The sequence below is a fragment of the Excalfactoria chinensis genome, chromosome 3 (assembly GCF_039878825.1).
Source record: "Excalfactoria chinensis isolate bCotChi1 chromosome 3, bCotChi1.hap2, whole genome shotgun sequence".
NCBI lineage: Eukaryota > Metazoa > Chordata > Aves > Galliformes > Phasianidae > Excalfactoria > Excalfactoria chinensis.
In genome coordinates this window covers 9,161,417-9,233,505 of record NC_092827.1, presented here as the reverse complement: position 1 = coordinate 9,233,505, position 72,089 = coordinate 9,161,417, and the positions used below count along the sequence as shown (strand labels likewise).

General features: G+C 41.2%; 1 protein-coding gene across 1 annotated transcript; it reads right to left on the bottom strand.

The window, feature by feature from the left end:
• Positions 1-52,896: 52,896 nt before the first annotated feature.
• On the bottom strand, positions 52,897-60,265 carry OSR1 (odd-skipped related transcription factor 1). The gene is made up of 3 exons (XM_072332895.1): positions 60,120-60,265; positions 53,904-54,596; positions 52,897-53,398 (listed from the first exon to the last, which is right to left on the bottom strand). Exons 2-3 carry the CDS (start codon positions 54,548-54,550, stop codon positions 53,263-53,265), a joined length of 783 nt encoding a protein of 260 aa, XP_072188996.1. The 5' UTR covers positions 54,551-54,596; positions 60,120-60,265; the 3' UTR covers positions 52,897-53,262.
• Between the last annotated feature and the right edge of the window lie 11,824 nt (positions 60,266-72,089).

Sequence of the window (72,089 nt, the reverse complement as noted above, 5' to 3'; positions counted from 1 at the left end):
CATGCCCACTGAACTATATCCCTCAGTGCCACATCTCCACATTTCCTGAAGTTCTCCAGGGATGGTGACACCATCACTTCCATGGACAGCCTGTTCCAGTGCTTGGTCACTCTTTCAGACAATAAATTTTTAATAATATCCAAACTGAGTCTCCCCTGTCTCACCCTGAGGCCATTACCTTTTGTCCTCTCACTTTTACACAGGAGAAGAGGCACCCATGTGCAAAGAAGGGCAATGAAAGTAGTGTAGAGTCTGGAGCACAAGTATTACAAGGAGTGACTGATGGAACTTGAATTGCTCAGTCTGGAGAAGAGAAAGCTCAGGGGAGACCTTGTTGTTCTCTACAACTACTTGAAAGGAGGCTGAGGGAAGGTGAGGGTGCTATTCAGATCCCTTTTCCTCTCTTCCAGCTCAGGGGACTGAGTACCCCCAGTATAACTGTTCTGACTAAAGAAAAAAGAATAGAAGGTATTGAGTACCTCAGCCTTTTCATAGTCCTTCATGACAATGTTCCCCTTCACATCTAATAAAGGATGGAGATTCCTCTTGGGCCTACTTTTGTTGGAAATGTATTTGTAAAAACATTTTCTGTTATCTTTAACAATGATGGACAAATTAAGTTCATCTTCACAAGAAAGCATTATTTAATACTCTAATATTGTAGTCATTCCTTAACTTTCATTTATGTATTCAAAGTCTTAAATGAAAGCTTTCTATCCATGAGATTTTCAAATGACAAGGCAATGTCACGACTTAGAAAAGTGAGTTTCACCCAAACGGAAAGGTGGATAGGAGAGATGGGAGAGGAAAGAAAGTCAGAGACACGGGAGTAATCCAGATAAGAATTTGTAGATAAATACATATTTTTAAGAGTAACCATAGAAGAGTAAGGACTACAACTGCATTACTGCATCTTGCCTTGTTATAGCACTACTTAGGTAGAATTTTAAGAGTAAAGATGATTGTGTCAAGATAAAATGTTAATTCAAAAAATGGAACTCTTAGCAAGAGACGGACAGAAAAATCTGATTTTTATAACTAATCTGAATGCTAACAAGATTTATTTCCACTTTTGAAATAAATCTCCGATTTTTATTGTATGAAGGTGTCTAAAGGTAGGTAAAACTAAGAATGGAAGATAGAAACCTGAGTGTCTTGATCAGCATCTGCACAGAGGATTCTGGCAGCTTGTATATGAGCTTGTATTGTTCACACTTCAGTGAAACTAAAATCAAGGGGCCTTAGTGATAAGTTAGACCTCTTTCCGCACTGAGCTATCTGCCTGAGCCATGCTAAGCTCAGAACTGTTTGCCATAGCTGGATCACAATACGGTAAGCAGTAAGATGCTGGCACACTGCTCATAGTCTGTATGAACACTAGGAAGCTGTAGCAATATTGGTCAGTTCTTCATAACTTCATTTCCCAAATGTTCATAATTAAACAGTTTTTATTTAACTAATCAGCATGAAATCCTTAGCTTTGTTTTTGCAACCAGTATTGTGTTTATGGAGCCAAATATTGAAAACTTTGATACCGAATACCTTGTATGTGTTAATTTTGGCAAACTTTAAAGATTCTGTAGATGCCTTGCTATGTTACCACCACCCACTCATCAACCCCCCTGGCCATCAGTCCCTTGAAACCACTGAGACATGTTTCTCTTTTAATACTTTCTTACAGTATTTCTCATGAAAATCACAGGGAATCGTGTGTGATTTCAGCAGAGTGAAACTTGATCTCAAAGTGTCTGTAGGACCAGAAGTTTTTAAAGAAAACATTTCTTAAATCTTGTGTTCACTGCTGCTTCAGCAGGCCAATTAGACTTGATGGGAATTCTAGAAAGCTGTCGCCAGGCATTGCAGCAGGAATAGCAAACAAGCCCCAAAGCAAATAAACGAATGGGTAAAGTGTGGCCATCCTCAGAACCTCCTTGCTGATGACCTTCTCGTCTTTGCAAAGGGATGGTAGAGGTACTGGATGAAGGGACTCCAGGTTAATTAGCTTTGACATTAGTTAACAACAGCAATTACTAGAGAGTAATTAATCAGAGAAAGTCTCCAAACAGAAGGAGAATAAATAAACGGGCAGTAACATTATGATCCATTTACCCCCTTAGATAAGGATGTGCCCCAGGTGTCAGGCTGAGGTGGGACTAATCTGTCTTGCTCAGTTTCTCCCTGGAACTTGGGTGACTCTTCACACATCCATCTTCTTTCACATGGAAACAAACAAGAATTCACCAAGCCATTAACAGCACAGTTCATCCCCACTTCTTTTCGTCCCCCTCTTCCTATTTTTAAAGAGCTCTTCAACAGTTATACTAGCACAAGTGAAATCACTTTTCTGTTTTCATTAAGCTAGAACAATTTTCATATTCTAGTAGTGGTGGTTTCTCATCTATGGGTTTTCATTGTAGCCAGTACTGAAGATTCAACAACCTAATCAGCTTATTGTGTTCCCTGGCTCTTTTCTTTCACATGGAGCAAGAGCAGTAAGTCATGTAGCATGTCATGAAGTAATGAATCCTATTTATTTCCGTGGAAACTACAACTGATACATCTTCATCGTAAAAAGAAAATACGTTAAAAAAAAAAAAAAAATCAAAACAAAACCAAAGCGCTGATATTGTAGAATCACAGAATCATAGAAAGGCCTGTGTTGAAAAGGACCACAGTGCTCATCTGGTTTCAACTCCTCTGCTATGTGTAGGGTTGCCAACCACCAGACCAGGCTGCCCAGAGCCACATTCAGTGATGGGGCATCCACAATCTCGATGGGCAACCTATTCCAGTGCATCACCGCCTTCTGTGTGAAAAACTTCCTCCTAATATGTAACCTGAGCATGCCCTGTCTCAGTTTAAGACCATTCCCCTTTGTTCTATCACTATCCACCTTCATAGACAGCCATTCCCCCTCCTGTTTAAATGCTCCCTTCAAGTATCAGAAGGCCACAATGAGATCACTCCGGAGCCTTCCCTTCTTCAAGCTAAACAATCCCAGTTCTCTCAACCTCTCCTCACAGGAGAGGTGCTCCAGCTGTCTGATCATCTTAGTGGCTCTACTCTGATATATTTCTCTAATATGACAGGTGCAAATTTGATGTAATTCTGTACAGTGAATAGTCAGGTCATTGTAAGCATATTTAAATAATTATAGCCAAATGAATCCTCATAAATAACTAGAGAAAATCACAATTAAATAAATACTACTTAATACTTTGGCTTTCACTTAGCTGTTAACATGTTTGTGTAGAAGGAAGAAGTCAATTTTTAATTAGAAAAGCATGTTTCCAAATAATTTTCTGATAAAAAAAGGTAAATTTATAAAACTCTGAAAGAAGAATATAGCAAAAATTAAACATAGCAAATTAAGCTATGAGAATGAAAATAATATGTCTAAAGCACTGCACTATGATTTGCAATTAGACTTTTGAGCATACTTTCTACCACCGAATTAAAAATAAGCAGAGTAGACTTGAGTAAAGTGAAAACGATGCATAGAAAGTCTGTGTGTTAAAGTCTGGCCCCACTGAAGTCAAAAGCAAAATTTCCATTGACTATCAGGTTTGCCATTTTTCAATACACATGTAAGCTTTCACTGACATAGAGTACAAAAGCTAAACTTTAATCCCTTTTATCTTTTATTTTTCCTTTTGTACTGCTTGCTGTCATGACTTTTTTGCCTCAGCCTTCAGTGACAAGTGCTCCAGGCACATCACTCAACTCACAGAATCCAAAGGTATGGCCTGAGAGAATGAAGAATCATCCACTGTAGGAGAAGATTGGGTCTGAGACCATCTAAGGAACCCAAATGTGCACAGATCCATGGTACATGATAAAATGTGCCTGAGGCTCCTGAAGGAACTGGCAAATGAAGTTACTAAGCCATCCATCAGTTGCTGTCCATCATTTTGAGAAGTTGTGCCAGTCTGGTGAATTTCCCACTAACTAAAAAAGGGGAAACAGCATTTGGTGGGTAAGCGAAGAGCAGCTGACTTCATCTAATTGGACTTTTTCAAAATGGTTGATTCTTTCCTTCACAACACATTTGTCTTCAAACTGAGGTGACATCATTTTGATAGATAGACCTCAGAGAGGATAAGGAATTCGCTAGATGGTTCAATTCAAAGATTTGTAATCAAAGGCTTGATGTCCTCATGGAGACTGGTGACAAGTGGAGTCCCTGAAAGGTCTGTATTTAGCCTGGTATTATTCGATATCTCTGTTGGTGACATGAACAGTAGGACTGTGTGCAAGTCTCCAAATCACACCAAGCTGAGTGGTGCAGTTGACACACTGAAGGGGGGAGATGCCAGCCAGAGGGATGTGCTAATGTTCTGCATCTGGGTCAGGGCAATCCCAAGTACAAATACAGGCTGAATGATTATTGGATTGAGAATAGCCCCGAGAAGAAGGACTTAGGCACGTTGGTGGATGAAAAAGTGAACATGAGCCAGTGCTATGTACTTGTGGCCTAGGAAGCCAACTATATTCTGAGCTTCTTCTCCCCTCTACTCCACTCTGATGAGACCCTAGTTGGAGTACTGTGTTCAGTCCAAGGATCCACAGCATAAGGGCAAGGACCTGATGGAGCAGTTCTAATGGAGGCCATGAGGCTGATCAGAGGATTGGAGCTGTACCAATGCTAAATATAGTAAGAGAAATGCCTGTTTTTATCAGCTGGCTATGCTGTGTGTTTAATACACTCCAAAATACAGTTTGTCCTTTTGTCTGCCAGGACACACTGCTGGCTTGTGCTGAGCCTTGCTTTTGACCAGTACCCACAGATCCCCTTCCACTGAGATGCTCTCCAGTCAAACATCTCTCATTCTGTGCCTGTGTCCAGCATTACTTCCCTCACTCCAGGTGCAAAACATGGCATTTTCCTTTGTCGAACTTCATGCTGTTGCTGGCACTCCTAACATGATTTAGTCAACAGTTGACAATTAAGCTCTGAGTTTATGCAATACCCTGCCAAGTACTATAGTCCTACAGGTAATGTCCTACTTGTAGCAGAACAACTCAGTTTACTCATGTTTTGACCAAGTAAAGGATTTGATCTGTATATTGTCATCTGTATGACGCACCTGCATAACTTAGCATATATTAAGGAAATGGAGTGTTGACACGAAGATGTAGGAAGGTATTTGGAGAAAACAATTCAGACTAGGATGCTGTTTAAATTATTTAGGCATCAGTGTTCTCTAAGTCAGTTGAAGGAAATGGGCAGTTCAGATGGTTTGATTTTTTTGTTTCGTGTTACATAATGTGGCTACATCTTGCCATGGATGCTCTCTGTGATTGTTGACAAGCTGCTTAAACATTAAGTGTCTCCATTCCTCATTTGTAAAGTAGATTAATTGCATTCCCTGCCAAAAGAGGAAGTCAGGTTAATAAAATACAGCAAAGTATCAGAAGTTTTCAGAAATCATGGTAATAAAGTGGTGGCTAATTGCAGGTAATTGTATGGGTGGAAATGTGAAAGAGTGCAATGCACTGTCAAGACTGCCTGTATGCAGAGCAGATCACTTCATCTACACAGAGCTGCATCGAGAGCAAAAGATCTCAAACAGCTTCAAAGGGGTTTAGTCACAGCAAGGCACAAACATAACTGTCCTCTCTTTGGATTCCTGACAATGTTTCAGCAGGATGCTGATGCACAGAGACTTTACTGACTTCCATTTCCATGAACATAGGCACATTTGTCCCACTCTACTGCAAATGTTAGCACGCTCTTCACATTACAGAATGATTAATATCTGATTTTAGGTATAAGAACCTGTGAAAGAGAAGGTGTGGATAATATTTTGGAGTACTCATAATTACAGTACGATGATTCTTTTTAGCTATTGCGCAGTGCACTGAAACAAAGTAAAACTGAACTTTCCTGTTTCTGACACAGTGCAAGTTGACACTAGGCACAAACACAAAGCTTGGTTTGTTGTTATTTAAACTCCTTTAATCCTGACTACTGGTGCTTGTGGAGAAGGGAGGCATTCTTGGAGAGAAGCCATACTTTCTCAAATTGATTAAAAGCGTCTTTTGAACAATAAATAACTTTAGGGGACTGACCTTTAAATTTAAATGACACTGCAGATTTCTGCAGCATAAAATAAGATTCCTTTTCCAAGCGTTTTTCTGAATGTTGTCCTGTTTAAGTACTCCTTTTGACAAGCTTCCAGCCTAAAGATCTGTTATTTACTTCTTGTCAAACAAGTATGCATCTAGTAGACTTAACAGGTTAAAAACATACAAGGGAAACTAGCATATCTTTGTTCAGTGTGTGGGTAAGCTTGGTGCTGTTTGATCACATATAGATAGCACTGGAGAAATTGCTGGCATTGTTTCTTGTCATCTGATGAAACAGGGCAATAAATTTTACTACAAGTAGGCAGCAGGAAGAGCTGCTACAGGTCAGGTCTGCAGGGGATGGTACTCCTGTAAGGATTGAAGGAGACAGTGAAAATTACTTAGTGAAGGAGCAGCAACAGTCAGCAAAGACAGACAAAACCCAAGAGGTTTGGACCCAACTATTTTATTTTTTTCTCTAACTTGCAGTCAGGATGAGATTTCAGTGTTCTTGATTTTGGAAAAGTAGGCAGCACAGAAATAAAGTGACATGCACAAACAAGGAAAAGAGCTACCCAATGTGTCCGACATGCAGACACATTAGTTTACCCTGTGAAAGTATCTCCTTCAGGGATCTCACTTTCTTGAAAGGTTTGTCTACATAAATCACGAGTGTGCAAGTTATGTTAGGTGTTTTTTTTACACAAATGTCACCAGACTGTGCATGCTAATCTACTGTTATCCAACTGCCTGCCCTGCTCTCCTTGCTCCTTCTTTTCAGCCTTGCATAAACTGACATAAAATTTCATGTCAGAAAGAGGTTCTGATGTTTTTTTCACCCAGTCCCAAAGTATCAAGGTCAGAGTGATCTGCTGATCACTCAGAAGTTTGCTGAAGACCTTGTATACCAATTTAAATGTCTCTTTAGCAAACAGTTTCCATCACTAGATCTGTGGGGTGAGGCAAGGAAGAGTATTTAACTCTTTTTATGAGTTTCAAACTGTATATTAAAGCATCAGTCACAAACTACCTCTTGAGTTCAGTGCTACCTACTCTGCCTCTGCTACAGATGAAAACCCTGGAACAGCAAATGTTTCTATGAGTTACCAGGTTCCACTGCAGTTTAGAAAGAAAACACAAACATCATTAAAGCAAGGCATTTTCTTCAAAACCGTTTATTCGAGCTCCCAAGAGTCCTCTTCAAGACCTCAGAGAGAATCTAAATTTCAAAGATGGAGCATATGAATTCTAACCTAAGAACTTAAGTGCTGCAGTAGGCCTAATACTTCTTGTAAGAAATGCTGCTTCATAGAAATTGGAGAGTTTATTTGGCCTTCGAAATGGATGCAGCACTTATTAAAACTCACACAGAAACTCAAGTTTTGTATCATCTTTGTGTGTGAACAGTAATGAATCATTAAGTCCAGAAAACATAAATGCTAAATCAGGATGAGATTTTGCATCTTCATAATTTGCAGTAAAAACCTACATAAAGAACAGATCGTTAAAATTAAGTGCATTTGTAGTTATTACAAACTTTGAGTGATGCATTTCCTCCTGATATAATAGAATTAACACCAAGCAAGAGAGACACATCTCACAGTGTAACACTACAGGAAACAGAGCAAATACATCTCATCCTTAAACTTATTCCTTGTGACCTTGAAGGTATACATTTTTGATCCTTGTCACAAAAATGAGAATCTCTAAAGCTGTGGTCTTCATTTCATGAATATGTAGCTGGAGCATTTCAGATGCGCACTCTGAAATCCGTTTAATTGCATTAAGGCATATTTAATAGAATCATAGACTAGCTTAGGTTGGAGGGGACCCTCAAGACTATCATCCAGTCCCAACCCCCGTGCCATGGGCCAGTTGCCTCCCATCAGCTCAGGCTGCCCAGGGCCTCATTCAACCTGACCTTGAACGCCTCCAGACTTGGGGCACCCACAACTTCTCAGGACAACCTGTGCCAGTGCTTCATCACCTCTGAGTGAAAAATTTCCCCCTAAAATGTAATCTAAATCTGTCCTCCTTTGATTTAAAATCATTCCCTCTTTTCCAATCAAATATTTCTAGCAGAACAGAAGAAGGGCTAAATATGAAAAAGTAACATTTTATGCTACTATAGTGTTTTTTTAATGAACAGTCAGGAATTTCAAAAGGTTCAAAAAAAGCCACCATACTACACCATGACTGTCTGCCATTACATGGGTGTTACATCTGATCACTTAAATGAATGCGAGAGACCAGAATCTTTGAAGACCATGTACATTGTTTATAACAGAGGGTCGTTCCAACACACATGAGTAGTCTTCTGAAAGCAGTTACTCCTACCTGAAGTCTTGCATTGTGAAAGGAGATAGAAACTTCTATTTCTTCTGTAAGATCACGAAGGCTGCTCCAAAAGTAATGCCTCCTGTTTATGTTGACCAGCAATGTCAGAAGAGGATGTTGGTGGTATGATGGTAGAGGTTGAACCTTCCAACAAAATTCTGTTACACTCTGTTGCCGTTTGACAGATGGCAGCAGAGGGGCGGTCTGATAAATGGCGCCTGGCATGGAGGCACAGATAAAGCAAAGGTGTGTCAACAAATTCATCCGCACAGAAAAAAATTGGCACCCAGTGGCATTCTTTGCTGATTTCTGAACATCTACAGAAATCAAACAGTGGATGTGAACACAGTGAAGTGGTGCGTGGTGTGTTTCAGCAGTGGCGACAGCAACAGTGGGCCAGATCCCCTGGTGCAGATTTTTATGAGAGTGTCATGCAGGGTCATGTTCATTGCTGAAAAAAATGCACAACTAATGGTGGTGAGAATATTGAAAAACAGCATTTTGCAGCTAAGAATTTGCAAATCGAGTTTTTGTGCTCTTTGTATCTGTCATAGTTTCCATGGAAATAATTAGGAGATAGTACTTCAAGTCTGACCGATGTATTTTGGTTGCATTCTTAGTTATCATGAAAGATGTACATCAACAATCACCAAATGTAAAATTTGTGCTGGAATGTTTTGAAATTTAATCTGCTTATTTTCATCAAAATAGAAAATTTCAGTGGGAAAAGATTTTGTTTTCTGAATTAAAATATTTCAGATTTTTATTTTTTTTTAACATTAAAGTCTGTGTTTTGATACAGTCTGTAAAAACATTACCTTTACTTCGGTCCAAAAATATTCAAAGCTATTAAAGTTCTGATATGTATGAGAAATTAAAAATAAAACCTAAGTAAAAAGCATTGTGAATTGAAAATAATTCATATAAATCATTGTTATTTCAGCCAGCTTTGATCTTCACCTTCTTGAACTAGAACACCATTCTTTTTCAATTACAGGCAAGTTCATTCCATGAGCCATGGCTCAATTGTATTAATCTTAGAACAAAACAAGTGTAAGCATATATGAGTAGAAACAATTTTCTTTATTCTGCAATGCTAGTATGAATAAGCTTTAATTTAAATGTGAAAGAAAATAATAATTTCAACAGCTAAAAACAGAGAATACTCATGATTCCTGTCCGTGTTGCTATCTTTAATAACTAGAAGTAAGCAAGAGAAGTTTATCAGTAGATTTGTTCACTTTTCTGTTCTCAAACTGTGGCTCAAATGCACAAAAAAAGATAGAGAGAAGGAAAGATTGGGATGATTGGACTTTTTCTATAGTTAGCTTTAACGACTGGAGGTTGTTTGTGTAACCCTTGAGAAACTCGCACTTTCAGGATGATCAATCTATCGTTTGGTGACCCCATGGCGAGGTGTTAGACCAAGGTCAGTGAGGACCAGGAGTGCTGTCAAAAACTCAGCCATTTTCAGTGGGCTGTGCAAAGCATTCAGAGAGGCAATCCTACTCCTTCGGACAAGAAATTGAAGGATTTCCATCTCTACCTCAGTGTTATTTTAATGTTACCAACAGCTAAGAAAAAGATCTCGCTTCAGTCTTTAGGGACTGCCTTCATTATTTGATTCAGATGTTTCCATATCACCAGAAGCACTAGTCCCAAATTCTGAATGATTTTTCAGTAACCTGATGAGAAAGAAGATTTTGTTCACACCTTTTGGTAAATCTGCTCTTTTAAGGTCTATCCACTCAATATTTCTTTCCAGATGACACACTGATGCTGTAGATAACACATTAGCAAACCATTTCTAGGTCATATAAACTCCAACTGTGCATTCCTAAGATTGTAAAACTGACCATGTCTAGGTAAGACAAGGTTTAAACTATTTAAAGGTACTTCTACTGAAATACTTTCTATTGACCTTTCAGCTTTTCCGTGATAAAACTCTGTAATTTTAGTGACAGATATTGTATATTGCACAAAACTGACTGAATAGCTCAAAGTATTAATCTATTTTTTACAATTCCTAAATATCAGTATCATTGATATTGTAATTGAATGTGGTCAGGAACAAGATTTACGTTTTGCTAAAAGAGGGAAAGGGACCCTAAAATTAATTTCCTATGAAATTAAATTCTATGGAAAATCATATTCCTGAACAAATAAATGTGTCTTTCAAAGAATACCAAAAACAAACAAACAAACAAAAACAGTTAAAAAATAAGTAGAATTATTTTAAAAAAACAATACTTTATTTAAATGTAACTGAATGAATAGCTGGTGGAACTTAAACAAAATAGCAAGTCTGAAACTGTGTAAATATAAATCCTAGTAATATAAAATTGATACGTATTTCTTTAAACAGGATTTTCAGGGGGAAAAATGTTTTGCTTATGTTTTTCAAGAAAGTATTTTATGGAATAATGTAATTTATCCTGTTATCTAGTAACATTTTTACACACAGTACTTCTTTTAATAAATTTTCTGATGCATTTCTGAAACCGGCAGGCTGCTATATGTTATGAATATTATTACTAAAATACTTGTTCATGTTTCCCACATTATGAGAGTTATCTACTCTCACAGATAAACATATACATGCAGTCACAAGTATGCTGGCAAACCTTTGACAGTAAATTCAATGAACAGTCTTTGGAAACATTTTTGAGATCTACTTATAGAAAGTATTATGTTTTTTAAGTATTATGTTTTATTTGCCCAGGAGGGTTGTGGAGTCTCCTTCTCTGGAGATACTCAAGACTCGCCTGGATGCTTACCTGTGTGACCTGGTGTAGGGAACCTGCTTTGGCAGGGGGGTTGGACTCGATGATCTCTGGAGGTCCCTTCCAACCCCTACGATTCTGGGATTATGTGAGGATTAGTAAACACCATAATATGTCGGTCCAAAAAAAGAAAAAAAGTTCATCATCAAGAACAAATTGGTCAAACTGTATTTGCAAGGCAAACATTTTTAAAATGAGCGTTGTAACCCACAGAAATGAAACAGTGCATAAAACAGCTTTGTTTTCCTAGTACATTGGCTAGCTGTAGCAAACACTATGATGTTATGTATCGAAGATTGCTGCATGCACTGCAGAGAGAAGCTAACAACCTTTGATGACTATCAAACTCTAAGTACAAGAGCTAGCTCCCTCCCATGTCTCCAGTCTCATGAGTTTCTTGGTGTCCTTTACACAAATTTTTAAATGCTTTAAAAATGAAAATAGAAATGTGGGAAAAAGCCTAAAGATGTGAAGAGAATACTGGGTGAGGGGTTTTGACAAGTTTTTATGCCAGACACGTGTAACCACATGGTTCACATTACAGACCAGTGTATTAAGAGTAGACCACCACAGCACAGGTGGAAGTGTGAGCCTGGGAGCCACTGAAGTTTGAATACTGAGAATTTTCCCAGTGTATCACAATTACAGCAACATCTGTGCTAAGTAATTTTGTGCTGATCTGCTGTTAAAATATGGTGCCCAACAGCCCTCAACATTTCTAATTTCTTACTTGTTGTATGGTGATCTTGTGTTACAATCGCTGGTTTCAAAGCCATTAAATGGTTTCTTTTTTACTTCATTTTTATTTGTGTCTTTACTGATCCAGAATTTCCCACTTTCACATATGACATTATGTATATATATATATTAAACAGGTAGAATAGCTCACATTTACACCATCTCCAGAATTAGAAGGCTGAAAGACTGAATGCGAGGCAAATAAGGAATTGTCCAAGTGCCTCGTCAACACTGACAGCCATGGAACAACAACCACCTCATCAGGAAGCATCTACCAGTGTCTGACCAATTCAAAAAGTTCATTTCAAGGACCTCTTCATACTGTAAAGTGCAGAAGGTGTGGGTACACAAACACCAAATGTAGTGAAATAAATTCCTCTTTTGACCTTCTGGCTATCCTCTGTTTAGTTCACCCCAAAATATAGTTTGTTCTTTTGCCTAGCAGGGCACGCTGCTGGCTTGGGCTGAGCTGGTGTTATCAATACCTCAGGATCCCCATCTGCTGAACTGCTCTCCAGACACTCATCTTGCCACCTTTAACTGTTTCTTCTTGCATTACTGCATCCCCAGTGCAGAATCTGGCATTTATTTTTCTTGAATTTCATGTCTTGTCTCTTGCAATTTTTTAGATGGATATGACATTGGCTCGTTTTCAGTCACTTGGATCTTCCCACAAGTTTGGTAAATTATTAAGAAGGGTCCAGCTGTAATACCTTCTCCCTCAGTATTCTGGGGTAAATCCAGTCAGGACCTGTTGTACTCGTTCTGAGTGAGATAGAGTTATTTTCTTTCAGCAGACCATATAGTCATGAGCTCTGCACTTGTATCTAGAAGCTCATTGATGTCACACCAATGTTTTGGCTGTTGCTGAGCAGTTCTGGTACAGTATCAAGTCTGGCTCTCCATACAACCTTCTTCATCCCTTCTACTTAGGAGACCATCTTCATCAAGTATCAATCCAGTGTTTTCTTAGACCTCCTCTTTCTGTTTACATGCTTTAAAAACCCTTCTTTGCTGTCTTACACCACCCTGGTCAGTGTCAACTGAAGTCAAACATTGTTGTTTCTCATTTTCTTTCTACAAATGTGAACTGCTGCACTGTAATCTTACTGTGAAGCCTGGCTGACATTGCTTCCAGAAATCATGTGTTTCCTTCTTCCTCAACTCAAAGAGGAGTTCCCTCTTTGTCACTCCCATCCAGGAATACTAAAAGAACAAGACTGCGCCAGCTAGGCACTTTTAGCTATATAAAAAATAGCACTATCAGGCTTCAGCAGTTTCCACTCAGCAAGAGGAAGAGCAAAGAAAGTTTCTCTGAGGTTCAGTATTCACAGAACCAGCTCCTAGGAGGATGAAGGTTCCTCTCTCATCACCTCTCCCATCCCAGGAATGCTTTGAGTAAATAGCGTAGGCTAGCCCTGCTTTTGTTGTCATTGAAAAAAGATCATTTAAAAAACTTTGAATAAGAGATTCCCATGGAATGAGAAAAGTGCTTCCAGAGGACAGTTTATCCTGTCTCATAATTATCATCATTTAAAAGCTAGGATACATAACCATCCAAAAGGACTGGTATTGCTCCACTGACTACAGAATGAACCTCAGTAACTATTTTAAACTAGATGTCTAATTTTTGAATGGTTTAAGTCAGGTGTAAAGGATTTCACCATCAATAATGTTGATGGGCCAGAATTCATAGCAGTGACAGGCTTCTTTGAGGCACTGCACCAGCTGTGCTTCAAAACAAATCTCTTCCTTAATATGCTAGTCCTTAGCTGACAGGTAATTAGTAAAACCTACAGTCAACTTTAGGGATTAGCTCTGCCCTTTTCCTTTTACAGCCATTCAGTATAATTCTGCACAATGATATAAGCATGAAGACAGGAACAGCTTTTGTAAGATAAGTGATGCTGAGGGTATATCTGGGGCAGAATCAAACTATTTGGCTTGCCTGGCTACATTCCTCTCAAAAAGGGGATCTGCTTATTTGCACTGTATGTACAATTATACATTCACTCAAATTGAACCCAGATGTCAATAAATGCCCAGATGTTGAGCAAAGCAGAAAAGGTAGCAGTGGAAAATTCTACTAGTGCTGTTAAATAAAATGTATTATAACCTTACAGAGAAAGCTACCAGCCAAAGGAAAGCTAAGATTTCATGTAGATCTTGCATTAAAAGTAGTGTTTGAGAATAAGATAGATACCAAACTAATATTATGATAATTTCCAACTGTTATCATGAAAGAAAAAAATACATTAAGATTTAATCTAAATTTCTTTCCTAGTTAAGCATTCATTTAAAAACTATGCAACAGTTAAACTCTGAAAGAAGCACTGTGACTCACTGAGATTCAGCTATCAGATCTTTTCAGAGAAGAGTTTTAGTGTTATTGGGTGCCCTGGGTCTGAAAGCCTTTCTTTATGAGCTTTGTGATGGCAGGACTTTGGTTTAACCCACACAAATTTCCAAGAATATTTTTCATTCATTGCATGGCTAATTCATCTGTTCAATGAATGACAGCTCAAAGCTACATGCAAGAAATCCACTGCTTCTGAACAGAGGTTAGTTTACAAATGATCACACTTTGTTCAAAAGACCATATTAACAAAGTGCACCAAATGTCCTGTGTACAAATTGACCACAAGTCTATCTCTCCCATTTATACTAACAAAGCATTTGGTTCCTCACCATCCTTGTGCAGATACTTTAGTATAAGCTGTGTATAAATGGCAGAATCTTTCAATTATTCTTTATGGGGAAAATTATGGTTTTGCGAGATTGTTGTGAGTTCTGTTTTGTTTTGCAGTTCTGTCATTCTCAAGAACTGGTGGCACATTTTTTTCACTGATTTCTTCCAATCACCTTCAGATGAGAACTATGAGAACAAACTTTGAGAATTGATAGTGATCAATTAAGAAAGCTGTGAGTGAATTAAAAAGAGGATAGAATGGAAGAATTACACAACCTTACGTATATTTGACATTGTTCTTCTGGCTATCAGCATCACAAAGGAAAAGCAAATTATGAATCCTTTCAACATTAACTCGTATTGTTCTTTCACGCTATCCTTGTTTTGCTTAATGAAGTAGAAAGTAAATACATAAGAAAATGTGTTTGAAATATTGGTTACTCTAAACCAGCATATTACTAAACAAGAATATCCAACCAGTGGGGAAATTAACTGGATATTCAGTGTCATTAACTTCACAATGTCCATTTTCACATTCTGAAAAAAAGTTCTAAGGGAATTGTTAGGACACAATATACAAATCTGATGTAATAACTGATGGAATTAATGACGGTAGGAAGATGCACAAGAAAACTAATGAAGTCTAACTGTGCTTCAGGCCTAATTTTCATAAACTTTTACATGACATACTAATTTATAGTATTTGCATGAAGAAAAAATATCACTATGAAATGCACTTTCAGTATAAAATACTGAGAACTGCAAAATTAATTAAGAAATATGGAATGAAAAAAAAAATCTAATTTTCTTTGTTAGCAAAAGGAAAAGAATATCAAAAGTCAGCTCTTAATACTTCCCTAAATGGGGTTGTGTGGCTATTTCTTCTATAGTTTCTAGGACAACAAGCTGTTTCACTGATTAAGAGCAGCAGCAGAGTTCTCCCTCATTTTCTTCAGTATAAGGAAAGAGCGAGTGGTGTTGGCGTGGAGTAAAAACCTCATCTCACATGATGAAACTACATAGATAATCATTCATGCGACCTTCATTGTAAAACCAGAGTCTAAGAAAGTAGTAATTTAAGATGCTACTAGAAAAGGGAAAAATAATAATAATAATAAAGCAGATATGGAGTTCTGGTCACTTCAAATAAAGCAGGCCAGGAGTAGACCTCTGGCTGTGGGCTGAGCAACCTGGTATGATCACACCCACATAGCTGAACCGCCACTGCATCAGAAATAGGTCCAGGATTCCAATTTGGATCCCCAAACCACTCCAGGCATAGTGCTGGAGACTGCTCACTGCCCAGGGCCACATCCATGCCTGGGACCAAGCTAAGGACTTAACATAAATTGCCAGTGATGGCTTTAGCCTATTCAGCATCCCCTTTTCATTCACCAGTACTGACACCACAGAGGGAAGATGATCTGGGGAGCATTGGCAGAGGAAAAGTGTGGAAAGTAAAGCAGTGCTGCCACTGCAGAGAGGACATTTTGTCTGTAAGTTTTTGTTACTCAGCTTAAAGGCCTGCTTCTAGGGCAAAGCTGCACGTATTTCAACAGAAAATCAAGTCTCACCAAGGGTTGCCTAAGTTCTTACTGACTAATAAAGAGTCAGCAAATTTATGTTGTAGTAAAAACAATTGGGAGTAAAATTTCTTTTTTTAAAAAAATACCCCATTCATCTGACTACAAAGTGAAATGCAATAAATACAGCATTGAGAAACAGAGAGGCTTAGCGGGGTTTTAAGTGGTCTCTGCATTCTCGCTGCAGCTCACACACACATACACACACGTGCCGTCCCACTCTCCTGCTCGTGCTGCTAAAAGCAAACAGTGGAGATGACAGACAAACACTGCAAGCACAGATGTGTCCATTACAACCAGCATGAACCGTGCTCGTGAGGAGCACTGTCACTTCTGAAAACCCAAGTGTCTCCGGCTGCGAAAAAGCAGTGGGGTGTGAGAACAAAGAAAGAGATGTTGTGATTAAGGCAGGGCTAATGGTTCATTAACAATACCCAAGGCCTGGCTCTCTAGCTTAGAAGTTGAGGATTTATCTCAAAATTACCTTATGACTTTTTTTTTTTTCTCTCTCATTGTTGTTGCTGTTTATTTCTTTTCTCTGCCTTTTGCAATGAGTTTTTAGCTTTCTCTCTTGCCCTTTTGCCTGATGGTTGCTAAAACATAAAGCAAATGAAAACATGGATCTAGTGAAAACAGTATTTTGTTTCTTTGTTTCTTTTTTTCAGCTCTCTGATGTGTGGTTGGGTAGGGGAGAGGCAGCAGTCCTTTCTCTGAGGATGACTCTATCTGAGCTTTTGGGTCCAGCATGGTAACCTCAGGGTAACATTCAGAGGAGGTACAGTACTGATCCAAGCCAAAAGCACTGAGGTGTTTTCAACAACTTAACAGTGTTGTGTGTGTATATCAGTGCCCACTTGGTTAATTTACTATATAGACACGTTACCAGATATCTACACTGCTCAATGGAGAAGGTAGTGAATGAACTTTGGGGCAGTAGGACAGCTCTCAGATCACCCTCCCCAAAGAATGCCTAGAGATAATTCAGTTTGTACCTAGAATCATCTCAACCTGGAACTGAGAACAACGCTGTGTGGGACTTGGCTCCCACTCTCTGGAGTGGTGTCTCCAAACATTAGCCCCCACAGCAGCACATAATTTTATTTGGATGCCAAAAAAGAACCCTGCTGTTGGACTGCAGTATGGCTCAAAACATTGTTTCCAATGATCGGAACCAGAAGAAAACAAACATAACAATGTCATAAGGATATAAGAATTATAAAGAATGTCTGGAGGAGCCCAGAGTCACATACAATGCCCTTGGAGCTCAGGCGGGTTGTTACAGAAGAAGCCAGTTCTGAAGAGCCAGTACACGACTGAGTGTCTGGGTAAAGGATTGTTCCCTTCTTTAAATGAGTAGTAGCACAGTTATTGATGCTTACTTTGCAACTCCCAGAGTTTTTTTCTAGAGCATCCACTAGTGGTTCCTAGCTCTTAAAGTTTCCTCAGTTTGAGTCACTTGAGGATATGGTTTTGCTACAGTGGGTGGGGTACCATCCTGTACTTCTCAGACACTGGAGCATAGGTGGCTTCATATATTTTTTATTTTCCTCATTTTTCTCTTCCCAGCCAAAGTCAAGTCACAAGTAGTCACTTGTGCAGGTAATACAGGAGATTGTAGCCAGTCCATACAAAAGCACTGATGAGAATTTCAGACATAGTTCTGAACTTCTCTAGGCAACGTAGATGTTGGCAAGGTCATCTACAAGCTTCAGATTAATGTGAAAACTGATGCAACAACTCCATGTAGACCTAGGACAAATAAATAGTGGATGCTATCATCAGGAGTAATGGACAGTTTTCACTTCCTATCCTATATGATACCTGTGATCCAGTTGGAATTAACATGGAATAGAGAAATCCTGAACAGCGCATTTGACATGGGATTTGTTTAATTTGGTTAGTTTGGTAGTGTTTCAAGCCTGTATCTTAAACTGCAGTCTTTCAGGATATTCTTCTTTATCTTTTTTTTCTCATTCAGAACTTCCTCTGACAGTTGTTCCCTATACATTTGTTGTCAGGAGAGTGGTGAAAATCCTTTAAATATAATGTTGCTCTCCCCAGTACAAGAAAGATATCAATAAACAAATCAGTTTTGCAAAGAGCAAGCAAAGGTTGATTGGAAGACTTGCCTTGTAAGACACTGAGGGAGTTGACTTTCTTCAGGACTTAAGAAAGCTGAACAGTGCCTATAAAGAAATTGCCAGAAAAACAGAGTCAAGCTTTCCATGGTGGCACATGACACAAGGAGGCCATACTGACAAATGACCAAAATTGAAACAGATGTGTTTCTGACTTTCTAAAGAGAAGAGGTTCTGACCTCGTAGAGGGAAAAACCTCTTCACTTACAGAAAAGTTAGGTTTTGGAACGAATTACCCAAAGATGTTTCGTGCAGTATCCATCCTCAGAAGTTTTAAAGACATGAATTGAAAATGCCCTAATCATTCTATGACCTGAAACTTGGTTGTGTAAATCCTTGTAGGTTCCTCTTAGTCAAGGGAGAGAAGCAAGTAACTCTAAAGAGTTATTCATCTAACCTGAATCAATGCTTCAGCTTATGTTGACCTGGCTTACCTGTGTAAGTTCTTGTTTCAATCTGTAAATACAAACTAAGGTAAGAAATTTAAACTTAGTCATCTAACATACAGACCACTAAAATTTGGTCGGAAGCACCTCAGTCTTGTGTCCTGTTCTCTTTGCCTGCTAGGATTCAAAATTTTCCCCCTCAGAACTGCATCTTAAGCTGCTCCTGGAGGCCAAGGGACAGCCACAGGATATTTTGCGCAGACAGCTGCTGTAAGACACACAGGCTGTCTGTATAAGAGAATAAAATGAGGAGAAAGTGCTGGCTAAAGCAGTGAATGACAATTGCCTGTGCTCCTTAACTGTTAACACCCTCTCTGTCACAGCTGTAGTTCCTGCCAGATACCACTCTCAGTCATAAATCTCAGTACAGTTTGGGGACTGTGCCCAACAAGCAGCCTGGATATAGCTATCTTGTTTGGGAGAAGACAAGAATCCAAGCTGTGTGGATGGAAGCCACGCTGTCCAAGGTTGGGGACAATCTCTAACCCTGCAGCAAGTAGTCTTGCTGCCCTAGCCTAACCAGTGGGCACTCTTGAATAAAACTAGTAGGAGGATAGTCCTTTCATGATAACCAAACTTCAGTTTATAAAACCTATTTTATTCTCATAATAACTAAATGACCTTCCTGTGCTAGCTCTATGACTGTAGATTAATACACTCTGGGATCACTGCCCAGTCACTTCTGCCAACACAGGAGCCATTCCAGGAGACATGTTCCTCTGACTCCCTGGTTAGATTTCAGTATATTTCAATTTTCCATTTGTAGATTATAATTTTTTCCAGCCCATGGTGTTCTGGTAATGTACTAAATCTACTGGAAAGTAGAATCAACAGCAGTTTCCCATGCTAATTCATCTGCCACAGTGGCAGTATCTAAACGTCCACTTGAAATCTCTTTGGATAAATAAATCTTGCCCTATTGTAGTGAATTATGTAGTAGTTTGCTCTTTGCATCATCCTCCTTCAGATGTTTTGTACTAAGGCTGATTATGAGAGAAAAAGTCTGTAGCAAAACCATACAGTACAGTATTCTGCATCAAAATGCTGATCACAGATGTGAACAATGCATCACTTTGAATCTGATCCTGCCTGATTCTTCTTGTATTTTCAACTTGAGGTTCCTGTGGGAATGCCTACAAGTTATTTTAAGACTCTTTTCCAGAACAAATTAATTGCAGATACAGCCAGCAAATTCACAAGCACTTCCCAAGCACGACTGGAGGCCACCCTCTTAACTGAATAGAGCTCTTAAGCTGTAGAGGTGACACTTCTCAATTCAAAGAAAGAAAACCAGTGATGTAATGGATTAGGAAATCTCTAAGCTTGCATGGACATGATGTAGGTGGCTTTCTGAGAATACTTACCCATCTCTCTTTAACTTCAGATGCCTTTTTAGCAAATATAAGGGTATACTTAGCAGTGTCACTGGAGTGTCAAACAAGTTTGGATTGCTAGTGGCATAGAAATTTTGCAGCTGAGAGGCTCTTCACTTCTATAGCAGTAATGATATTAGGTATAAGCAAACCACCTATGCTAGAACTTGGTAAATTACATGTGGACCTTTCAAGTTGTTGCCAGTGGGATCATGTCCAGTCATGCTCATGTGCAAATTCTTACAAGTATAGTGGAATAAATAACTCACCAGTCCCAAGAGATGGTGTTCCTCTGCCACATCAGGACCTGTGACGGCCACTGCCTTTCATATAAACAAAACTGGAGCTGACTCTGCAGCTACCAGCACTGATTTTTGTACCTAGAAATTGTTTTGAAATGTGTGACCAGAACTATTCTCAAAGCAACACTTGCGCAGCTGTGTTTCAGGATACAGCAAGATGCATGAGACAGGGATGGCAACACAGGTGTTGGAATTATTGAGGTTCAGTAAGACCACTAAGATCATCTAGGGTAACCATCAACCCATCCCCACCATGCCCACTGAACCATGCAGACTAGATGCTTAAAAAGAATTAACAGAATGATCAGCCAGGTGAGAGCATGGGACTAGACTCCTGGTTTGGGAAACTTAAGGAGAACATGGAAGTCAGAAGGCATGAGAGCAAGAGCTGCTCCTATGCTTCTTCTGACGGCATTCTTCAATTAAACTTAGTTTGAGAAACTCTCATTATAATATACTTCTTCTGAAGGTATCCACTGTGCACAGATCATAGCACCAGTCCTGTGCACTCTCAGCTACAAATGTAGTAGCAATCTTGATGCCAGCATGGGGACTGATCACAAGTGATTTATAAATACCTGAGGTGTGGGAGCTACAGTGGCGAGGCTGGTCTCTTTTCAGTAGTGCGTGGGGACAGGACTAGGGGCAATGGGCTGAAACTCCAGCATAGGAAGTTCCGCACGAATGTGCGCGAGAACTTCTTTACGGTGAGGGTGACGGAGCACTGGAACAGGCTGCCCAGGGGAGTGGTGGAGTCTCCTTCTCTGGAGATATTCAAGACCTGCCTGGACGCCTACCTGTGCGACGTGGTGTAGGGAGTCTGCTTTGGCAGGGGGGTTGGACTCGATGATCCCTAGAGGTCCCTTCCAACCCCTATAATTCTGTGATTCTGTGATTCTGTGATTCTGTGATGTTATATGTGCATACAATTGCATGCTACTGTACATGATAAGTACACATATATTTAAAAGAAAAAGAAAAACACTGATTAGCAGCCATTCCTCATCTATATTCATAGATCCCCAGTCATAAATGCTATAAATATAACTGAAACTGTCCAATATGTATTTAATGTAGGTATTCCAAGATTCCCATAAAACACATTGAAAAAATGTGGATTGATTACATAAGCAGCTTTTTTAATGAATAAAGTCTATAGGTTTTATAGTACTTCTCTCTCGAATCTTGTAAAATACGTGGAAGTCTTAATTATAGCTGAAGATATCTGAACTATGTTGGCCTTTGATTTTATAATACAATATGCAATTCCTGCTGGCATAATAAACCAATAAGTTCAGTATTTGTTATAAATGAGTTTAAATTTACAAGTCTATCAAAATACCTCCTGGTTCCTGTTAATGTTTAGGAAACATTTCAGAAATACTTCAGGTTCCTGGCTGAAAGAATTGCCTCACTGCTGAGCTTCTGTTGATCCAATGCCTTGAAGCAATCAACAGTTACTTCAACTATATGAGTAACACATACAAATGTTGCATGTGTGAGAGACACAGAAGGAGCTGATGGGACATAGAAGCTAGTTTATATGCACAAACTTCTTCCAGTACGATGTCTTGATCTGAAAAGTCCATTTGGCCCAGTTGTAAATCACGTTTTCCTTTGTAAGGTATGAAATGGGCTGACTCTGAAATAGCACCATCACATGCCTGCAAGTCCAGGGACACTCACTTTGCTAGCAGACAACTGGTGAAATTCATACAGTACTACTATTACATTCTCGACTTTCCTGCTTCTTCTTGAAACTTCAGCTCTTGCTTTTTAGCCCCATTCATATCAGTACTTATCCAAAATAAATTTCACTTCTAGCCCTGTAGGTGCTACAAGAGGTACCAAGAGTCAGGTGTTGTAGCTGAAGATGGTTTAAAAACATTCCTTCTCATTCTTTGACTTGGTGCCCTTTGCTGTGACCTCTGGAAAATTTAGAAGCTTGAAACAGCAAAACCCAGAGTGGAGGAGGAGGACCGTAAAAGGAACTGAGATCTGTTCACTGATATTATCAGGCTAAACTTGTATAATGAAGAAGCTGTACTTTTAAAATTCAAAAACATCTACTAGCATAATCTGGTGAAGTTTTAGATCAGAAAAACAGTAAAATCTTCTAAGCAAAATACTAAATGCCACTTAAAGGAGTTACAGATGCTGTATTTGAGTAGATACACTAGAGCATGGAATAAGCTGGTTTCTTGATATTCTGTCTTGAAAGCAAAACTAGAATATCCAGCAGTTGTTGGGCTTTTGTTTGTTTGTTTGTTTGTATTTTTCAACAAAAATAGCTTTAAAAATACAGTGCATCTAAAGTGTACTTTCTGAATTATAGTGACTTCTGTCTAGGTACCTCTTTTCTATTGAAGTTCACACCATAGTCTGAGATGTGTTCATTTAGGGCAGGCATCTGCTCAGTCAGCTGTTTGATAGAATGTATAGACATATCCATCAAAGGCCTTTCATTCCCAGGAAGCCGGAGGAACATTGTGGATATTGCCTTTCAGCACTAAAACTGGTCAGCTTATGGTAGCATTTTCTCATTTCACTTTCTGCAGGTCCAAACCACAATGATCCACAAGGGGATTAAAGCATATATTAATGAGCTTTTTAGCCCCTGTAGACTTCTCTTTCTAATTTGCCAGAATTTTATGTACCCCTTTCCTGACCCTAGAAGTTATATTTTCTTCCATCTGGAAAGATTGTTTCATGTTGGTTTGAATATAAAACATAGGAATGTTGGTTAGCACAAAACCTAATGAAGGCTCTGGGGTTTTTCACTTTTTTTTTTTTTTTTCTTTTTTTTTTTTTTTCTTTAAAGAAACACTACTCACTTGTTCGGGCCAAGAATGTAAGGTTTTCAGGGTTACTCAAGCAAATCTAATGTAAAACACAAACATTAGGCAGTAAATCCATATTTAGCAACTCAAATAAGCAGCCTGATTTTCTGCATTAACATCCTGGTAAAAGACTATGCTTTATTTCTGGACCTCTGTCATCTGAATTTAGTCAGATTTATTAATAATTGAAACATCATCTTATAAGGGAGCTTAATTTACTATCTGATATAACTACAACTATGACAATTACTAGAATAAGATCCCAGGAAAAGTCAGAAGTGGACAAACAGCCGACAGTTGATGTAGCTTTTTTGTCTTGGACAACAGTATCCATCTGAAATGGTCACTGTAAAGTGGAACCCTATTGCTCACTGGATGAAAACACAATTTGTGCAGTTACCCACATGGTGTATCTCACGAAGGCTATAGTAGCTAGGATATTTTTGAGGGCAGAATTTGCTTGCAATGCTAATTGAGAATTTTAATTTGTTTCTTTTTTCCCTTTCTTCCATGCATTTTGTTTACTCTAAGGCAAAAGTGTGTTTTCTCTCGAGTAAATGAAAACCCAACAATCATTAGGCCCACTCCGTTTTTAACTAAGCAGTTCTGACAGAATGAGAATGAAAAAAATACACACATGGTAAACACAAAAGTGCTTAAGTAGATACCCATATATGGTAATACGTATGGGTTAAATGCTAACATATTTGGCAGAAATGCATGACAAGAATCCCTGTCCTGAGCCAAAGCCTCATAGACAGAGGGCAGAATTTACCACAAGCTTCCCTATCTCAGCTGCACGCAAAGCACGTTTCTTTTTTGGATTCATCTGGACTATCATCCATTATGCATTCCATATGACATACATCTCAATGGGATTTATTTCACCTGCTTTCATGAAATGAACCTTATTCTTATACTGTATGCTCTCATACAATAAGAACCTTTGCTACTGAGTATTAAAATGTGTGCAACATGTGGCAGACATCTGTGGTGTACTGCCATTACACTTGACTCTCACACAACAAAGTGAGCTATCCCACCTTCCAAAGGCAACCCTGCCTCTCTTCAAATTACACCTTATTTCAGAAATACAGGTGGAAAGCAACACACCTCAGCCAACACTGAACACCTATGGAGCTTCACAGAGATTTTGTTCCACTGAATTTTTCCTAAGATGTGTCATGGAATAGCATATATGTAGGAATCACTTTTTACTTGATCTGTTCCAGGGGTTTTCATTCAGTGGAACATTGTGTTAACTTCTGTTTCATTTTTATTTATTCTTTTTTTTTTTTTTAATTTCTTTTTTTTTAATAAGATTTAAAATTAACCATAAGAATACAGGTCACTAGTAGTGGAATGCATTTTCATGGTTCCAATTCACAGTGCACCACATCAAGACACTCTGCCCATCAGCCAAGACAAGATAATGACTGTAGATTCTTTATACTCCAGGGCAAGTGTGATGTAAAATCTATAAAAATCCATTCTTGGTTACAGGTTTCAACTAATAAGTCTTATTTCACGTTTGCAATGTCTTAAGCCCATGCACAATCTACAAGTTTGGTACCCTGTGTTCTTTTGGAAAGCAAAGATAGACGTACATAATTGGAATCCTTTCCTTTTGAATGGTTTCCTGAAGCTTTTTAATCATTCCTACCTAATCCACTTAGTTAGTTCACACTGCCTCTCCTGGGCATCCTTGAGTCAAGTTCTAACCTGTCAGTTTGAAAAGCCAAAAGTTTTGCACAGCTTTCAGGCTGTACCCACCAAACATACATGTGCAGATGCCAAGCTTCTCATGCCCAAATGTCAGCATGTGCTGCCTCTGCTCACATAACCCTGTGTAATCTACATCTGTGCAACACAAGTTCAAAACTCAAGGATTTCACTCTACTTACTGTCTGGCTTGAAATTACATTTTCTTCATTTATTTAAAGAACATTCTAGATATACCAGGTCATATAAGACTGTATTCATGTAAGATTTCTCCTTTCCATCACCTGCCATAGTGATATCTTCCTCAGTATTTGCCCAATTACCAACTTGATGTACTGCACACTTGAAAATTAGACTCCCTTTATGCAGAAGCTGAACATTTGTCTTGTGTTACTGTCTTATTTTGTAGTACATCAGAAATGCTTCCCCTTATCAGATACTAAATGAATCTACCAGATACTAAATGAAAAGGTATTCCAAATTTATTCATCTTCCGTGAGGATGAAAATGATCGTGAAAGAAACTCAAAACAGACTAAGGATTTTTGGAAGAAATATTTCAAAAGGCAAAAAAATGGCATCCCACAAAGCATTTTTAGAAGCAGCTGATGGGTCATTCACATCTGGTATCTGCAGTGGACGGCTTAAGATGAGCACACTTCTCATTGACAGCTGCAGCTCTACTATGATCACTTTATTGTAGCTCCATGTTACCTCTATTCCTGCAAGAAGAGGTGACATTGTGACTGTTCATGGGTAGGGGTATGAGCCAGTTACATGAGCATCATGTGTCATAAGGTCTGTTTCAGTACTGAAGACTGACACACATAGACACACATGCAGAAATACACTCAGCCTTTGAAAGAAATACCGAAAGAATTTTTGGCATTCACCACCATACCTGGTTCTGCAAAGATTACAACTGTGAGCCTTGTCGTAGGTGTTGCAGGCATGGAACATTTGCAATGTATCAAGAGAGCACAGAGCCGTTACTAAATGAGTGCAGTGATTCAAAGCAATTTGGACAGAAAAGGCCTCATTTTAACGTACAGTTACAGCACTTCCACCAGACATTCAGTATAAAAATGGCTTATGATAGATATAAGTAATCCTAATCAGTCTCACTCTTGGCATGTTTATGATGCATAAGTGCAAAAATGAAAGTTTAAGCTGTCAGAAATTACGTGTGCAAAGCACTTACTGAACTGTTGCCTTTTCTTTGATGGCTATACTTCAGGGCAAAGTACAGAATTACAGCTTCACCATATCAAGTTACAGTAGTACTGAAATACAGAGAAATAGAGAGAGAGAAATAGTGTGTAGAAAAATTATAAATCAATAGAATATATGTAGGGCCAGATCCAGACTTGTGCTACAGTAAAGAATTTCTAAAACCACCTTAAAAGCACGGTATTGGGAATGAGGACATATAGAAGAAAAGCAGTCAGGAAAACAAATAAACAAACAAAAACTGATCTGAAGAAATATCACACATTTAATTTAAAATTTATGATGGGTTTCTTAGGTTGTTGGTGGAGTTACCATCTCTGGAGGTGCCTAAGAAAAGGGTAGATATGGCACTGAGGGGCATAGGTTAGTGGGCATGGTGGGGATGGGTTAATGGTTGAACTTGATGGTCTTAGTGGCCTTTTCTTACCTTAGTGATTCTATGATTCTGTGATATATGATATCATCCCTCTGTACTCAGCACTGGTGAGGCTGAACCTTGAGTATTGTGTTCAGTTTTGGGCCCCTCACTGTAAGGAAGACACTGAGGGCCTGGAACATGTCCAGAGGAGGGCAACAAAACTGTGAGGGTTCTGGAGCACAAGTCTTATGAGGAGCGGCTGAAGGAGCTGGGATGGTTCAGTCTGGAAAAGAGGAAGCTCCAGGGTGACCTTATTGATCTCTATAACTACCTGAAAGGAGGTTGTGGTGAAGTAGGAGTTGGCTTCTTCTCCCATCTAACTAATGATAGGACTAGAGGGAATGGCCTCAAATTGTGTCAGGGGAAATTCAGATTGGATGTTCTCTCTTCTCTGAAACAGCAGTCAGGCACTGGAATGGGTTGCCCAGGGAGGTGGTAGGATCACTGGCCCTGGAGGTGTTCAAGAAACACTTAGATGTTGTACTGAGGGAGAAGGTTTCATGGGAAATATTGGTGATAGGTGAATTTTTGGACTGGATGATTTCAGAGGTGTTTTCCAATCTTGGTGATTCTATGATTCTATGATTACATTGTTATATTTATGATAATCTGATCGCATGAGGTAACTGCCATCTGAAGGCTCATGGATGTGACTGCAGGCATCTCTGAAGAAGAAACCACCTTTGAAATAGAAGCCAGTGCTTGGCAGTTATTTCTCTGCAAGCCAGCTGTCGATTTTGCAGCAACGAGGCAGGCTTGATGGACACCCTGTGTTGAGGTGGGTGATAGGGCTTTTCTTAATGACTATAGCTGCACTATTTGGCCTCTGGGCCCCAGGGCTGTCTTTATGTCTTATCAGATGTTCGTAGTTTGAGGGGCATCAACTGGGCCACAGTATGCAATGAATGTAAAGTGATTTCCCTTAGAGAAATCTACCATGTAAATAACAGTGCACTTCTCACAGACAACATCCACAGTGCCACAGAGGAGCTAATGCAGTGCAGGATCAAAGCCAAATATTAATCTGCTGCTTTAGGCAAACATTTGTTTTTCTGAGTCTCTTAGGATGATGAACTCTTCAAGACAGAGGTTCTTACTAGATGTTCATTCACCACAGACCCAGTATCAGTAGGCAGCGCGTAAGACCAAATCTGTGTTTGCACCCACAGTGAAAGACCTGCTGCACTCTCCTCTTCCCAAGAAGGAAACAAGTGATCATTGTTAGTGGTCAGTGTTCTAAGCATGGTGAGAGCAAGCAAGCCTTTACCTCCTGCAGTCTCCGGATGTGACACAGTGTTTTGTCTCATAATAATGTAGATAGGAATATTTCATACAATTATTGACCCACAGATTCTCTTGAGTTGGAAGGAACTTTTGGAGATCATCTAGTCCAACCCCCTTGAAATGAACAGGGACACCCACAGCTCTATCAGGTGCCCAGAGTCCCATCCAGTCTGACTTTGAATGACTCCAGGCATGGGGCACCCAACACATCCCTGGGAAACCTGTTCCAGTGCTTTCCTACACCCTTCAAGAGTGTGAAGGCTAAATCCAATAAAGATTTTGATATAATATGACTATGGGTACCTTGAGGAGGCACGGTATAGACATGACACTTCTATAGGTCTGTGTACTACCACAGAAAGCAGAGCCAAGAAAGGCATGGCAGTGCTTTGCAGGGAAATCTATGTGGATGTTGGAAGCAGCGGAGCCATTAGCACTTTGTTGCACCTGAACTAATAATGTTGGCACCTGAACTAACAGTGCCATACTGAGGTGATCACATACTGAAGAGGGCAGAGTTAGTTCAGTAACTGTATTACACTTTGTAGTGTGTCCTTCCTCAGAAAAGTCATAACATTGCCAGATACAAACTTAAAATGGGATACTTTATCTTTTATTTAATTTAGTAAGGAAGGTGCCATCTCTCTGTGCTGAGGGCACAGCTGTAGATGGTGTTGCCCATAGCAGAATAAAATGAGGAATATTTTCCCTGAAGACATCTGAGTCAAGCAGATAGAGAAACAGGGGAAGTGAGATATGAATTCAACTCAAGAGTTGTTTCATTCATTTTTTTTCCTATTCCAACTGATGTGTGCAGTGAGAGAACGATCCTTGGCAGCAGACCAGGAAGGATATTGAGATCAAAGGAGTACCAGCACACCACTGTACTTCACAGAATAGTGTGTATTTGGCACACAAACCCTCTGATAAGCATTAAAAAATATCTTTTTAATGGATATTTTGTTCTCTTGACAGAGGTTATTTAAGATTTGAAAGTGGCACAAAAATAATTTATCCTCACATGTAAAAATGCACTTTCTAGATAGAGATATCACATTAATTTTACTCATTTATGTAACACTCTGAAAACTAATCTTAGGTTCCTCCCTTACTGCTGTGGAAAGCAAAAATTAATTGACTTGGGTACAAGGAAAGGAGTGAATCTGTACTTGCTTTAAGATTCTGCTTTTAAAGTCAAAAGTCTAGGTTGCTTGCAAGCAATCATTTGTTTTATAGTGCAAATTCTACATCATCGTGTGCTAAATATATCAATTACCCATTAATTTCTATTTATCAGCATGCTCTGTTGTCTATCCTAATGATGTTTTTAATTTTAAAAGTCATCTAATCTGCAGTGCACAATGCTGCATGGAAATTACATTTATACACTTATACACTGTCTTTCAACCAGAAGAATCCCAAAGCAGATTCATAAACTATCTTCTGTGAATAAGCTTCTAAGCAATGGTTTAGTGAAAATGTCAATGAATCTTTTATAAGTTTTTAAACATATTTCCAATTGTTCTTTTGTAACTGGATGTGTGTTGCAGATCTGTTGTAATTTTGGTTATTGGAACTTGATTTTTCTTGCTTATCAGGAGCCTTCTTCTACTCTTCTCCACTCTGAACTTTCTCTTTGTTAATCTGAGATTTCTGAACAGGATTTGAAGGTATGGAAAAAATTTGCAAGAAATTGCAACAGATGAAAATCTGAAAGTGAACACTGAAGAAAGAACACTGTACGTTTTCTTTGGAAGACTTCATTATACCAAAGATAAAATGGAGGCCTGACTTTGAAAACAGAAGTCTCCTCTAACAAAGTAATTTGCAGTTCAGAGAAAACAAAGAGAACAGTTTTAGAGCTGCATAAATCTCATGAGCCAAATTTCAAGTTCTATGAAGTAGAATGAGGATTCTCCACGAAGTCTTCCCTAACATTAATAACAGTAACACACAGAGCATAAAGCAACCAATTCTTGGCAGTTACAGAAAAGACTGTTTTGTGATGTGGAGAAAAAACTTTGCTTAGAAATCATATTAGCAATTTAGTTCAGTGCTACATTTGTCTATATATAAAGAAATAGAGATAGATACATTCCCAGTACTTTTATACCATACTGTCTATATATAAAGAAATAGAGATAGATACATTCCCAGTAATTTATACAATACTGTTCAAACATAGAACGCTTTTTTCTTTTTTTTTTCTTTTTTTTTTTCTTTTTTTTTTTTTTTTGAGGAAGGAGATCATGTAAAGTATGTTGTCTCTGATATGAACAGAAAAATATCTGGGGGAAGGATTTATCTTGGAGAATGTTCATTTAAAAAATTAAAAATAAAAATCAATGGAAATCAATTAGTCAGAAACAAAATTCCAGAAGGAAAAGTGCCTCTGTAATGATTTTGGGGGACTCAAAACCTACCATTCTGATGATTTCCTCCTCCTCAGGCTCTAGAACTAGGTCCCATTTTCCGTTATATCTTTTCTCATTGAGTTGTGGTGATGCTGTACAGAAATATCTGGCTGCTGTGTTTTTAAATACAAATGTCTTCCTGAATAATCAGCAGCTGGGGGAAAACAAAGACAGGAGACTCCTAACCTCCTCAAAATACCTCAGAAACATTTAATAGTATTTTAGTCTGTTTAATGAAATACTCTTTAAAAAGGACCACTTTTTTCACAAAGCTACATTGAGAGATTAGAGTTTTGAACATATTAATCCAGGAGATTCTTGATGAACCCTGCAGGGTGGTGAAATGCATCAGAACTAAATCTTTCCTTCCTTATTCCTGGACCTTGTTCTGTGAACTAGGTAAGCTGATTTCCAAGTCAGAAACAAGTTGCACACACAACCTTCCCTCTCCTCTACAAGTATTACTACCAGTATATAAGCTATATAGATTGAAGTCCTTGTCCATCTTCTTTATATACATTCCTAATAAAACAGGGTATGGTACAGTAGCAGATGCTGCCCTGTGATTGTCTCTGACATTGAATTGCTAGGATTCTTCAGTGCATAGCCTTGGGTGTGATGACCAGCAGTGTCAGCTTGGAAGCAGCATACAGCAGGCAACACTTCTAACCAGCCAGCCTAGACATGGGCATTATTTGGGGGCACAAACCAATATGGCCATGTAGATGGCAATTGTGCTCTTCCTCTTAACCTGAGGGCCAGAAAAAACAGCCTTAGCTTGTTTTCTTGAAGAGTATGGATTTAGTCATGGTGGTTAAACGATTGACCTCAGAGGAGTATCCTCCCACTTTTTACAGCCTTCTGTTCAGACTTTGAACAGATTCCTCAGAGATCACACACTTTAAAAGTGTGCTGAATTGACAGCCAAATGGTAAACTGTATCTTAGATTTCCTCCCAGTTTTCCAGTCACAACTAAGAAGAATTACCCTGTGAGATTTTGATAGATTTTCAGGTGGCATTCTTTTATTCTCCAAGATAGACTACATGTCTCTGTGGTACATATTTTATTGGTGGATGTGAGTCTATTATTAACCCATGCTAGAAAGTCTCAGCTCTTCTATTCATATTTTCAGTTCTGGAGCTTCTCACTGTAATCCAACACGTCAAGCAACAAGACAGCTGCCACATTAGTATCTTAATCTTCAGTTGCTGATCTTATACCACTGTTAACTGATGAGATCGAGTTTCCCAGTTCTTTAATCTTTTAAGGATCTAATTTCTCAACAAACAGGCTATGAGATTTTCATATGCATGTGCATATATAATGATTATAAAACTTAATTTCATTATAGTGTCCCTTGTCTGAAATTATTGTGCTATTTGAATTAGTCACTTATTAATGATTTCACTGTATACAAATGTACACTTTCTACAATTAAATTCCCTCAAATGCAGTAAAGACTCATGTGCAGAGTAAGATTATGTGAGGTTCATCATGAAGGCACTGAACTTCATTACATATAAGGCTCACCATTTTCCTTGGCATTTCAGTGAGATTCAGACCATTGCTTCAAGTCAAATTTATAGCTATGTGTTTTTCTGGAAAGAAATGCATTTGTGCACATCCCCCACTGGTCTGCTGAACCAGCAATTTTAATACTAATTAGTATCAGCATTAAGAGTCCCACCAAGACATTACACTCTGAAATTCACTGAAGGCTGGATAAAATTGCAGCATGCATTCTTTAAATATTTATACAGTACATCAAAACAAACGAAACTGGAGATTCCTTTTCCAGCATGAGCTTCAATATTGCTAGAATGGAGTCTACTGTGTCATACCACTTGTTTTCATTTCTTTGATTATTTTTTTTTACAATGCTTCTGCTGAATTAGTAATCAGGGACATGGGACAGAGTCATACTGTTTTAAATCTTCAGTATTCCTAAGAGTAAACAAATATCCAGTGAAGCAACCTATGAAGGCCTCTATGAATTATTTCAACAGTCACTTTCACAGGTCAAGATGCAAGTATTTGTAATTATATTAGACTTTTTGTACTTCAAAGAAAAAAACAAAAAGAGGAAGAACCTGCTCATTTATTTAACTGGCTCTGAATGTCTTGAGTTTTAGATGCACATACTCTCGTGGAGATTAATATCTCTACAGAAATAATAATAATAATAATAATAATAATAATAATAATAATAATAATAATAATAATAATGGTAGTAGAGTTTGTTACTAAGAATTCTTTGTTATTTTGAGGCAACATGAACGGGTAGTAGTTAGTCACTTCCAAGTAACCATGACATCTGCCAAATAATTGGTGAAGTATTTAACTGAAATGTAAAATAATAAAGATTATTCCTGTTACGAGCTACTGGCTGCTGCAGTTACACAGATCCCTGGAATGAAATCCAACACTGTGGTCTGCATGTACAAAGTACTGCATACCCACAAGTCCCCACTGGCATTATCACTTTTAATAGAGATTTTTTCCATCACTTTCACTACACATTTTCTTTTATTAAAGATGGAATGGAGGAACTAATCAGTAATCTACAAAATAAACGATTGGAAGAAGGATGAAATTCATAGCATATAAAAGATTGCTGCAAAGGAAATTGGAATAATACACTTTTCCTTTCTAAGACAGGCAAAAAGATGACACTGAAGGAAGAAAGAGTCAGATCAAACCTCAGGAAATCACAATCACACAAATTATGAGGATTGCTCCAAAAGTAGTGTCTCCTATTTTATTATGTTGGCCCACGATTTCAGAGGCAGATGGTGGTGGTATGGCAGTAGTAGCTGAACCTTCCTGCCAACATTCCATTACATTTTGCTGTTGTGCAACAGATGGCAACAGAGGTGCAGTCTGACAGAATGGCATCTGACATGGAAGTGCATATGGAGCAAAGGTGTGTCACCAAACTCCTCCACGTGGAAAAATAAAATGTGCCCACTGATATTTATTGATGGATGAAGGCTTTGAGGCTCTGGATCTCTTTTTTTTCTTACATGGGGAGGGAAGTCTTAGGTTAGAAATTGGTATAAACACTGGAGGAGGGCTGTTCCTTACCTTATGAAGTCCATAAACCAAATACCATATTTGAGACCTACATAAGTAACATATTAAATTTCTAGTAGTCTAAGGCACCAAATCAAATTGATTTTTGTAATTTGACTAATATAGTTACAGTCTACACGTGCAGTATCCAGATTTAATCTCACTGGAGATAAAATTCTGAAAAATATTCCCCCATATTTATTATATTTCCTCAACAATTGTCTCCTGCAGACTTGACTTCAACATGCTGAAACTAAAAGTTCTGAACAACTTGGTCTGAACTCAACTCCTGTATAAATCCAGACAAACTGTGCTTGTGCCATTCTAAGAGCTTACGAGCTTGTTCAGACTCAGTACCCCCCTTTATTGTAGCCATTTACATGTCTAAGCTTCACAGAATTTTGACTTCCAGAAACCTCCTACTACAAACTCAGAGCTTAATAAAACACACCAGCTGGATAGCATGTTTATGTATTTATTTATGTATGTTTCATTGATTTATTTACTGGTCCTAGAATAGAAGCATTATGAAATCCTTTTCCTGCTACTGGGTTTTGTTAATAACCATCTGCCTGATCCAGTCTCACTGAAGGAATTGCTAAGGTTCACAGTCTGTCCATTCAACCTTTCTCACTTCATTACAGCCAATAACCATTTATTTCTTTTCTCTGCTTTCTTTTTCCAGCCTTGCTATAGTACTGTTATGGTGAACTTGCAGTGTCTCCCTCTGCCCGTGATCTGTGCATGCTCATGAAGAGGTTTTTCAGTTCTCAAGTTCCTAAAGAAAATTCTGATTTGGCATAGCCTCAAGTTCTTTTAAACACAAACACTATCTCTCTTGCTTTGGCACTCTCCTTGTTTTTTCTATCAGCCTTTTCCCATCTCTTCTTCCTTGCTTCTACCTTCTACCTTCCCTCCCTCACTCAACTCCTCAGTGAAGAAAGCTAACACTCTTTTAAAAAATCTTGTTTACATGGTGATTATCTTAGTTTAGAGCAATGCTACTGGGCAACATTATAAATAAAACAGTGTTTAGGACCTGGTTAGATAATCTGTATATTGCACTTATTTTTCAAAATTTTCATGTGCTTCACTCTTTTGAAAAAATCTTTTGTTTCTTCTCAACATTCCCATCTATCTCAGTTTTGTAGGTTAGTAATAATGATGCTGCTTAAGACTTTGCCTCACTTTCACATTGACTATAGGGAAACTTTAGAACTTCAGCCTGAAGGCTGAGATCTCTAGCAGAGAGAAAGCGCTTTAGGACGACTGAAACCTCTGCAGTAGCTCAGTGCTCAGAAGAAACATCTATGTCAATACCAGGAGCATCTGGGCAGAAAGACCATTTGCTCCTGAATGATGCAGGGAAAAGGCTGTGGAATATGCTGCTGACTACAGCTCTCAGATCTTCAAAAGTATGGACATAAAAGAGATGAAAAAAATGATGAAAACAGAATTGATCAATTCTGTACACAAAGATCATGACTTCACTTTTTCCCAGTCTTTCTTATGTGTATATGGCCATGCATAATTGCCTTTCATTAAGTGAGGGAAGAAAAAAACACTGTAGTACTTACTCAAGAGAATCTCTGCCTGAGAAAAACAAGGCTGAGTGAGATTGCAGCTCTGCTCATTTCCATGGCTATTTTGCCATTGACCTCAACACTGAAAAGTTTTCCTCTTTGATTAAGATGAATACAGAGGAAGGTTCTTTAAAGGTGAGAAGTTTTTTTTAATGGCAAAATAGAGCTTGCAGATGATAGTTTGTCTTTTCACATATTTTTCTGACCTGCATGTTCATTTACTAGATTAAATTGCATGAAAAGCAAATCTGCACACATGCACATCAATGTTACTTCTAAACAGAGGATTTCCATATATTAAATTTGGAATATATCTTTATTTTGTCATTTGTTTATTTTTTTTGCTTGTTTTTCCCCCTTAGGGACTACGTCACCAATTCACAGTGGCTTCTTTACCATTTTCATCATTTCATCTACATTCGTGATCAATGACTTTCACAGGATCAACTGATAGATGCATTCATAGTGACTTATGTGGAAAGGGAAGCATATTCGTATTAAGCATACAATGAGGCCATGGAACATCAGTTTATATTTTGCAAGCAGTCACAGTGGCTTTGGCAGTGGATTTTAGATGACCTTAGCATTCACATCTAAAACATATGCAATAACTAGCCTCAGTCTTCACCCTACCATTGATCTTTTCGAACAGTGAACATAAGATAAAGATCTGTTGTGGTTCTCTTCTCAGTTCTCCATAACATTTCATAAAAAGGTCAGTTTTAACATGTTTATATAAATTGATTCCCCTTCTGGGAATGCTGGGCTGTGATAAACAATTCTTTCCAATTAGTTTGTTTTTTTTAAAAATAGTCAGGGATTACTATTCTGGCTAAAAATATTTTAAATATAAGTACCTTCTAAGTCAAGAAAATGTTTTCTGTCAGCTACTGACAGATGAACTGCAAATGCCCACTCCTGCTCCCTTTAAAATAATTATTGCGATGTGTATGCATGTGGATTTTTTCTTTTTGGTGCTGCATGGCAATGTGACGATCAAGCTGTACAACATGATGCCCACTGCCACATGTCATTGTGACTATAAAGGAGGAATGACCGAGGCCAACAAGACTCTTTTAGTTTGTAATCCCTGTGCATAAAAACATCTACAGGATCAGACTCTATGTCATAGTTGCTTTAGAAATCATTGTGTTGGCTCATGGGTTTGTACATTTCTTTAGACGCCAGTTGTCTTTTTAATTCTCATTAATGATCCATTTATTTGATTTTGCTGTCAAGCCCTTTCCTAGAAGCAATTTGCGTGGTTAGCCAGGTCAGTTGGTGTCGGTTGCCCAGTAACCTCCTTCAGCAACAAGTAGCACTGGATACATTAGAAGATGTAAAGAATGGTAAGAAATCATCACACTTCTAGTTTTTGGCCATAATTACTCATCTTGATGACCACAGATTTCTTCAGCATAGTTAGCAGAATTATGAGAACAAATCCTGTGCACTGGCCCCCACTTTCCCATATTGCAGCTTTATGGGAGTGAGTGAAGCACTGCATGGCTTAGCTCTGCTGCTCACTTTGTGGTAGGTTAGATATGACAGCAAATGGAATCCCTCAGGCATGTCAATTTAATTTTAAGTTGTGCGTGTAATGCACATGTTGGCAATTACAGTGGTGTGTGATGCCTTTCTAGGAAGGAGGTCTCTCTCTCCCACACTGGGTGAACTCACTAAGGATAAATTCTGCAAAAGTTATTAAATCTGGGCTCAGTCATGTCTTAACAGCCTGAAGGAGGAGGGAACAATGTTTCAATTATTTCTTACTATATAGAAACAGGAGATTCCTCTCCTGCTTCTCAGCTACTCACTTAGCAGTAATGCATTCAGACTCAGGGCATGGAACAAGGCTCCAGGTTTCAGACAGACTTCAGTGGTGTAATCGGGTTATCTAGATTTATCCGTGATAGAGGCTGCTGCCCCTAGAAGGGGGGAAATGAACAAAAACAACGGCAGCAATCTAAGGAAAGAACTTATTTTACTAAATACGAGACACAATATGATACAATATAACTACAACTACTATATCAAACAAGGCAGAGAAAAAGAAAGAGAGAAAAAGAGTCCCGGAGAACCGGGGGCCTACTGCAATCTCTAGGCGACAGGCTGGAACGTTGCTGATAGAGCGAGACGGCAGGGATGGAGCGCTCCAAAGCGATAGACAGGGCGAAAAGAGGGACGTTCCAGCCTGGGAGCGAGATTATATGTGTGTCCTCCTCCTCTGGTGATTCGTCTCTGGCCGCGTTGTCCCCTGGGATATGTAGTTTCCTCCAAGAGCTGAGTACTCGGGATGCTGCCATTCCACAGATCTGGAGCATGAACCTTCCACACTTCCGCATACCCTCTGTTACACTTCCATATAACCTCTGTTACACTTCCACATACCCTCTGTTACACTTCCACATACCCTCTATTACACTTCCACATACCCTCTGTTACACTTCCACATACCCTTTGTTACTCTTCCACATACCCTCTGTTACACTTCCACATACCCTCTGTTACACTTCCACATACCCTCTGTTACACTTCCACATACCCTCTGTTACACTTCCACATACCCTCTGTTACACTTCCACATACCCTCTGTTACACTTTCTTATACCACCAAAACAGTTCATACCGCACATGATGTCATGATGTAGAATATTGACAGCACAAAACCATGACAAATGGTGATGTGGTTTTACAGTTCCACACAGGCTTCAGACTTTATTTGTTAAACTCCTTTGACCACAGTTCTGAGGAAACTGGGGAATCCCCAAGCAGGTTCTCAAACAAGTGTTCAGATGGACAGATTTATGACATCATCTAGCTCCTTGATAGAGAAAAAAAAAAAAGAGACAACTAGATAAGTAATGTTAGAGTCCAAGTCTTTATAAAAGCACTGTTGAATGCAAGACAGTAAATCTGCCTGGAAAGGAGAAGGCTAAGTTTTTTTCTAAACCAGTTCTTCAGAGAAGTGGAAGGAATCTCTGCCTAATAGAGTGAGATAAAGACTTTTCCAGATTATCTCTTGTGGGCAATCTGTTCTTTGAGACAATGGCATACATTTCTTGTTCTGTGTTTTATATTCTAAGATGTTCCCTATTTTCCTGTATCCCATCAACTTTGGAAGCTTCTACTCCATGATATTTCATTGGCCTATTCTCACAACCTTGCCTTATCGCTGGAGGTGAGACTCAAAAAAAAGCATCCACTAGACTTCTTTTTTGCATGAGGCCATAAAAGTCAGGATGATTAACTTTCTGAGGTACACTGTCCATTCAGATATCACAAAGAGGTGAAACAATTTCATCCCTAACACTGCCATTTCTTCAATAGTGTGAGTTAAGACATCATTACAGTAGAAGTTTTATTTGTTTTAACTATATATTCATAAGTATCAGTTGGCTTCACAGTAATAGAGCAATCCCTGGCCTTCTTCAAATGCTGGCTCAGATGCATCTTCAGAATTATGCTATCTAAAGACCTAATGCTCTATCAGCTATGAACAGTTCAGTTGTAACCTTTAAAACATAAATGTTGCTCTTCAGATCAATCCAAGACATTAATGCTAGACTCTTTGGAGCTCAAACGTATAGTCTGATATTTGCAGTAGGGGAAAGCAATAAATTCACATATGCAAAATGTAACTCATGTTCCAGCCAGCCTTCACAGACATTGTGGCTACAGAATACAAATAAAAAATTAGAGTGTTTCTTGTTTACATGTAATATAGATGAGCATATGAATATGTGAATACATATATGTACGTCGATAAATATAAAAGCTTGTAGTGAAAATTCCATTGATATTAAAGTATTTTATCTCTTATTTTCAAGCTGCCATTTGGAACGAAGTCCTGGATGTGGATATTGATTAAAAAACATTATGAAATATTCAGACTTGACTTTAAACCCTTCAGCATGATCATGATTTTTGCTTACAATTGCATAGCTATTTATTTGACCCTTGCAAGACATTAACTGATCTGTGTTGGGAACCAAAAAGTAAGTCATTGCTCTTCTAAGTGGTTGACATGAGATGAGCAACCAAGCACCACCTAACCAACGTGTGAGTACAGTAATCCAAGCTTCACCACTGCTGCAGACTCTTATTCTAAAAGCTATACCTCCTCCTCCCAAAAGAGCCCTTTCTGTAAGTCCCCAGTTTAACAAGAATATGGGCATGATGCAAATACGTTCAAGTCCAACTCAAATCTGACTCATTTGGAATATGAGAAGAGAATAAACTGCCACCCACACAGTTCGAAAGCAGGAAATAAAATCCAATTGTTTCATTTATGTATATTTCAACTATCTGCATTGTCTTTCACCAGAAAATGGGTGTCTGCATGCTACTCTGGGGAAAATAGTGCAGTTTATTTTGAATAGAAATATCCTTTTGATTTTTCATTAATTAATATCTTTTGGCTAATATTTCCATCAATTTTGCAGGCACAAATGTTCAGAGACATCAGATTTGAAGAACACATATGTATTTGTAGAACCCTAAGCTGCAAAAATATTCATTGGAAGTATTACTCACCCATCTAATCAGAAAAAAGGAATAATGCCAGGCACTTGGTCCAACCAGTGATAGTTTGAAAAGCAAATATTGGCTGTCTACAAACCATTTATGTAGCAAACACCATCTGGACAACATAAGCTGCTTAATACTTTCAAATAGCAAATATTTGTTCATTAGTTTGACTAATTTAGTAGTATTAAAATACTAAAATACATTCTGAATATACTTTTCAAATTCTCAACTTTTGCCAAAAAGCATGTGGCTTGAAATGCTGTGTGCATAGAAACATCAATAGTAAATGGAAACAGTGGACAGACTGAACAGAGTTGTGATTCATTTTCTTGTTAAACCTGGATCACAACTGCTATTGATTTGCACATCTCTTCAAGACACTACATGTAGAACTCTATCTTCAAGTGGGCAGATATGTGATCATTATTACTGTGAGCTGTTTCCATGATAAAGAGATTTAAAAAAAAAAAAATCAAGAAAAACAATAAAAGCTTTGCAATTTGGAATATTATGGAATGGCCTATACTGTAAAGTAGTCAGAGAAGTCTTCAGTACAATCAGCTCCTCGTACTACTTATTTTAAAGCAATCCCAATTTTGCAGCAAATCCTCCTCCAGTAAATCATTCCTGCCTTCACTTCAATAGAACATGTGGAAGAGTTAAATCCTAAATTACTTTCTTCCATTACTTGGTTAGCATCTGTGGGGACTAATCCCTCCCAAGATTTAAAATATCATGAAACTACCCACTAAAAAGCTGAAAAACCACTAAGCTCTACCATCTAGACTAGGAGTTCCCCACACTTCACACGAATGCAACCAGGGAGAATCATAGAATCACAGAATGGTTTGGGCTGAAAAGGACCACAAGTTATCATCAAGTTCCATCCCTCCTGCCATAGGAAGGGTTGCCAGCCACTAGATCAAGTACTAGATCAGGCTGCCCAGGACCCCATCCAACCTGGCCTTGAACACCTCCAGGGACAGAGCACCCACAGCCTCTCAGGGCATTCTGTTCCAGAACCTCACCATGCAGACACATGTTCATATGTGCATATTCAGGAGAAATTCCTGTCATCATCAATGCTGATTTCAAGAATGTCATACGTTATCAACAGGACTGAGTAATTCCTGACAGCAGCACTATAAAATAAAACAAAATGCTTGTTGTATATAATTTTGAATATGTCCCACATAGCAGATCTTAACCACCTTCCAGTGTGCAAGCAACAAGAATAAACTAAAAATAAAGATAGATAGATAGATAGATAGATAGATAGATAGATAGATAGATAGATAGATAGATAGATAGATAGACAGACAGATAGAAAAGATAGAAAAGGAAGGAAGGAAGGAAGGAAGGAAGGAAGGAAGGAAGGAAGGAAGGAAGGAAGGAAGGAAGGAAGGAAGGAAGGAAGGAAGGAAGGAAGGAAGGAAGGAAGGAAGGAAGGAAGGAAGGAAGGAAGGAAGGAAGGAAGGAAGGAAGGAAGGAAGGAAGGAAGGAAGGAAGGAAGGAAGGAAGGAAGGAAGGAAGGAAGGAAGGAAGGAAGGAAGGAAGGAAGGAAGGAAGGAAGGAAGGAAGGAAGGAAGGAAGGAAGGAAGGAAGGAAGGAAGGAAGGAAGGAAGGAAGGAAGGAAGGAAGGAAGGAAGGAAGGAAGGAAGGAAGGAAGGAAGGAAGGAAGGAAGGAAGGAAGGAAGGAAGGAAGGAAGGAAGGAAGGAAGGAAGGAAGGAAGGAAGGAAGGAAGGAAGGAAGGGGGAAAGGGAAAGGAAAGAAAAAAGAAGAGAAAGAAGGAGAGAAAGAAGGAAAACATAAAAAAAAAGAAAAAAGAAATAAAAACTAAAACAATGAACTGAGCTTTACTTGAAGCACTACTTCTTCAATATTGCAAAATTCAATTAATTTGATCATTTATTAGAACCCTAGTTGGATTCTTAGATTTAAGAAGAAAAAATCACCCAGACTTTTTAACTAGAAGTATCAAGTGACAGGTTAAAATTCAGGATAAGTTGATTTAGATGTTCTTTTTATGCCTGTAGGAAGAAATATGAGAGTATTTTACACAGTGCTTAAATCTCCAAATGTAGTGAATGATTTCACCATAAATACACTTAACTATATTTCTGCATATCCTATTCTTCATTTCTATTGTTATTGTTTCTATAAATATGCAAATTATTTATACATACACATTTCAACCTTTGAACTTTCTGCAAACCATTCACATTTGATCTGTTTCATAAGATACATTACCTGTATTCCAAGAGGTTATTCTGCAATGAGCTTTTGGCTGTGAATCAGGAAAGCAGCCTTTCTTAGAACTAACGTTAAGGCATTTATTGCTATGTTAAATCAAATGATTTTAATTTCATGGCTTTGTTCTTTCATATCTAGAGAGCAAATAAAAGAGAAGGCAGGGCAGGGTGGAAGAAGTCTTCTCTGAAGATCCTCACTCATTACATATAAAAATAAAATACTATTCATAATTAGCAACGCTATCTTTTGTGGTCAATTGAGATTTTCAGTTACCAGTTCAAGCCAATAAAGAATAAGCTTCCTTTCCTCAAACAAACCTTCCTCAAAACAAGGGACAACATGGGAAGAAAACAGCATCTGTGATCTGTCAGAATTCTGCAACGTTTTTCATTTTCAACAATCTTAATGGAGTACAAGAGAATATATGAGTACTGTAATGACAGTGAGGTACTAAGTTTTCCACATTTCAATCTAATATCTGAATTTTATATTGGTATAAAATGCACCAACTCAAAAAGCAGTTGATATTACTTCTCATACCCCTACTTGACACCAGGGTGAATTAATCTTTTGCAATACTGCAGCTTTCTTTCTCTATAATTAGGCTTTCATTACAGCAGTTGTGTGATGTCAACTCATAAGGCTGAATGTCTGAATTAGGATTAGAGTCCAATATTATAGCTGCTGTGCCACAGCTCCCTCAGCAGAGAGTGAGTGATGCTGAATGCCCATATGCTTTTATATTAGTAAATCTGTGACATTCATTTATTCATAAGAAGACTGTGCTGTTAACCAAATTTGCTCATTAAATTCAGTGAGGTTGGAGAACCTAAAAAGAAAATCCTAGAGTGAATTCACTTCTGTGCCTACTCAGTTAGATCACTAATTCCTTTTATTTTCATTTCTTTTCTCCTGGCTCTATAACAGGATGAATTTGTTTTAGATTATTTTCCTATTAACTAAAATTTCCCAGAGGTTCCTGGTATTTGCATTCAGCTATTTCGGTAGCAAATATAACATTGTACTGAATACACCATCTACTGAAATGATGAAGTCGTAAGGAAATCAGACACATGTTCCTTACAGATGTTTGACCTAAGGCATACTGGAGTTGCCAAATCCACCTTTGGGTCACACTCTTCCCCATCTGGAGATCCACAAACATTGGGCCAAATGAAAGGAGTGATTTATGAACTGGGTAGCCCTACTGAAGTCAACTAACAATCTTGAATTTAAGTGCCAAAATCAGTACTGCAAGTGCTAAGAACTTGCAGCCAACAGACTTCAATTGGGACTTTCTGGCACTCTAACCCTGAAAACTGGGACACCATTAGCTTGGTGCTTAAATGGTAAATTTAGAGTTTGGCTTTGGAGTACTGACTCCTAAATCTATATTCACACCTCCAGGTTTAGCCAATCATCTCTTGATCATTTGTCTTCCATATTCTCTTCAGTAGCAGGAATGGCTCACAGAAATACAGCAGTGCTGTGTAGACTTACAGCCAGAATGTCTGTCTTGGCCTTTGGGTTGCAGGCAAATAAGCATTCATAGATAGCTTTTTCACCTGTTCACTGCAACTCTTTGTTTTCACAGGACTGCTATCAGTAACAAGAGCTTTGCCTTGATGAGCAACTTTATACATTTTTCTTTAACAAGATCTCCATCCAAAGGGACTTAAACACTACATTCTTGGTGAACAGAATAGTATGTGCCATCCACTTGGGACTGAAAATTTGTCTCACTGTACAGTAGATGTTTTTCCTAAATGACCATACTCAGAAGTCATAAAATTCCCCGTAAATATAAGATCTCGCTTAAATATATATGTGTGTGTGTGTGTGTGTGTGTGTGTGTATATATATATATGGAATTCTTAAACTGTAATGTTCCAGAGAAAAAAGGAGACTCCAAGAGTCCCAAAGACTTTAAGTGAAGAGTACCAAGCACTGAGTCCTTTCTGTTGACTGTTTTACACAGAGTACTTTTTTTTTTCAGAAAGCTAGTCTTATTTCTGTCATGTGATAATCAGGCTAATACCCATTAAATGAAAAGGCTGTAGTCCACAAGCCCACAAGAAAGTACTCCATCTGCTTTCTCCTTGCCTTTTCCTCAATTGATGTAGTTTATTTTATTATGCTTGATAATTTACATATTTGATTAGGCACATGGGAAAGTCAAGGAAGCTCTGAGTCTTTCATTTAGACCTTTGTGGTACAAGAGAAAGGGAGTTTGATGAAAACACTCTGTCACTAGATGTTCTTCCTTTCCCTTTTCAAAAACTCACTTTTCCTTTTTGCAGCACTTTGAAATAGGTTTATTAATCCACTGAGGGAAATAAACAGCTGGAAGTAAACATTTCCCAACTGCTAGAGAAACACTAACTGTTTCCTAAGCTGTATCCAAGTGGCCACCAAATAAATGCAAGAGGGAAAACCAGTTCTTGGCCTGGACCTACGTCTGTGCTAATGAAGAAGTCAACAGTAGAGGGCTAGTTGAGTCATTCTTCTTTAGGGATCATCAGCTATCCAGACTCTAAATTATTTGTTGGTTGCTAAGACCAGAAGCCAACAGTGTGCTCAGTCCTGTACATGGCAGTCTTCAGCACACAGTCTAAATCTGGCATACCAACAGTATCCAGCAACTCACAGGATGATCAACAGACAACCAGCAATGCTCTTGGTGGGTGGTGCAAGCCATATCTGTTTGTGAAATTTTGAAGAAGATATTTTCCAAGAGACGTGCATTTTAAGTAAGAATCTGCAAAAGAACACAAAATAGGCATTACAAACATTAACCAGCAGTTTCAAGGAAGTCAATGAAAGGCAGTCTCAAAGGTGTGTGGATTCCATATTTTATACCCAATCTACCATATACTATGTACTTTTTAAGAATGCTCATATAAGCCAAGAAACAGTCATGTAAAGATACAGATAAGGTGAAAAACCTGTAAGCACAAACAACATATACTGCAAATAGTATAAAATTTGAAGGGGAAAATAAATCATTATTTTGGGTGCAATAAGGAACTTCTGTAAAGTGCAGATCAATCAATTCTGAAATAAAAATGCATCCAATCCAATTAGCTGTCCATGTTCAATTGAAATGAAACACATTCCACATGAAAAAAAAAAAAAAGCCCTCCTGAAGACCTCCTGATAGTGCAGCCAGCCACGTTATGAACATATCCCAATCAGATAAGGTGGGGGTCAGACTGGAAATGTCACCAGGTGACTGCAGGTGATCTCTGTACACAGACGAGACAACCAACACAGAAGCACAGAAGAAAGCTTACGGGATGGAGATGACCTGAAACACTGAAGTGGCCTCAGCAGTCTGTGTAAGCTTGGAAAGAAATGTGAATGTGTGTTATTTGTGAAGGCTGAGAGTGAAATTAATAAGAGGGGAAAGTGCCTGGAAAAGAATTTTACCAAGCAGAGGAAAAGTCTAATATCCCTACAAAGTTATGTGCCACTGACATCCTGCTTAGCAGGATGTCGTATGTTCCTTCCTCTGGACATGTATCTGACCAGCTTCATATAAAGCTGTGTTGGGTAACAAAGGTCAACAGGGTCATGAAAACACTCATCATTACATACTGTGAAGTTTTCTCCTCTACCCTCTGAAACCATACCTGAGACTTTTTTGTAGCCTGATGCTGAATTCCCAGAGAATAATAAATAGATTTTAAGGAAAACTCAAAAGAAATTATGAAACACACATAGACTCAAATGTCTTCACATACATTTGGAAGAAAGCCGTGTTGTGTCTGGACAAATCATGCATGGAACAAAAGTTGTTAAATAGGCTAATCATTCACCCGTAACATCTGATTTGAACAACCCCAGCTCAAACTCATGAGGCGAGAAAGGGAAAAGGTGTCATGATAAGAGACAAAGATGACAATTATGTGGTTGTTTCGAGCAAGTGGAGGAAGTAAGAAAGAAAAAAATCAAGTTGAAACAGTCAATGGGCACAATGTTGTGACAAATAAAACTGCAATTGCAGCAACATTTAGGTAAATTAAAGAGGTGCTGAAGTTAGAAATACAAATTAAGAAATTAGATAGGCACAGTAGCAATTCTGGCAGCACTGAAGAAGCAAAAGGAACATGGGAAGAAGTATTAACATATGGTGATAAAAAAGAATACTCTTAGAAATATGGACTGAAGAATAAAAAGCAGCAAATTATATATGAGAACTCTGGTACAAGCTGATATATCCATTGGAAAGAAGACAAAGTGCTAAAATGAAACAAATTAAATAAAGACAAAACGTGTCAGTGGGACTCAGGAATGCAAATTCTGTGACTCCGACACAACCAACAGTAGGATCCATTCTCTTCTCACAGCTTCTCCTGTGAAAATAGAATAGCTCCACTTGATTCAGTCAAGCCCAGCTGCTGAAAGATTTGAACAAGCCTACAAACTCAGATGTCATTATTTCACACATGTAATCTTGAAAATCAAATGCTATTACCAGCACCAAAGAGTTAGCAAAGACAGAAAGCTCATTATAAACCAGGAAAATAAATATAACATTCAACCCTTGAGAAACAACTGAGGTGCCTTTTACAACCACAACACACATTAGGACTAGCAGTTCAAGTTGTCACTTTCTCTGTGAGATAAAATAAGAACACACGATCAGTATACCTTGTAAGTTGGGTAACTGATTGGTAGTGACAAACTCTGTATACAGACTTTCACTAATTGTTGTCATTGATCAGATTGTTGCTTTGTTTTGTGTTGGTGTTGGTTTTTTTTTTAATAGCTATGTTGTCAGGAACTATAATGCTAGCAGAAATATTTAGTAAATGTAGTGCAGTACTAGACTCAAGTAAAACTACCAAAAAGTCCAGACATTTTTGCTAAACCATATGTTTCACTGATAAAACGAAGGCAACTAATATTTACCATTTATCTCTTGCTTTATCAAAATGAATAAGTGTATATGTGTATATGTATATATATATGTGTATATGTGTATGTATGTATATTTATATATACATTTTTCACATTCTGATGTAGTTCCTCAGAATTTATCAAGAGTGTCCGTGTATATACATCCTGGACTAATTGCTCTGTACTTTTCAGTATTAACTCTTGATTCCAAAACAACCTCCCCAAAATAAACAACAATATAATAAAAAGCATTAGAAAGTTGTCAGAAAGAATGAACAAGAAACAATATACTCAGACAAGTGCTCATGTGGATCATTTGATATATCACAAAATATAGAAAGATCTGCCAGGGAAATAGGATACAATCTCTTAATTTAATGACAGTAACCATCACTGAGAGGTTTTTTCAACAGAATTAGAAAATTTATTTTCCCTTGAATCTTGTAAATCAAAAAATAGATCTCTGCTCAAGTCTGCTCTGGTGCAACCATGAACAACTTCTATTGTTCATTCACAGAAGAGAAAAACCTAATGCCTCCCAGTACACAAACCATGTTGTGAAAGTCTGGATATTTTTAAATTATTGGCATGTGCATGCAGAAGATCAAGAGTATTCTGTTGCTCATGTAAGAATAAATCAGTGACCAATCATGCTGTCACCTCTGTCATCTTTCCAAGCTTTCCATTTGCCTGTGGTCATCTCCCATTCAAAAATGCAATACCAATGAAAATGCAATGCTAACAAAAATAGAATCAGAATTTGGTATGCACTAAGAGGTCTTAAACGGTGTATTTTGTCCAAGGGATAATGGATTTATATTTGAAAAGTGCTCAAAGGTCACATACAGAAGAATGGATCTTACCTCATTTGAGTAATCTAAGGCTTAGGCAACAGCTCTAAGTAATTCTGCATTCCTCATACTGTCAACAGTGAGAGGGGCCCTCCCAAGGAAGATTCCCCAGTCCTAAAACTATGCCTTTAGAGTTCCTCTCTTCTACCTTGGTAGAGGAAGGGACATCCTCTTTGGTAATTTCCCATGTTCTCATCAAGTGTTGCTGACAGTGGAAATATAGAACCAGACAGCTGTCTAAAGAGGGATGTAAACTGGAAGTGGCACAATTGTAATGTCTGTGACATGAATTCTAGAATAACTATGCCTAATAAAGGGTGGAACCAAACAACTCTACCACAGCACCATGCTGAACCTTGCAAGCCTCATGCGGATATTTCCACAGAATGCTGCCCTGTGTCATGTAAACACATCTGCTGGGTATCCGTGGCACACTGCTATGTGGAGCAGCATGAACAAACACAACATTCTGTTGAAAGCTGACAGTACTTTGGGGTGCTGAGACAGTTTTTTTTATGTCCAACTGGATTCTGAGGGCACTTTAAATGACCCTTAAGTTTAAATAAGATAAATCTGACTGTGCAAAACAAGTCAACAGCTTAGCCTGTATCTCCCCATCAGAAGTGATACTTAGCAAGATGAGGAACACTTCCTTCATTGCTGCAGACCCCTGAGCAGTTAAATACACAAGTGGCCAAACTCACTCATCGTAAAACCCAATTGACTTCATTCAAAAAGCTCCTATAAAGATGACTGATGTCATTGGAGTCCCACTAGGGGTGATTTTGGCCTATGCCATTCCTCCTGTTTAGTCATTGGATAGGAATGTAGGGAAGAAACGTGCGCCAGGCTGTAGGACTGCATCGCTCAACAAATCTGCCAGGACTGAAAAGTAGTTACGCGTGAATATAAACTTGTCTTGCATGCCCTATTACATTTCCCAGGTCAACCACTACTTTCATCTGTCCACGTATGAACTGGCATAGCTCCTTTTGCTTCAGTAGAATTGAGAAAGAGTTTATACAAGAGTGTGTCAGGCCACGTAGGAGCAAAGGGAGCAACATTATCCCCATTTTGCAGATGACAAATCCAAAGCAGGGAGTTGATATGATTTGCTTCATCTCACAGGTGGTGAAAGAGGTAGAAGAGGTAGTGAAACTCAAGCACTTACAGCTCCTGGCCACTTAGGCCTTGTATTCCTGTGATATATCTTTGTAATTTCCCTCTCCCCGTCTCCCTTTCCCCCTGCCCCAACCCCATCAGTATTTTCTGTTGCCACACAACTGGGAAGCTGGGATTAATCCATCCCCAGGGAAATGGGATTAATATACAACTCATGTGGAACCTTTAAAAACCCAATGATTTGTGGTCCCCTTCTCAGAGAGATATGTATTCCACAGCTGAAAAGTAAGTGTTCACTGTTCCAGTACACATTCTGAAAGAGGCTCTTGCTCTCTTTCATGAATGTACACTGTGAAGACCCCATTTGACACAATTTTTTCCTGCATCCAAAAGAAAACCAGGCTGAGCAGGCTGTGTAGAATCAGACCCTTGCAGAGCAACAGTTTATGGGCAGAAAAGGAATGACTGGAATGCAAAGGAAAAAAAAAGGGGGGGGGGGGGGAACAAAAGAGATGTGCCAAGACATCTTTACATTTTCTCCTGTAACTGGAAATGGTTAATAAAGAAGACAGAAAATGGGGTTTCCCTTGTAAATCTTGCAGGAACTGACAACTGTGCCCTGCTTTTTACTCTTGCAAATTCCCATTCAGTGATACTTTTATGATGAAAATGCAAAATTCAAAGCAACTGTGGAAACAGAATCAACTCTCAGTTGGCAGACAGAGGCCTAAGCAAGTTTTATTCACTGCATGAATGTCAAATTAAAACGCATGCAAAGAGAAAAGAAGAGGAAAGGGGAGATAATTAATCGTTTAAATTATTTGTGATCCTGATTCTAAAGGCACATCTCCCATATATTTCTCTTCATTTATTCTAGGGTTAGTAGGAGTTATCTCTTCTGGCTGCCATGAATCACTGCACTGATATTGCCTAGCAGAACACAAAACACTGGAAGAAATAGGCAAACTATTCACCAGTGCAGCTGAGAACATGACCGGAGTGATAGCCTTTGTTTGCACACAGTAGAAAGTGGCCTTCTGGGAAGAGGAAATGGACACACATCTACATTTAGTATAAATGATGTTAAGAGGCTGTGTGTGTGCATCCTGTGCTCAGTATGCCTATGCAGTTTTAATACATCTGTAATTCTGAATATGTCAATTCTGGTGTGTTGGGTTTTTGTTGTTGTTGTTGTTTCTTTTCTTTTCTTGCACATAAAAATACATGTCCAGGGAAAATCTTGGCAGGCACATCAGCAGGCTTCAGCTATACAAATGAAATGCTTCTCATGCCCAGCTGGGAGGAGTGGCTTATCCACCTCACGACCCCGCGGTTATAATGGTTCCCAGGGCTGTCGCGGTTTCTTACCTCTCCACGGGTGTTTCGTTATCCTGGTGTTAAAGAGATGGTGGTGTGACCGTGGGAAAGCCTCAGCGGAGTGACCCTCCTTGAGTTCCCTCCTCCCTCCCTTCGGACCCGACTCGGAGAGCCGCCTCGTATTCACGACCCCTAAAAAACTACTGACTCCGAGCGACAGAGCCCTTCGCTTTCCCTTTTGGCTGCCGGACCCCGCGTGCTTGCCGCTGCCTTTACTTTCCGCATAAATGTCGCAAGGGGATTTCAATAAGAGGGAGGGGAGGAGGTGGGGGGAGGGGGGTGAGTTCATAGGGGACTTTCTCTCTTAATCTCCCTTTAGAAGAAAGGCGAACGGCGGGGGCTGGCGAGGACGTGAGCTGCCTCTCCCTCGGGCTGGCAGTCAGCGCCGTAGCAGTGCCCGGAGTTGCGCTCCCGTCCTTAGACAGGAGCTGGGCGTCGCGCCTCTGAGCCGGCAGCGCCGTTCGCCGGCGGCAGGAGGAGTCCGCCCGGCGCGCTGGCGGGTGCAAGTGCCCTTTTCCAAGGGAAGCTCCGCAGGCACCGGCTGGCGCAGGGGAGAGGCGACCGCTCCCGCTGGGCTTGCGCAAACCCTTCGGGGGCCGAGGACGTTGCAAATTGCACACTCCCCTACGCTCCCTCCGATACACGAGAGAACGCGACCCGACCCGGCTCAGCAACACGCGAAAGGTTTTCTGCTCAGAACTCCCCCGGGGAGCGCCGCGCTCGACTCACGGTGGCTGCTATTCGCTGTCGAAGCGCAGAGGGCCAGTTCTGGCTTCCTACAGGTTTGGGTGATTCCCCCTTCACGCACTCCTTGCTTATTCCGAACAGTTGGTTCTCAGATGCCTTTTAAGAAAAAACCAAAAGCCTTTTACGCGGACTGGAAAACGGATGGCGGTGGGAAGCGAAAAAAAAGCAAGCTGGCTTCCGACTCAGGTTCCCACAGCCTCCGAAGACGCATGTGTCATCCCGGCACCCTGCACTTTGCAAGGGCCTTCCTATGCCGAAGGTGGACTCTGCAACCCGTCCTGCAAGTGCATCTAAATTAGCCTCGATGTGCTCGAGTCGGTGTCCAATTAAAATAATAACAATAATACTAATAAAAGAACAAGTGGGGAGAGAAATTTCTTTCCCCTCTCTCCTCCTGACGTTAAGAGAATTAGAACCACGACTTTTCTCCTGTTGCTGATAGGATTCCTTGACCAAATAAAGAAATATCTTCTAAAAGCGGAGCGGGGAAGGGGAAAAGAAACTTGTATGGGTGGGTTGCATAGCGGAGTTGGGCACCCGAGCTTCGGAAAAGCGAGAAAAGGTCCGCTGTTACTTCGGACTTGTCACCGTGCTCACGTGCAGGGCGTTTCTCTTATCTCGGGGCTCTGCCTTGTGACGAGAGTGGAGGGCTTGGGTTTTGCCGAGCGGACGAGAAAGAACGACCAGAGGCGCTTCAAAGTCTCCGGCGGATGCCCCCGCTCTGCGCTCTCTCCCCCGTTTCGATCCAAAGCGGTTTCGCTGTGGAATAAACATCTCTGATCTAAGACAGCTGCCGGGAATCTAAGGCCGCCCCCAAGAAGGTCGAAGATGCGACTGAAAAATGCCCCAATACCCGACAAGTGAAGGGAAGGGGGCGAGAAGGCCGCTCTGCCCGCCGCGCCTTCGGGCTGTGAAAGCGGTAACAGTTCGCCCATTATTCATTTGATTTGTTTCTTGACACCTCTGACACCTCATCTTATCAGCTAATACCCAAGATTTAGTTACCCGAGACGATTTCTTTTTTTTTCCACGCCAGCAGCAAAATGATTTGACACCCTACGGATCTGTTTACTTTTGTGAGCCTTTACCAGAAAAAAAAAGAGAGACAGAGTAGGAAAAAAAAGGAGAGGGAAAACGTATGGGTAAAGATCCAGAGCACTGTGGAAACAAACACTGAGGAAATACTGAGATCACTTAGAGGAAAAAAAATAAGGTCCTGAATATCGACAGAAGCAGTCTGATGGGGAAGAGACCCGAAACCAAATGAACACATATGTAGTCCGTGAAGGCTTGCCTGTAAAATAACGATTTATTTTAATACTTAAAAAAAAACAAAAAACAAAAACCACACACAATCCAGTGATAAATGTCAATTACCAATAATCAGCATAAAGTGCCAAACAGCCATACAACTTTTTTTTTTTTTCTTTCTTTCTTTCTTTCTTTTAATAAACAAAACTTACTGGAATGTCTCTTAATTTGAATACACTGTTCAGAAAGCCAGCATTTAGAAAAATATGCTCTCAGGTTGAGATTTGTTCTTTCTCATCAGGACGCACGAAGTACCACGCAGACCACGTTGTGCACGCCGTCAGTTTGACGTATTGCCGTCTTTCTTTGCTTTTATTTTTCATTTTTAAATAAGTCCACGAGTGACAAAACTCCTCACGGCATGCTTAGACCACAAGGCGAAAAGAAAGGTCTCCATGTCCCAAGGGAGCTGATTTGTCCCAACACCGAAGACCCTCAGGTCTAAGATCTGGAATCATTTTCCAGCGAATTATAGGACTCCTCACTCGAGAGATTTAAGGTCATTCCCAAACGTTATTTTTCTTCTTTCAAGAAGACAAAGTTGCAAATAGGATTTGCGAGTTGCCCTTCTCCTTGTCCTGCTGGTGCTATGATGAGAAACCGACACTGCAGTTCTTAACCATCTTCTGGAATTCTCTGTGTTTCCTGAAGTGTAAAAATAATAACCTTTATACAGTCAAAAAAAAAAAAAAAAAAAAAAAAAAAGTATAAAATAAGAGTTTGTTCCTTTTATTTATTTATTTATTTTTAAAGTAATACTTTTGGAAGCTACGAGTTGGGAGGGGACGGGGGGAATCTGCTGGGATTTTTTGGTGTGGGGTTTTTTGGTGGGTTTTGTGGGATTTTGTTTGGTTTTTAAGGAGATTTCTGTCCGACACGTGAGCACCACCTTTTGGCATAAAGTTTATCTAAGCCCCACATCTAGTACTTTCTGTGTCATTCGTGTGTGTTTTAAACTCCACGTAATCTTTTCGTCCACGATTTAAGAAGTGAGTTTCTCAGGGAGATTTTGCTCTTTTCTAAAGTACAAACAAAAAAACCAAAACCAAAATGCAAAGTTCTGTGCTCCCATCCTGACAGTTTTGTTTCTGTTCTGATTTTGATGTAAAATCTGAAGGGCAGGAAAAGTTCATAGAAGTCGAAGATTCAGCACTTAAGTTTGGCAGGTTTCAGTTCCTTTACTTGCGTGTGCAGTGTCTTGTGGACAGCTAGTGTTCTGGACTGGCAAAATCCTTTCCCACATTCTTGACACTTAAAAGGCTTTTCTTTAGAATGGATATATCTAGGAAGAGAAAAACAATCGAGATGTCAGAAACAACTGGCCTGAACTCAGCACTGATGGAAAACACTCCAGAGATTTCTGAGACCAAAAGTGCCAGAATGCAACACTGGCAATCAGCTGTATGTATGTGGGCAAGAAGAGAGGGGTGTTAGAGGCTTACAAGGGTCTTCCATAGGAATAAAGCAATTCTTACAACTTCAGGGTCAGCAAGCTGCCCGTCTTCATGACACACAGTGATCACAACGGTAAAGTGATGCAAGCAGAAAGTGAAAATGTCTGAGGAGGCCGTACAGGTTATCTCTGTAGGGTGGACAGGTAAAGTAGGCTTCTCTTACAAGTGAGTGATCTGAGCTTCCCTACCAGCACTAGGTAAAGAACCTAGGAGGAGCAGTGCTGCCTGGCTGGGGACATGGCCTTTCTTACTATATGACTGCTTTATGACTGTAAGCTGGTTACTGGGAAAGCACGGATACACAAGGAAAATGGACAGGAGAAGAATATTTACCTGTGGTCTCTCAGGTGATCCTGTCTTCTGAAGGCCTTGTGGCATATGTCACATGTGTAGGGCCGTTCATCAGTGTGGGTTCTTTCATGGATCAAAAGGTTGTACGACTTGGTGAAGTGCCTGCCACAGAATTTACACACAAACTCCTTCTTGGTTTTGGATGGTAACCTTCCCCGGGTGGGTTTCTTCTCTGGAGAGAGTTTAGTCACCTCAAGCAAAGTCCCCAGCCCTGGCGGGGAGCCCTGGCTGTCCACCTGTCCCAGTTTAGAGTGGTCCTCTTGTGTGGCAGCCACTGCTAAGTTGGCAAAATCAAAGCGGGGTTTCGCTTTGAGGGTCATGTTAGCAACCTCTTGCTTGGGCTGGATGACATGTGGGAAGAGTGGGAAGGTGGGCAGTTGGAACCGTGCATCCACCAGGCTTGACACGCTGGGCACTTTGGAGAAGGAGGAACGGGGCAGATGCATGGCCGGGTACCCCAAAGTCCACTGGTGCAGGTGTACGGCGTGCAGGGCGCTGAAGCCATAGAGGTTGGAGAGGTGGTCAGAAGGCACAGCAGGCAGCCCGTTGAATGCTTGTAAGAAGGAGTAGTTGGTAAGCTGGAGGGAAGGATGGATAGGCACTGGGGCCGGCAGAGTCTTACTTCCCATGGTGGCCACTTAGGAGGAGGATCTTGGGAACAGGGGAGGAAAAGATCTGGGAAAAATAAAATAAAATAAAAGGTGGTGGGGAGAAGAAAGAGAGATGGATTTATATAAACTTAATAGCAAAGGGAATTTCTCACTTTGTTTCTTATTAATGCCCTCTACAAAGCTACACAAGGAGATTGTGTTGGACTTGGAGAAGTCTGACCATTTCTTAATTGCAAACGTATCCACATGGATCTCCAGAATCTCCTTCTCTCTCTCCCTTACACAGCTACAGCACACTCCATCCACAGTCATTTACCCCACCCCGCAACAACACCCGTGTGCCAAGAGTGCCCCTGCTGACTTTCCACACAGGGACAGCGAGGAGATACCTATCAGCCCACAAAACTGGAGGTTCTCTCGTGTAATTAAAAATCCTTTACTGCGTGTCTCAGCCTTTCTAAAATGATGAGATATTGTTCATTCAGACTGCCCTCCAAAACTGACTTCAGCCCTCACTGCTGGGGAGATGTGGGATGGAGTTGCAGAATTTGCTGCTCCAGGTTGCTCACCTCTTTGTGGTCTGCCCTCAGCCCTCTGAATCTGCTCATACTCCCTCATTCAAACAGAAAAAGCCCTTAAAGTTTGTTGGGTTTTGGTTCTGATTTTTAAAGCAACAACAGCAAGGGAAAAAAAAGAAAAAAAGAAAAAAGAAAAAAAGGAAAAAAAAAAAGAAGGAAAAAAGAGAAAAGAATAAAAAACTCCCTCTATATACTGCAAAAAGAAATAGGAAAAGGCTGCATCTGGGCGACAAAACTTAAGTGCCATTTGCTCTCCCCACGGGGAAGTGCCTGGCTTCCAGCCTACATCCCAGTCTAAGCAATTGCTTAATTAAAGCCCTTCACAAGGGAAAAAGGCAAGGACTGAAGGGACCCTTCCTATGTGGACACCCAGCCCACCAGCTGCAGGGCTACAGTCCTTCTCTGGGCTGAGTGCCACCACTTTGCTCTGCATTTCAGGGTCCTGCCAAGCCTCCAGCCTCTCCTCCAGGCCAGATCCCTCCTCATTCCACCCTACAATATGGAGGGGAAAATGCTAACAGACAGCAACATTGAGGCACATCTGGCCCTGCCTGCAAACTGAGCCCTCAACACTGTCAACCGTTTGGCAGGAGATGCCTTTGTAGGGTTGGCAGTGGGGATAGAGCTTCTCCTCTTTGTGTTGTGAGAGAGCACTCAGGGCTTTTGGAGGCATTGTAGCCCTGCACCCCAAGGAACCTCTTTGTTCCACAGCTCATAGGTTGTTCTCTCTCCACCCATTAATCTCTGAGATTTTCTCAGTGGGAATCCTTTCCCTTGGGATCTCCATAGAGTGCACGTAGGGTGCCCCTAAGATCACTGTAGGATCCACATGAAGTTCTGTAAGATGCCCTTTAAGGACTCCTGAGTCCCTTTAGGATTCCCACAAGATGAATGCAAGATTCACACAAGGTCCCAACGGGACCCTATGGCATTCCCACATGAAGAGTGAAGCTTCTTGGAGAAAATGAAGGAGCAAAGTGCAGCAGAGCATTAATTGCCCTCCTGGTCTGGGAAGATGAGCGAACAGGAGGCATGCTGGTGGCCAAAGGGTTCTAAGGACCAGGAAAACAAATCTGATTTATATGTGGCCAGTTGCCTGGAGTGAGATGCTGTGGATGGGAGGGTGTGAGAGTGAGAATCTTACTCTGAGCAGCTCTCTATGCCAGGTCCACCTTTCACACCACTCTACATAAATCAGCGGCAGGAAGAGAGAGAGCCAAACCGTAGAGGAATTCCATCGCAATGACCCAGAATAAGAGAGGGTGAGAGTTTGCTTTTTTGCTTCCCCCTCCACCCTCACCCCCCCCACACACCCCAAAATTGGATTCATTTTACGTAGTAGCTGATTGCAGAACCAACATGTTGAATCCTCCCTCTCCTCTTTGTTTTATTTCTTTCTTTCTTTAACTATTTAGTGCTGGCAAACCAACCGGACCGTTGTATTCTTCAGTTGGGGAAGTGCCTTCCTTGTTCTTAGCGCTGCCCTCACACTAAGGCACGTCCTCTCCCCGACACAAATGCCTCCAAATGTGACCCCGAGAACAAAATACACGAAAAACCCTCTGGTCTGGGTACCTGCAGTGTCTGTTTCTGTTCACCATAAAGGCTCTGCGTCTATTTTCCTGGCTGGGTACTCCCAGATCCCTCAAGCATGAAACGTGCAATTGCAAACAGAGTGAGTTTCTGGGCTTACTCAAATGCCTTCCTTTGGATTCACAGAAAACATTTAATTTGGAATAAGCAAGTGGTGATCTGCTATGCGGATTTGTATTAGTTATTGCCACCAACATTAATATTAATAATAAATAAATCTGTTTCGATTTTCCCAAAGAAGAAGGGGGGCAGAAGACAAGGAGAAATGCAGCGCAGTGGCAAATCCATCCATTGCCCTCGCGGTTGTTTTTTTATTCGCTAGAACAGTTCAAGGAAAATAGACGAGTAAAAAAGAAGAAATAGGAAAAAAAAAAATAAGAAGAAAAAAAAAAAGGGGGGGGGGGGGGGGGAGGGGGGGGATAAAGGGAGACGAGATAGAAGAAGCAAACGGGAGGTGGAAGCAGAGCGTTCACGTTATTACGAGTTTCTTGGCCCTTTTCCAGTAATGTAAGCTACGCTTCTGCTCTGTGCGACCGGAGACGGACAGAAGCCCAGACGGAGCGCCGAGTATTTCTTAGTGAAGTCCCCTCTCTTTGGGACATCAAAGCGGGTCCCAGAGCGGAGACTCCGCTCTCCCGCACAGAGATCACCTCTCCTTTGATTTCGGTGTCACCTCCACCTTTCATTCTGCTCCATGTAAACAGATCTTATCAGGCCTTTTTATTTTTATTTTTTTTTCTTTTTAATTATGATTTCCTTAAGAAGACCCCACGAGCGCTTTGCTTCAATTCCCCTACCGTAATAAAACAGTGCGAGGGTTTTTGGTTTTGTTTTCTAATTCTAACAGAGTCACTCGGTGAAGTAATTGAGACCAAACCACCGTGTTCTGCCTGAAACAAAACCCACTCGTGCCAAGATAAATTTACCCTGCGCAAGTAGGATCATAAACTTGAAAGCCTACATCTGCCTCCAGCTTTCTTACCCTTTGTCTTGTTTGAAGACACCGTAATGCTATTGTCCAGTTGCCATTGTTTTAAGACCGTTGTAAACCTTCCAAACTAAATTCTACCTCTCCTATGCGAAATAACAACAACTACAACGATAATAATAATAATAATTTAAAAAACAAAAAGGAAAGTAAAGAAAAGAAAAAGAAAAACCTGTGCCTGTAACACAGCGAGAAGCGAAATTAAATGGATTTTGAAGTAACCCCGTGGCCAGGCGGTATTTTTTTCCTTTCTACCTTGAATTATCAATTTCCGATGTGCCCTTTGAAAGGGATATTTGTTATATTAAATACCTGACCATAAATAATGAGCTTTGTTAATTAGTTCCACATGGGAGAGCGGCGGAGGTAAATTGCCCTGAGAACGTTGCTTATTTTTACAAACATGATAAAGTAGCGGGCATAAAACTCTGCATTCTTGGGATAGCCACAAACGGGAGCGATCAGGTTCATCTGTCAGGAAAAGTCGCCGCTTTGCCGATCCCTTTCAGGTCCGGCATTCAGGTCCTTTCGGCTCTATCGCACCTCTTGTGCGGAGTTTTGCCACCCGGTCCCCGCTGCTTCGTCCCTCATCAGGACGAGGCTTTCCCTTCCTATCAGTTTAAGCGAGAAAATGGAGCTTACAACTGACCTGTGTTTGGGAAACTCACTGGAAAGGAAATAAAACTGCCCTTTGGCTCTGCATTACCCGAACGTTGTGCTCCGGGAGGATAAAGCGCATTGTTCAGCTCAGATTGATTCAAAGCATTAATGAAGTGTGCAGAATCTATTAAAGCGGGTTTATTCGCAGCTAATTGAGCGTGAAAGAGTTAATTGCTAACATTAATGAGCACTGGAAGGGCTCAGTCAGCATGTGCCTTGGATATCTCCGCTCGATCCTTATAAAATCATCATTCACATTTTATCACGAAATCGGTGTTGACAAGTTTCGCCAGACCACCACCGCGAACGCTGATGAATGCGGTGGTTTTCAGCCTTACGGTAATAATACAAAGCGGGGTCCGACCGCGGTTCCCCGGGGGCAGCTTCTCCTATACCCCCCTTTCTCCCCCCACCCAAAGTGACACAAACTCCTCATCTTATGGGCCACGGGCGGAGCGCAGCCCCACGCGGGCGGTGGGGCGGGAGGGGGGGGGGGGGGGGGGGGTGTCCGTGGGGCGGCCCCGCTGTGCACTCCCCGCAGAAGTGTTTAGGTTGCTTTGGGAGGTCTCGGTGTCGTTAAAACACCCCTCCACACACAAACACACACACGCGTGTCTAAAAGCTCCCATACAGGAGTCAGTCGGGATTTCTCCCCCGAGAGAAACGCCCTTCTTCTCTCCCGGCTGCAAGCGGCGTTACTGCCCTCCGTACCCCTCCGCTTCCACGGGCCGGGGGTTGAACCCTTCGGGGTTGACGCCGTCGGGACACAGCCCTGGGCCCGGCCGAGAGCTGCTCAGCCCTCCCCGGCCGCCCCGGTGCAGCGCCGGGCACAGCGCGTTGCGGCCGCTCAGCTCCCGAGCGCAGCGTTGCTTTGGGGACGGCCCTATGATTTCTCTTCTCTGCGGGTTTCGGACGTGCTAAGCCGGAGCCCACTGTGCACCTGTCCGGCACACGGCTCTCACCCCCCCGCCCTGCTTACGTTGCCCTCGCAGATTTCTGCTGAGCTGCAATACGCCCGACTTTTTGTAGTTCCCTTTCCCAAAAGCCAGAAATAACAACTATGCTGTAATCGTCGGCTTTGCACGGACACTTCATAGGCTCGGCCTCGAGGAGAGCCGAGTTTCTCCCTACACTGAACTTGTTTCTGTCCGTTCAGACAGTTATAAACATCGGATTCATTTCTGTTATGGCCTTGGGAAGAAACAGAGAACGGTTCTCAGAGCCTGGAACTCGAAAAATGGAGCAGAAAAGAAAGAGAGAGAAAAAGAAAAAAAGAAAGAAAAAAGAACGAGAAAATGGAAGGAAGAACGAGAAAGAAAAAGAAAGAAAGAAGGAAAGAAAGAGGGGGAAAAAGAAGAAAGAGAAAGACAGACGAGAGAGCAGAGAAGCCGAGCGTTCAAGCCCATAAAGGACCATCAGACCTCTGGGTTGCTCTTGTGTCATTTTTAGCTCGGATTAAAAACACAGCTCTCCACGAGGGGGGATAAACAGCCCCGAGAGGGGAACGCAAACCTTTAAATAGCATCAGAACACCGATCCCCGTGTGCGGGCTGCCCCAGCCCTCCGCCCGCCCCGGGGAGAGCGTCCTCCTCACGTGAGCCGTAAAGTCCCCACTTCTGCTTCACCACCCGGAGAAAGATGGGGGATAAGGGGTAAGGAAGGAAAAAAAGAAAGGGGGGAGAGAAAAGGTGTTTGTATTGATAAACCCGACCCCGAGGCTTGGCTACAAACAAAATAACAAACGAAATGAGTTGTTCTTTTTATTTACCTAATCTCGATCTGTGCTCCACCGCTGGCAGCAGTTAAAAGATCCCGGGCTAAATCGGAGTTGGTGAAATGAAATAAGAACGAGGAAAAAAAAAAATAATAAAAAAAATAAAAAATAAAAAATGGGGGATGGTGTTGGGGGGAGTTAAAAAAAAAAAAAAAAAAAAAGGCAGAAAAAAAGAAAAGAAAAGAAAAAAAAAAGTAAAAAAAAAAAAGTGGGGCTGTGGGTCAGTGCCTCCGCTGGCCTCGGGGGCACCGCTCCGTCCCCACCCACCCCACCGCTCTCCACGGGCCGGGCCGGGCCGGGCCAGGTGTCCAGGTGCTGCGGCTGCCGGAGGTGCTCTCCCTCCCGGCGCCGTGAGCTTGTGCCGCGGTGCGAACGCGCCCGGGAGTAGCCGAGCTCAGACTGAACAGATCCCTTCCCTGCAGCCTCCTCCTTATTTCAACCCCCCCTCCCTCCCCGTTCCCCCCTTCCAACCTCCCACCAGACTTCGGGCATGCGCACGCGGGGAGAAAGTTGCTGGCTGGGAAGGAACAACTTCTCGAGCCGCTTCTCCTGCAGGCAGCAGCTCGGGGCTCACAGCCCACAAATGTGTGATCCCGTCCCCCCTCCCGCCCCGCTCCTCTCCTCGGAGCATCTCCCCGGGGTCCTCTTCTCGCGGCCGCCCCCGGAGGAGCGCTATTCCCCCGGGGCTGCGCGCAGCGCTGCGCGCCGTAAAAGGGATGGGGATGGAGGAGGGGAGAACCTCTCACCGCGGGGCGCTGCGCGGCCGCAACTCCGCTTCTCCCCGCTGGTCTGGGCTCTCAGAGGAAGAGAAACGTAAAAACTAACAGCCCCCCTCCCTTAAAATAATAATAATAATAATAAAGCGAGGAGGATGGATGGAGACAGCGTCCCGCTCCCTCCAGAATTCAAGGGGTCGCGAAGTTCTTCTGTGCACCCTGGAGGCGCCTACCTGTGAGATGCCCACCTCGCTGCCCTCCTCCCCAGCATCTCTCCCCGTCCGCACTTACCTCCAGGCTCCCCCGAGCTCACAGCTTTCCCCCGTCCCTCCTCTCCCGGTCCGGCCCGTCTCTCCCCGCACCCGGAGAGCGTTCAGCTCCATGCGGAGTCCCGCGGAGCCCCCGTGGCTCTTGGAGCTGCAGAGAAGCGGGGAGGGGACTGCCAGGGAAAAGCGGGCAAAGCAAAATAACCCTCGAAAGAAAAAAGTTAAGATCGCTTTATGATTAATCCCGAGGCCGTAATCTCCTCGCTTTGTTTTTCTATTCATCCATCTATTCACACTCCTTTAGATCCGTGAAGGGGGGTTGAAAAAAAAAAAAACGCTCGAGTGTTTTACATCGTCCCGAGGAACCGTGTAACATAATACGGTCGCGAAGACAGATCCGTCGGGATAACGTGGTGCCGCGCACAGGGACACGCGTGTGGGCTTTTATTATTCATGTCACCGCTGGTTTGTACCCAGCAGAGAAGGAAAAGGCAAACAAACAGTTATACGTATATATACGCATACATGTAAAACAACAAGAAAGTAACTGTCCGTTGTGTTATCACCCCGGAGGATGAGCGCTCATAATCACGACGGGGCTGCGGGCTCAGAGAGCCTCAGCGCCGCGTCTCATCTCCCAGCAGCCCCGTTTTGGGGACGGGTCCGGGGTCCGGCACTGCTCTGGGCGGAAGAAGGGATTTTCTCTGCTTCTTTTGCGAACGAGTGGCATTTTTATGAGGCAGAGGCAAAGCAAAGACGTTCTCCCGCCCCACTCCTTCAGTTCTCTCCTATTTCGTGCTGTTCCTTTCTTTCTTCCCCGCTTTCTCTCTTTCTTTCCTTCTTTCTCTCGTTCTTCCCTTCTTCTCTCTTTCTTCCCTTCCTTTCTCTCTCTTTCTTCCTTTCTTCCCTTCTTTCTTTCTACTCTTTTACTTTCGAGTCTTATTTTATTTCACTTCCCCCTGAAACCTGGAGCTTATTTATTTTTACTCTAGGGATCGAAATGTCCAAAGCGTGACCCCACGGCCGACGCTGTGAGTTGATGCCCCCGACTACCTTCGCCCTTCCAAAATCAGTTGCCGAGCGCTGTTGTCAGAACGCAAACGCGGAGTCCCCGAGTGCCCCTCAGCACCGTGCAGGGGATGCACTGCTCTAACCGCACGTTTCTATTTCCTCCGATGAAGACTCTATGTATAGATAAGGGTGGGCTCTTGTATGAGCTGAAACTCTTTAGAACTAGAACAGGGCAGTGGAGAAGGCAAAAGACGACAACAGCGATGATACCTGCAAGTGTAAGGGAAGCGCAACAACAAAAATTGCACTTCCAGTTACAGACCCCATCACTCCGGATTAAATACTTAAGCACAGAACTAGAGAGCTGTGAGGGATCTCTGCGTCTGGAGGGTTGGGAGACGCAGAGAGTGATTCCCACGCGAGAGTATTTAAAAATCAAAGCGGGTCGTTGAGATGTGATCCCACCCCGGAGTGTAGAGGAGTTCTGTGGCTGAGGGCTGCCTGGATAAGCCTACAGCCGATATTTGGGTACTGGCTAAAACATAAAAATATTTGGGCTTGTCAAGCCACTGGAGATTATACTGACGTTTCAGGTTAGCTGTCTCGTTCAGTGCGTTTGGTTGGGATATCTGGTGTTTGAGTTATGCGGGGCGCGCTGTCCCAAAATCTTTATTCTCCGATGGGTTTTTACGATGTCCCTCGCTAATTTGCATTATGTCAACTCGTAACGGTGGGGAACCCAATACCGGGAACGGGCTACAATACCACGAGCCGCGCTGACACGCAGGGAGTACTCTGCGCTTTTCCACAGAGCAGATCTGCTGTCGATTAGGAATGTTACAACTTCAAGAGCCTCGTAAAAAGCGAAGTCATCTGCTCCCAAATCCCGCCACGTTTGTAGGATTTAGATGTGACAGCGAAACCCAATTCGTTTCACGAGAGCTTCGCGAGGGGACTGGGGGCACCGGGAGACAGAACCTCCATCCCTTCCTCAACCCATCCCAGACTCCGCGCACGGTGAAGGCTCCCCCCGGGGGCGCCCCGTGTGTTCGGAGTGCACCGCACTGCGCTCCGCTTCCGCAGCTGCGGAGTAGCTCGGAGCCGCCGCTGCCTTGCACGGAGCCGCGGGTGCGGGGGTGCGGCTCTGCTCCCCACCTGCAGGGTATTCCTCCGCCCTCCTCCTTCATCACTCCGGCCCCAACGGGCTCTGGGTGTGAGGGCTGACCCCTCGAGGCGCAGGTACCGAAGTAGCTAAGCTCATGGGGATCCGAGCACCCCGAGTTCATCCCCACTCTCTCTGTGCGGGGATTGCGCAGCCCGAGTCATGCCCCCCTCCTTTTCCTCAGTCGTCTCCACCTTCGGGACCAAAGAACCTTTGCAAAACAACGATTCCCGGCCCCATCCCGTAGTCGTGTGCGGGTAAAGCTCCCTTTTGCCTCCCTGGGATTTCCTCCCCACCGGGGAACGCCGCTTATCCCTCGAACACTCTTTTATTGAGCAGAAACCACCGTGCTTCTCGCGGAGCATCTGCCGCGGGCGCCTGGCGGGGAGAAGCGGAGACAGAGCCGGGACAGCCGCTCGGCGATGGCTCCCAAGGGCCGCTCCGCTGCTCCGAGGCCGGAGAACACCCTCGCCCCCTCCCCTGAAACGCGGCGGTGGATGGGGGGCGGCCGATCCGAGCCACCTCCGCTCGGTGTCCGCGGGAGAAGGGAGCGGGGCAGAGCGGCCGGAGCCAGTACAAGTGCACAGCAGCGCCCTGCCCTCACCCTCGGGGCCCTTTTCATCAGTGCCACCTGGGGATGGATATAAATAGGTCGATGTATTTCTCTGCTTCACTTTGCCTCATTTTCCCTCCCACCCCCCACCCCTTCCTGAGGTTTTGCTATGAAGGATGGAGAGCGCGGGCTCTGCTGGACACCCCCCTCTTACACTCTCCCCCCCCCCAACTCCCCGGGATGAACGCCACGGAGGGGACGGAGCGCGGCGGGGCTGCTCCGAAGCGCTTCGGGAGGGAGGGCGGGCGGGGGACGGCGGGAGCTTCGGAGCGCCCTTTCCGATAGCGATCCCCAATCTGTGCCGACCCCCGGACCGCCGCCCCTCTCCCACGCAGCCTTATCGCGGCAACGGCCGCAAACGACACGGCACGGATGGACGGCAGCGAACAGCGCGGGTGGAAACTGCTCCCTTGGGGCCAGTAATCCTCCGCTGATAGCAGCCCCCGCCCTCAACCTCCAAAACCCACAACGTAAAGCCAACTTGTACGTTTATTAGTATGATTATTATGATTTTTTACTTTCCTATTTCTAGGGCTGTATGGAAATCAAAGTCAACCTTGGGAACATCTCCATTTTGCTAGCGAGGGGGAGATGGTTTGTCGTGTTTTTTTTCAGCGCGGTGCTGAGCCGTGACCCAGCGCTGTAATACATCGCTGTTCTCCACTGTAGTGAACTGCTGGAGGGGGCGGGGGGCTGGATGCTCGGAAGCAGCTTCCCTATGGAAGTCAGTGGGTGTCCGAGCCGGGAGTTGGGGCATGGCACTGCTCACCCGCACGGACAGAGCTCTTTTGCAGGCTGGATAGGAACTCTAGTGCGTGGAACAGAGAGATAGATAGGAGATTTATTCTCTTTAAGAAGCACAATGGATTTTGCAAGAGGCTAATTAAGTGTAAAATCTTCTCCCCCACCGCCCCTTGTTTGCAAAGCGGTGTGTAAATGATTCCACTTTAACTTCCAGCCCCTTTAGATCACCAACAGTGCCGCGGTGGTTCTGCTCGCTCTGCTGCGCTCAGAGTCAGCGTTTCCATTATAATTTCCTATTTTCAGGAGTTTTTACAGTGGTCATAAAAATTCAATCCAGGCTGAAACTTGGCATCCCAGGGCTCCTCCCAGGAGGCTTTTCTTTTTGTTGTATTTGAAAGAGGAAACCATTTATCTGTTTTTACATTACAAGAGAGCAACAAAAGGAAGAGAAAGAGGAGTTTACAGAACTTTTTTCTTTTCTTTTTTTCTCTTTCTTTTTCTTTTTTCTTTTTTGTATGTTATACTGCTTGCTTTTGCTCAGCAGTCTACAGTATCTGCCATAGACGTTAAAGGAGTACAGTGCACAATAATTAATAACACGTGAAAAAGCATCAGGTTATGGAGAAGCCTGAACCCGCGATCAGAACTGGTCATAAAAATACCTTTATCATTCCCAAATCCTTTGCTTTTCTAAACTGATAATTTGGTAGCAGTGCATCCAGAGTGTAATTTGATGCTGGGGGTCATTTTGATTTAAAACAAACGGACCGTTTTGGAAAACCAAGAAAGTTTACTCATGCACTCATATGTAAGAAGAATTTCCTAAAGGTACAGATGTTTTCACTGCAGATTTGAGGGGGTCTATCCACCAGCCCCCTCCGTGCAAGTTTATATGTAGCAGTCAAATAATCTTTGGATTTAGGTGTCCCTAAGTATTCATTTATATGATGGATTGTAATGGCTGTATGGTTCCCTTGAAACCATTATATTCTATCAGGTCAAAACCAGCTTCTTAAAAAAGTTCATTTAATGCAAGGGTGGCTGGAATGATTTGTGTGCATTGCATTGGCTTGCATGTGATTTCCATATCTGCTGGAAGTTGAGTCAGAATTTAACGACCCCATAGGAACAGAAGGTTTTGGTGACAAGAGCTCAGAATAGGCCTATGAGAAAAAGACCGGTGTGCATTGGGACACTCAAGTGGAATGCCAGCAGAGCCTGGACAGCACATCAGTTTGCTATGGATTATGCCTATCCCATATGTTCTATAGAGAAATCTTTTACTGCTGTGATATATACATGTCTGCTAGTCCAGGAACTTGGTAGAAGTATCCTCCCTGCCATCCAGCTCAGGCTAGGCAGGATAAAGGATCACAGAAAATGAGAGCGTGTTGAGGTTAAAGAATTTTCTGTAGGTGGTTAAAAAAAAAAAAAGAAAATAAAAAGGCATGTATGGAATTAGGTATGTATGTACACATACACACATGTATATACATATGTAGAAAAGGCAATTGATTTTGTCTATAGATAAAGACATAGAGACAGATTAAGACAGATGGTTTTACAGTATGCAGGCAAGAATTGGGAGTACATGCATATTGATTCAGGGAATGTCAGCCACCTTTACCTTGTGAGATGTTGCAGGATAACATGCATTTGATAAGGATTGTATTTGGTGAGGCTATATTTCACAATTAAAGGACTCCATCTGTTTTGGGGGGGGAATGAAGGGAACGATTTCTTGTCATGTTCTGTTAAACCCATGACTAGGATCAGGGCTCTGCAATTTTTTTTCTTCCTTTAAGGGAAGGACAGTGACGTTGGGCTACAACAGATCCAAAACTCACTGAAGGCAAAGGAAACTCACTCTCTGACCTCACTGATACCTGTATCTGACTTCAGAACTATTGCTGTTCCAATCAGTTAAACTATTTCAGGAGTGTGGGCTCCCACAGATTTGTATTTAGACATTTCAGCTCATTTCCCTAGAGTGAGGGGGACAGACACTCCAGTACTGTGCTCACTATATCAGGCTTTATCTTCAGCGTTTACTACAGCCCATACCTGCAGTAGTTGTAGATCATACGCCAACATGCCAAGACTCTTGTTACAACTGAAAAATGAAACCTTTTCTGTGCAAGAAGCGTTTGGAAAATCTTTTCCTAGGACTTATCACAGCAACACTTCATGGCAGCAAGTCAGCATCTGTGCATTTCCTTTGGGCTTAGCAGGACTGGAGACAGTAATACAAACAGGACTGCAAGTTTTATATCCTAATCATTTGGGATCTTGCTCTGGCTTTGCTCACTGCATAGATCCTGGGATAAGCTGTGAAACAGGGCTCTACTTGCATCAGCTGCCAGTACTCATATCGCGTCACTCACAGTCTGGGTGCTGGAGCCCAAGGAAAATGTCACACTCAGAGCACGTGTAGTAGCAGGAGGGGAAGATTACAGTGATGTTTGTGCCACAGAGCTCTGACTCTCTTTCCAGTGCTGTGAGCGCTTTATTTCCATACACCAGCTGCACTGCCTGCTCAGTTCAATAAAGAAATTCACAGTGCTGAATACTACAAAGATTCTGGGCAAACGTGTTCTGCAGCCTTGGTCAGGCTATTTGAAAAGTTCCACTGGCTCCGAGCTGTGGACCCACAGCTCAGAAATGTGGGTGATATTTTAAATATCCTTGGTCCAGACTTTGGGAAGCCTTCAAGGTCAGAGCACATCTCAGTCATTGGTGAGGTTCAACTTTAAAAACAGTTGTAGGACATTCACTAGTTGGGACAGCCACTATTGCAAGCGGTGAAAAGAGGAGTCCCTGGCAGGACTAAGAGGTGCATGGACCAGGGCTATCTCCCCTACTAAACCAAAACACTGTTGATAGCTGATGCCCAGACCTAGCAATGTTTTCTACTCTGCAGCTGACCAGCACTACTGGCAGAGGCAGTGGCCAGCCCTCCGATGGGAAAAGGGACAATTTTAATCTAGATACATCAGTGTTCAGTCCTCTAAATTACATATATTCCCCCCACTAATCTATAATACAACAACTACCAGAAACCAGTTGATCTCCAGCCATGCACGTTGTTGACATAACCTCACGACTTTGCAGCAGTTGTGGTTTTCAGGTTTTCTTCTATAGAAATCACAATCTTTCATGATCATCAGATCAACTGCTGATTCAACTTCTTGGCTTTTACTCAATGGGAAGGTGTTATTCTAGCACAAAACATTACTGTGACTAATACAGAACTAGTGTTTGGCTGAAGAACATACGAATACTGACCCAGGAAGAATTTTATAATTTAAAATTACCCAGAAGTAGGATTTATTGAAGATAACATACAAGAAATCTGAGTTTTAGTTGTATAATGATTCATAATGTCTTCCCTGGTTTCATTATTTTCTAAATATGTTGTGGCTCTATAGGAAAATCAAATTCCTTTAGTTTTGTTTTTAGGTTTAGCTTTCTCAGCGGTTACAAATTCCCATAGAACCTGCATGGAAATAAATGCATGTATCAGCTAAAAGTCACTGAAGCAAAGGAAACTAAGAGTCAAGTTGGAAGGACCAGCCCCTACCATACCGAGTGATGCTGAAGTATGAGAGACCTTTAGGTCATCTAATGGGGGCCCTTGTGTCTTCAGGTGGTCCTAAATACCAAATATATCGTAATACCTCAGCCTGAGGGGAGGTTGAGTACTGACAAAGTTTCAGCCCTAACCAAGAGCTTCCCTCTATGTGTCGGATAAGGTCAGATCCACAAGGTTATTTTCAGAACGCATGTCACGATCAAGGCATCAGAGAGCGGACGAAACCATAAAGTCCTGTCTTACAGCGCAATTCTGAAGAAAACTCGCCACCTGCTGGACAAAGCCCTCCTCGTTCTGGGCTCCGCTGAACAGTATTTGCTGAAGTCATTATTTATCGGTTTCCGGCAGCCGAAATCGTTCAGCGTTCACTCTCTCCTGTTAAAGCACTGATTTGGGGAGCTTCGTCCTTAAGGGAAAAAAAAACAAAACCGTCCACATTTATTTATTTATTTTGCTGATGTTTAAATTTAAGACTGATCAAACTATAGTCTCTCAAGGCTTACGTGTTTTCAAACAAGTTAGTTTTGTTAACTTCTTTTTAACATGTAATATAGTCTCCTTCTTTCTCTTACAGTTGTATCAGGAATCACTGTAGTTTCCTTTGTGATGTTTGTGTTGCTACAGAGTCTTTTCTTTGCTGTTGCGGCTTTCATTCACAGTAACTGAAGGATAACTGGATATTGTGACATCTCATTAGAAATATTTCTCATTCTTGTAGTGGCAAAGGGAACACCTCTCAGTGCAAGATCTCACCATCTTTCAAGGTTTCAAGGTGAGGCTGGATCAGGCTCAGAGCAATCTGATTTAGCTGTGGTGTTCCTGTTCACTGCAGGGGAGTTGGACCAGATGGACCTCAGATGTACCTTCCAACTTTAAGGATTCCATGATTCTATGATTCTATCTTGTGATTTACCATTTATTCATACACTTCTTGGTAAGCAGAATTAGACTACCCAGTAGAGATAACAGTCTTGTGTGTGTGTGTCAAGTTACATAAATAATATCACCCTTTTGTCCTTATGTCTTACCTGCAGGCTGCTAAGCCAAACAAAAGTTCCAATTGATTCCAATTAGACTTGGGTAGACCATCATATAACAAAATGTGTTAGCCAGCTAATATTGGTTTCACCATTTATTGGTGAGGATTGTGAAAGCTGAAGTCAAAGAAACAAGATCTGCATCCAGAAAGGTTTCAGTTCAGCAGTGGAGAAAGCATGAAGGCTCAGTTCTTCCAGAGTCGGAGACCAAGTATGCTCTGAAAAGGGACATAATTTAATGTGAGTCCAGCACTGTAGCAATCAGTAGGAATTAATCTGCCAATATAGAGAACAAAGTAGAGAAGGAAAGAAAAATATGGATACATCTCCAAAATGAATGTGATAGAGAAACCTTAGAGACTATTAAAACAACGACAATCATCTTTATTTTCAATCTACATGACATGAAATTCAATTCAATACTTTTCATCACAAAATGGACAAAGTTACTGTAGCTCAAAACATTTGTATGAACATAAGCACTGGAAGAATTAATATGTATATATATATATCATAAGTGCAAGTACTGTTTTTAGAAGGTAATGCAAATATCCTGAATGGAAGAGCCAAAAGAACTCAAAAATATACCAGTGAGTTCATACAAAGAATGGGAAAGTAATTTAACAACAAAAAATAAAGGCAGAGAACTCCAAAATATCAATCTTGGCTCACTTTAGTAAAGATGATTAAAGAACGAAGGAATGGAACAGAACAGAACAGAACAGAACAGAACAGAACAGAACAGAATAGAATAGAATAGAATAGAATAGAATAGAATAGAATAGAATAGAATAGAATAGAATAGAATAGAATAGAATAGAATAGAAGCCCGTTCCAGTGTTTGACCACTCTCAAAGTAAATAAATGTTTTCCACTGCCCAGTGTGACCAACCCCTGCTGCAGCTCTATGCCATCCCCTGTTCTGCCATTGGTTCCCAGGAACAGAGCACCTCCCTTTGTTTCCCATCCTCAGGGAACTGCAGAGAGCATGAGGTCACCTGTTGGCCTCCTCTTCTTCAGAACGACAGCCCAAGTGTTCTGTTCTCTACCTCTCCTCACGGGACACGTCTTCAGCCCTGTTACAGCTTTGCTGCCTCCTCTGGGTGCATTCAAGGACCTTAACATCTGTTTTATATTATGGAGCCCAGAACTGTTCATAATACTCAAGGTGAGGCCACACCAATGCTGTAGCAGGAGACTGCTGCAGAATCCACAAATGCAATTGAAGTAACTAAGGAAAAAATGTCACCAATGTAGTTGTGAACCACTAAAACCATACCTCTCTGACCAAGAAAAAAGAAGAGGCAATGAATCATGAGGCTTGGGATTTGGTCAACCTCTTCTACCAAATTTATCTATCACTTGGTTTGAATCTCATAATAAACTATCTGCTCTAGCATGCCCATCTGTAAAAGGTAAGTAAAATCACTTAATTGTCAGAGATTGCACACACACAAAAAATACTTATCATATTTCACAGAGGGGGAAGTATCTGTGAATAGCCTGCATTTTCTTTGATTTATCCTTTGAATTAGTGGTATATTTTGGCCCTGAGTTAGGCACAATGCAGTTTTTAAGCATTTGTGAAGCATTTGTTTTGAACCATCTTTGTTTTCACAAACCCTTCCTGACATGGTAGACATAGTCTAGCATCTCTGTGGAGGTAGGTTTAAGGCAGGGCCAAAGATGTGGATTTCTTACTTCAAATGTAATTGAAGAAAGGAAAAGAGCAGAGGAAAAAGCACCAATCTTTTACCAAACTGAATAAGAAAAAATACCTTTTGGTGAGGTAGCAATGGTATCCAGAAAACAGAATTCATTGTCATTGCCAACTAGCTTTGATTTTAGTGTCCTTGAACACTGAACCAAACTTTAGCAGAGACCTGAATTAAAGTGCATCAGAATTTGAATGAGAAGACAGGTCATAGAAATCAGTTACTGATCAGCAACTGACTTTTTTATTTTTCTTTAGCAACCTCATGCATGTTGCTGCATAGAGAAAGGTAAACTTTCTTTTCTTTCATGGTTTTACTTGCAGAACACTCATATATGTCACAGAGCACAAGGAGAACAATACAGCAAAGCAGAGCCATAAAACAGCAGCTGCTATAAGCTTGTATCCTGGAGGCAATTTATTCATATTTTTGTTCTGTTCACATCCAAATGCTAGAGAAAAAAAAAAATAATAATAATAAAGAGAAAAAAATAACAGAGATGCTAGGAATATTTGTGGCTGGTCAAAGTTTGTTAGTTAAATACTGTTGGAGTAATGCCAAAGACCTGAATATAGGCATCGCAAATCCCAGATGAATATATCCAAAATTAGACTAATGACTATCCCAAATAACCCTCTCTTTCTGACTGATGGAAAACAAACTAGCCAGCTGAAGATATTATATATGTCTTTGGAGACAGGAGAGGAGCCTTATAACTGAGCCTCATCTCTTCACAAGCCACTGTACTCTGGTCTGATACCATGACATTTTCTGTCCATTTACAACCCCCTGATCATTACCATCACCTCTCAGGGAAGAGGGACAAAGCTAGAATGAGGTGTTATTGCTTTCCAAGAGAAAGGTCTATGCTCTTGCTGTTCTCTGGAAATAGCAGAAGCCTTGCAACGGGTGTTGTTTAGGTCATGACTCTTACTGATTTTTCCTTAGTGAAGGAAAACAACTGTTTTTAGGACAAGGTAGAAACTGGACTTGAATGACTCTTAGTCAAGGCAGTTTCATCTTCTGCTCCCTTGAAAATCCATTTTTTAAATTGTCTTCTCAGCTTCTTAGGCATCACTGCAAAACCACAGGATTATTTTGAGGCTTT

Coding starts and splice junctions, on each gene's coding strand:
- OSR1 (XM_072332895.1), bottom strand. CDS start 54,550: ATGGGAAGTAAGACTCTGCCGGCCCCAGTGCCTATCCATCCTTCCCTC. Junction 53,399..53,903: donor GATCACCTGAGAGACCACAG/GTAAATATTCTT, acceptor TTCTCTTCCTAG/ATATATCCATTCTAAAGAAA.